The sequence below is a fragment of the Phyllostomus hastatus genome, unplaced genomic scaffold (assembly GCF_019186645.2).
Source record: "Phyllostomus hastatus isolate PE091 unplaced genomic scaffold, TTU_PhHast_1.1 phas_scaffold_555, whole genome shotgun sequence".
NCBI classification, from domain to species: Eukaryota; Metazoa; Chordata; class Mammalia; order Chiroptera; family Phyllostomidae; genus Phyllostomus; species Phyllostomus hastatus.
In genome coordinates, this window is record NW_025334036.1 from 2700111 (window position 1) to 2762335 (window position 62225).

At 44.3% G+C, this 62225-nt stretch overlaps 1 protein-coding gene across 3 annotated transcripts; it reads right to left on the reverse strand.

Annotated features, from left to right (window-relative positions):
- Window positions 1–738: 738 nt before the first annotated feature.
- Window positions 739–54362, reverse strand: BLM (BLM RecQ like helicase). 3 transcript variants are annotated; one of them, XM_045824784.1, is made up of 22 exons: window positions 54306–54362; window positions 50604–50705; window positions 49020–49714; window positions 47718–47877; window positions 45183–45307; window positions 41572–41704; window positions 40579–41279; window positions 38555–38746; window positions 36432–36550; window positions 35380–35493; window positions 32914–33012; window positions 32558–32706; window positions 24411–24517; window positions 22924–23084; window positions 19884–20079; window positions 17320–17510; window positions 14638–14782; window positions 9623–9822; window positions 8982–9174; window positions 6429–6551; window positions 4219–4414; window positions 739–1145 (listed from the first exon to the last, which is right to left on the reverse strand). In XM_045824784.1, the coding sequence occupies exons 2-22, from the start codon at window positions 50699–50701 to the stop codon at window positions 968–970; spliced, it is 4275 nt and encodes a 1424-aa protein (XP_045680740.1). In that variant the 5' UTR covers window positions 50702–50705; window positions 54306–54362; the 3' UTR covers window positions 739–967. The 3 variants fall into 3 exon arrangements, with proteins under 3 accessions (XP_045680740.1, XP_045680741.1, XP_045680742.1); XM_045824785.1 differs by lacking the exons at window positions 739–1145; window positions 4219–4414; window positions 6429–6551 and adding an exon at window positions 8271–8654; XM_045824786.1 differs by lacking the exons at window positions 739–1145; window positions 4219–4414; window positions 6429–6551 and having other exon boundaries at window positions 8994–9170.
- Window positions 54363–62225: the final 7863 nt, after the last annotated feature.

Here is a 62225-nt window from a genome sequence, read left to right on the forward strand (position 1 = left end):
CCCTTAGGGTGGGTACAGGGTCCGCCTCAGCACTGATCTCCAGGCAGAGGCCACGAGGCTCCCAGCCGACTTTGCTCTTAACAACTTTGCCTCAGTCTGGGCCACGCCAGCTCTATCCTCTTAACTGAGGTCAAGAAATGGGGCACCAAACAGGTCACCAAAGTTACTTAGAGCTACCGAACAAAATGTCTCCAAAAATGGGGTACTGGAGTTCTGAAAAGAGGTGCCAAAATTCCACATTAAGACTTCCTGGCCAATCAGCCTATTTATGAAGGGTCTTGAAAAGAAAGGCACTTCACAAGGAAGGACTACGCCAACATTTAATGTATTCTCACCAACAGAGTGGCCGTTCTCTTGTTGTTCCCGGATTTGGGGATATTAGTGTTGACAGTTCGACAGGCAAGAGAAAAGGCATTTTATTGTTTAAATTTACATTTTTTACTAGGCAGAGTATCTTCCCCATATTGTGGGTCATTTTTTACTTCTTCTGAAAAGAGCCTATTCGCATCCCTTTTTTCTACTGGTCTGCCTTTTGTTAACGATTTAGGGATACTCTTTGTGTATTGCAAATACGAATCCTTTGTCATGTATCTTTCCTGTTTGTCTTCTAATTTTGCTTACATCTTCTAGAGAAAGTTCTACCCTTTTACAGTGCTGCATGCGTGTCTTTTCCTTCGGCTTCTGTTTCATGTCGTGCTTAGAATCTCTCTCACTGAGATGATTCAGCTGCCACTTCAGATGTTCTCAGAAACAGCAGCCACAAGGCTTGCAGAGGCAGCAAATCTTGCTTATTCAAAAGAAAATGGTTATTTAAAAAACAGAACCATCACCCCAAGCATTTATTTAAATATTAATAGATACGGGTAAAAATCACAAATGGAATAATGAAACTAAACAACTTTATATTCACAGATGGTCAGATGACAACAGACAAGAAACGGGATCTCTGCACACTGAGGTTTGGTTGTTATGAAAATGCGTACGAAGGCCTGAGGAACGCTCTGTTTACAGGCTTTGGTGGGGCCATAATCCCCAATTTTCTACTGGCTCCTGGTGCCATCTGAGAACCATGCACAGCTGATCTTGGCCCAACTATGCCGGAGGATTTACTTTTAGAAGATATCTTTCTGCATGTGGTGGAGCCCCTAAAATGTGAAAAAAGAAAATTGGAATGTTAAATAAAACCTCAAGTGAGCAGTGTTTTTTCTCAACCTGAAAAGAACTATACAACCCGTGATTTCCTTTGGTGTTACGAGTCTCTCTGCCTATAACCCCTCGATAAGGTTAGTTCATTTTACAATTCAAGGAGGAAAGGACCGCTGTTCTTCAGACACATTTGTCTCCCTGAAATGTCAAGGATTGCTTCTGAATTCTGTGACTTGAGGCCAACCCATGTGCCTTTTCTCCACCCACACCTTTCACAGCTGATAACTGCACCCCTCCCTCCAAACAACAGCCCCGATCCACATTCCCAGATCTACCCTGACCAAATAAAGGGAGCTAGGCGACCTTGTTTTAAGGACCCAGATGCTCAGACGACAGACACTCTGGAATTACTGTGCTCACACAGTTCAGAGAGAGGTAGCTGGCTGCGTGGAGATGGGGCGGAGCAGAGCCCAGCCTCTTTCCATCCAGCCCGGAGACGGCCGCTGATGTGGTTCCCCGGGGGCCTGTGAGTGGCTGCTCGGGCCTGGCACGTCTCTGTCACGGCCACGTCACCGGCAGCTTGCTGGATTGCCTACACTCCCAGATCTGTGTGCTCGCACCTCCCACTCGCTGCCTTTAGAGCTAGGAAAGAAGCCCCCGCCACAGCTTCACAGCTTATTACAAAGTCTTTCCAGAACTTCACTTCCCTCACTGGCCTAAGATAATGGATATTCTTTTTCCTTCCTCCAAAGTAAAAAAAAAAAAAAAAAAAAATCACAGGGTTGCATGTTTACAAGAATAACAGCTGGCCACATTCTCTAAAGAAGTCTTTTCTTACTCAAGTATTTCTTGCTGCTTTGCTTTGTAACCAGGCTGAATTTATGCCCAACACTAATTCCATAGCATCAGGGCAAGCCAGTGGCCTCTCGTGTCTGAATTCAGGGGCTACCCGTGTGTGGTAACGGCCTTTTGGTGGGGCTAGGTGAAGACTGGTTTTCAACACTGTTAACTTTTGCTCCAGGGCACTGTTACCGCAGAACTGGCAGGGATGTGCTAAAAGAACAGAGAAACAGCCCTGCATTTCCCCACACTGATTTCCTGCCGGGAAATTAAGCCCCTAGCAAAAACCTGCTGTTTATGTTGATGTATGGAATGCAACTGCCAACAGGAGCTTCCATCTCACCTGGCCACCCATTTCACTCCCACTCAGAGAGCCCAGACACAGCTCCTTCGTGGTGCTCGTGGTGCATTATTCTGAAGGTGCAAAGCCCTGGGGGGTAGGGTGGAGCGTTAAGGTCCTTGGCAAGGAGCCACATTTATTCTGTCACTGTGCAGAGACCTTCAGCCAGGTGAGCAGCGTGGAAACTGTGGGAACTATCTGCCGGAGAGGCTGGGTAGAAATGAGGCGAGCAAAGGGCAGATACAGAGAGGCTGTTACAAAAGTAAAGGGAAGTTACACCACTAACTGGTCTCAGCCAGCAGGGATCAGAGGAGAATCCCCTGTTGGACGGACACACAGGCTAATTAAAAACCAGCATCACAGTTGGGACCAGTGTGAGCCCAGGCTTGGGGCCAGAAGGCAAAGTGCTTCACTCACAAACAAAAGTTCTGAAAACGGAGTACGGGATCAGCTGGCAACGAGCACTGAAATACGGTTTGCTTTGTCCTCACAAGTGAACACAGATCAGAACTGTTTTTAGGGACGACGTGTAGAAAGGAAAGTGCTCTGTGAAGGCGTGGGCAAGCCAGTGTCCAGTCCCCGCTGTGAAATCGACATCGGGCTGGGTACGGGCTGGCGCCAGCCTCGCGCGAGGCCAGGCCTCGGCTTCCTCCTCATAAACCCCAGAGGGCGGGACCAGATGCCTTTTAAGGACTCTTACTCTGTGTGGGCTCCTGAGGAAATCAGTATTTCCCAAAACGGAGGAGGAATAAATGAAGAAAATAAAATGTCCCTGCTGAAGAACATCTGCTGGTTGGTCACTTGCGCATGAAAAACCACAAAATTAAACTAGCATTTACTAATGCCTTTAATTTCTGTATCCTGGCAGAAGGATTAGCACATACAAGATGTTTGTTTATGGAATTAGCAAGAAAATGAAATTTGGTAACATGTGCCTTTCCCTCTCTTCCTTCACTCAATTTTTTATTACCCAGAAGGAAAAGAGGTATAAAAACTGCAAAAGAAAAACACAACAGCTTGCGGAAATTTACTGAGGACTCGTTCCCTTTCCTGCAAGCATCTCTGTGCCGATACGCAGGGATCTGGGGGCCACACTGCCCAGACTGATGGGATGGTCACAACCCTGCCAGGCCTTATCTACATGGCGAGGACAGAGGGCGTCCTCGCAGAAGACAGGAAAGGGGCTGCCAGAGCGAGCAGTTCTGACGGAAGGCTGACGCTGCCCAGACCTCGCCCCACCTGACAATGCTGCCTTTGTTCCCCTTTGATACGCCGAGGAGCCCTGCAGCACAGCAGTCCCGGCCCAGGACCAGGCACCAGGGACAGGATGCATTACCCCTAGGAGCCTACCCCTACAGGCCTGCATGGCCTGACCTTCTGCTTCTCCTGCTGTGGCCTCTCCTCTGCGGCCCTGTGGAGGCTGGGGCGTGGCCTTCCCGGGTGTTAATGAACCACAGGGAATGCGCAGGGCGTCCAGGTGGAGGCCCACGGATTCTGCTCGAATGAAAGCTGTGTAGGGAGAACTGACAGAATCACACAGCAATGAGGAAACAAAGCCCTGTATTTATTCAGCTAGCATACGATTTAGAGTATTTTAGGTGAAAAAGTCTCTTAAGAAGAGCAATTATAAAAAATTTCTTTTCTCCCTAAGTTAAGGTCAATATTGGAGGTTTTGTGAACCAGAAAATTTTAGTGATAATTGACTTAGGAGTAGATAGTTTAAACATCTGAAGTAAATGTGTTGGATACAACCTTCATCTTCACTCCAGTAGTTAGAGAGATAACATCTAATAATGGCTTATTTTTAAAAATGCCTCAAAGGAAACCAGAGCTGTTATACTTTCGGACTTTTCTCCCTTACCCCCTACATTGCAGAACACCGCGGGACTTACGCTTTTGTCTTGAAATCACCAGTTTTTCTCCTTTTGCTCCTTTGGCAGGCTGGTGCCCTTTTCCTCTTCCTTTCATTTTTGGTTTTATTTGCAAAGTAGTGAGAAGACACAGGCGCTTCCTCATCGAAGCCCTCAGAGTCGTTTCTCCCCGTGCCTCTGCTGCTGGATGGGCTCGGCCGCGGGGGAGCGTCCTCAGCTACAAACGGACAACGCACACGTTTACGGGGGACGCCCTGCCGGCCCTGCGTGTGAGTCAACCGCCAGGAGAAGCACAGCATGGGCAGCTCGGCTGGCACCTGCCTGCTCTCCTGGTGTCTCCCCTTGCTACACGGGTTTGACAATTCCTCAAGAACGGAACCTTTCTCTCTTTCTTTCTTTTTTATTTATTGCATAAAGCCCCAAAGTGCTCAGTGGCCATTTATTTTTTAAAGAAAGAGGATTAGAATTCATTAAAAAAAACCTGTGATGCTCTTTAACGTAACTAGAGACCTCAGGTTTTGCTCCTGCTGTGTTGTGTACGGCCTACCCACTACTGCTTGGGCAGTTAGTCCTGGTTAAGCCCTTTGAAGGTATAAAGTGCTATATAAGAGATAAGTTAATTTATTTACATATGCTGAAAAAGCAGCCCAATATAAGAGAAACATACTCTGCTCTGTACCTCACTTGTGAAAGCCAGTTACTTAGTAAATGACTGTCAGAAAATTCCACATCATAATTCCTTCTTCAAAGACAAACGTCTCCGTGCATAGCGGCTGTGAACATTTCAGGTGCCACGCAGGCCGTGGGCCTGTATGAAAGCACACGTTGGCAAAGCTAGCAATTTCCACAAGTGTCTGCATCCCCACACGCCCACAGAACACGGAGCCCCTCCTCACAGGCCCACAGTGGCCCCGCTCCGTTTCGTGAAGGGTGGTACTTTCCGGCCGGGTTGGTTCACCCTTGGGCCACCCTGCTGCCTGGTGGGAAGGGCCCTGCCCCCCAGCCCGGGCTCTCACAGGGAGGCACTGCAGCTGGGATGAAGGGTGCTGTCACCCCTGCGGTGGGACGCCAGGGAAACGAAAAGGCCTCGCCCACGTCCACCTGTAAAATGGGTGCTGCGAGAATCGAGTGACACAAAATAGGCAGAGCGTTGGCACAGTGCCTGTCCCTCACAGGGGCGGTGATCGTCACCACCCTGGCTGTCCCCACAGAGCGCCCTGTCTGATGTGGGGAAGCCCTCCCAGGAAGTCCCCGCAGTGACCGAACACGAAGTTCCCACCACGACTGTCGGTGCAGTCACAGCAAGGCGCTCAGCACGGTAGTGACCACACAGAGGCCGAGATGAAAACCCTGCTTTCTGGCATTTTGTCACTGGGTCAAAAACAAGGATGCACAGACAGAACTTGAAATGCATACTCGCTCATTCCTCAGCCCGCTTACCGTTCCCATCGGCCTGGAGAAGAGACCCCCCCCAAGACTCCTTACAGAAGCAGGGAAGACGCTGAGTGTGGCCTGTGGGTTGCATCCTGCCCCGCGGCTGTGTGTTGGAGGAGGCCCTGAAGACTTCCGCAGCCGTCCTGTCTCCCACGCCTGTCTTTGTTCTCAGTTTTCCCTTAGTCGGTGCTTTCTCCAGCTCACCGAGGAGGCTCGTAATTGGAAGTGCTTTGTGACCGGCCCAATGTAACCTTCGGGAACATCTGCTAGGATGCCCTCGGTTGGGCAGATTCTTTCCATGCTAATAACAGTAAGATTTGCTAGCATTCCAACTCCATGTTCGTTTTTTCAGAACGCTTAAACTCCACTCTTAAGTTTTATCTTTAGAAATGCTTTCCAGATAACTTGTTCCTTCCTCAGATAAGGAAGCTGAAGCACAAAGAGGTTATTTGTGGCCTGCCAAGGACCACAGAGCGCGAGGGTGGCAGACTGGCGAACTGCACCCAGCACTCCTGTTCCCTCGGGCATTTACCTGAAGAGGACCAGCCACTTCTGGGCTCAGAGGTTAACGGGTTCAGTAGCTGGCACTCCCCAGGTGGCCTAAGCACCACTGTCTGGTAAGAGGGGCTGGCACATCACTGGGGGCTGCCCTGAGCACCGGAGCATCAGTGTGACAAGGTGTAGGAAGCATGAACACAACCCAGAAGCCACAGAATTTTAATCTAGTGAGATGCATCGCTTAACATTAAAACAGTCTTTTAGAAAACACATATTACATATTTGGCTGTATACTGAACCTGGCAACGTCCACTCAGAGTATTTCTGTAATATTGGAATCACTTCTGCACCATATTTTTCCAGTTTGTCTTCAGTGACACCATCAATTTGAAGCAAAACCTCAGGATCAGAAGATAAAGATTCTGTGCATGAACATAAAATCAGGAATTTAAATTACCACCAATAGAAAACCCACTGCATTCATGGTCATTCACCCATTCAGCATGTTTGTTAAGTGCCAACCAACTGCAGAGCACTGGGCACATGAGCCAATTTTCTACAAGGCAGCTGGTGCCAAAAGAGGCAGCAGACAGGCCCAGAGGGTCGATCCCATCATCCAGTTCCAGCAGCCGAGGTGCGTTAAGTCAGAGCAGAGACGGCGGGAGAGGAAAGGACGGGGGGAGAGGAAAGGACGTGGGAGAAACTGGAGGGGAGACCTGTGCACTGTGCCTCAGAGTTTAACCAGACTTCGCCCTGTTCTCACAACAAAGACATATCCGAGGGCATTACATCAAATGGGTTTTTGGCGCTGGAAGAAGGAATAGGAGCTTGCTCCATCCATTCCACGCACTGACCTGGTATTGCAGTACTTCCAGGAAAGGGGCGCGCGCACACACACAGACAGTAGGTGAATTCTTACACCCCCCCCAACCCACACCTGTTCTTCCTCCAATCTTTCTGCCTACAGGGTGAAGCGGGTAATCTGACTTTAACAGTTAGGCTGTTGAGTCCTCTGCATGCAGATGGCACACCAGTCTTGTAGCTGGATAAGCCTGTCATTTTATAGATCATTCTGGCTGCTGCATGGAGAATGGATTATGAGGGGAAGAGTAGAGACTGGGAGCCCAGTGGAAGCCGCTGAGGACCCAGCGAGGGTGCAGTGAATTAGGACGTAGCAGTAGAGAGAAGAGAGGGGTTCGGATGCGTTCGGAGGCTGGTCTGGTTGCGCCATCAATGCACTGGCTATGGGGAGTGAGGGAGTAATAATCCCTCCGCATTTGACTTGAGCAAAGCATGGATTTCCAATCTGTGATTTTCACATCATCTCTGTGTGTGGAGGAAAAGCAACAGACCTTTGGGAGAGACTAGAAGGTTTATGGAGGGAGTTAGTGGAAGATAAAATGGGAAAATCGGTAGAAATGCAAATCCTTGATAGACTTTGTACTTTATCTGGAGAACTGTTGGAGCTTTGGCAGAAGTCTGGCAAGATTAAAATGTATACCACGTTCATATCTGGAGTTAAGGAGACCAGTGAGAAAACTTTCCTAATAGCCCAGGAAGAACAAGATACTGTATTTCATCAACTCTAAGACACACTCACTCATGGTTTGACCTCCCTGAGGTCAAAGGGTCTTACAAGTGCTGACGGTGGAACGGCAGCTGCACTGCGGTTGCCGCTGCCTGTCCACGTGAGAACTCGGTCACAGCGCTTAGCACTGTCGGCACGTCCGCAGCGTGATGGCGGTGCCGGGTCCTCACGTGTTGAGCTTAACAGCCACATAAAATGACCACAGAAAGACTGATTAGCATGTGAAGGCAGGAAACCACAGAAACATAGGGACAGGAAAAAAATTTGGCAACTTGCTTTAATTTTATGCATTTTTTCATGCATGCAAAGTATAAACAAGTCAAAATAATCTGCAACAAAAACACTGCTTAGTAGAATTTTTTTTTTAAAGAATTTATTTATTAATTTTCAGAGAGGGGAAGGGAGGAAGAGAGAGGGAGAGAAACATCGATCGGCTGCCTCTCGCACAACCCCAGCTGGGGACCTGGCCAGCAAGCCAGGCCATGTTCCGTGACCGGGAATCAAACTAGTGACCTCTCGGTTCACAGGCCAGCACTCAACCTGCTGAGCCATACCAGCCAGGGCAAATTTTTCCTTTCTTAATAGTTCATCAAGTAACAGTGTCATAAAATAGATGGCATCTTAGAACTGATGAAGTACCACAATGACCTGTGGTGGCGGGAGTGGGAATGGAGGAGAGAGAAGGTAACGACTGTCGGATTTCCGGAGGAAGAACGGGGAAGGTAACGGACACTGCTAGTCAGTCCCTGACGTCGTAACTTGTTTTCCAGGGACTTTCCTACTAGAACTCTGGTTGAGCTGCCTGAAGCTATGGCCGAAACTCAGGGCAGCAGGCATGTGTGGACTGGAGACATAGAAGAGTGCCAGAGCCAGATTCAAAGAAGCAGGAGACATCATCTCTTTCCATAAGGAACTTAGCTTCTCACTGCAAAGACATCTGCACACAGCACAGCTAAACATCACCCAGGCAGGCAAAAGTGGACAGAAAAATCATCAAGTACCATCTGGAGTTAGAGACTGCAATTACCCGTATCTGACATCCAGCACGGGAGGAAAGCATAAAATTAAAATTATGTCAAAGCACTACATATCTCTTAGAGAGTATATTTTATCTCAAGAATAAGTTTAACTAGTTTCTCTGAACTTTCAATGTAGTGATTAAATAAAAATACAAAAGACTGAGCTATATTTATGCACCTTAGCAAGACTAACTTTCGGCCTGTAAACGTACGCCACATAACAGAAGACTCACACACACACCTACCTGCAAGCTTCTTGAGAGTGGCGGTGTTGAAGATGTTGAAGTAATGGACTCCAAAAACTTTCCCCAGAGATTTGCAGACTTCTGTAAGTTCTCCAAGACATTTTTTCACCACCTCTTCCCTCTGAGATATCTCCGTCACTAAGGCTTTTTGTTTTTTTATAAGGCTGGAATTTTCCGTTTCCATAAAGTCTACCTTTGTGTGTGTGTGAGAGAGAGGGAGAGAGACAGAGAGAGATCATAGGAGTGGGTGTGGGCACATTTATTTAGTATATAATTGCACTTTGGGGGATATTTCTGTTATGCCCAGTAGATAGTAAGCCCCTTGGGAAGAGGAACTGTGCATTCTCCATCTTTGTATCCCCAGCACCTAGTACAGAACTGCTTCTTGGTGTTAATTTAGTAAACATATGATGATTTAGTGATCTGATAACCCATTAAATTCACTTTGACAGGTATTATATTACTTGGGTTCAGTTTTAAGATCTCCTAGCAGATTAATAGGAAAGAATACGTTCATATAAGACAGTAAAAATAAATTCAGTATCCCTAAGCTTTGGAAAAGACAGTTTAATTTTCAGTAATATGTTTTTGTGCTCTCACTGTTTAATAATAAAATGAAATAAACTTTTAGAACATCATACCTTTAAATGCCCATTCAGTAAAGTTTGGGCCTTACTGCCAGGCATCACATAGGCAATTGGCTGGTCAACGGCATTGATAAACAAGTCTTCATCCAGGATCTTGTCAAGTATCAGCTTTTTGAAAAGTCTCTCGGCATTGTGTCGTGAATACGTAGATCCCTTTCCAAAAATCCCCGACTGAATCTTTGCATTCTTGCTACCTGGTGAGAAGGTAAAAGAAGTTAAATGTAGGTGCGCCATACCCTCTAACAGAAGAGGCTGAGAAGGCTGTTCACGGGCAGGCCTGCGAGAGGGGGACCAATAATCTGCTCCACGGGAAAACCATGGTGTAGACGCTCGATCCCGTGAAATGCTAATATCACTGTGGAACTCTAAAAGTTTCCACGGTCCTCTGTGCTTTTCCTCATCTTTTTCTAACACACACTGTTAGAAAAGTTAATCATTTAGAATGTTGCATAGCCTATAAAATTGTATCAGAGCAAGGAAATCAAAGAGTTTTTGTAAACTTTAGTAGCTTTGTATCACTGTGTTCTGTTAGGATAACTGCATTATTTTTCTGGTTACAAGAAATTTTTGACAATCGGTTTTATAAATCCTATCTCGGGTACTCTATTGAAATCACTATCGTTTACAATCAAGCAGTATTTAAGTCCATACTTTCTGTCACCCTCACAAACGGAGCCTATATGAACTTCAGTCCAAAGGCACCCCACTGCACAAGGCCGCACACTTCCCCTCTGCCGCCGGCCAAGGGCACCACCCTGCGCCGGGCCCTCGGTTTCACATCCAGCGGCTGTCATGACTCATGTCCTCGATGTAAATACAACTTACCATCAAAAATCCACTTAGGAAGCCTTGTGACACTGACAATAATCAGAATGAACAGTTACTTTGTAAAGCTTTAGCACTATTTTAATAGTTCCAAATAATTACATTATTATAGATGCCGGATGACTTCTGGCCACATATTTTGAGTGATTTACATTTTACTTTGTTTGAGGGGTCTGTACCCCTGAAATGTCACACAGGATCAGGACCACTGCTCTGGTAATGGTGAGCTGGGTGATGCAGACCAACCCTTGTGCTGAGGGTAACTAGGAAAGCTGGATGAGATAGAAATAATTTTCTTGAAGACATAAAAGAACTTAATGAAAAACTGAAGAATGTGTCAGAAAATGTTTTAGTACTTCTTTAAGGAATTTAAATGAAAGGTAAAAGCAGAGATGTAGCTGAAGGTGTATGTAGAAGGCTATTTAACACACCATTATTTATAATAGAAAAATATATCCTAAAATAAGACCACTTAGATACATTTCATCAACATGGTAAAACATAAATTATTAAAAACTACTTTAGAATAAGTGTCGCAGGTTCGATTCCCAGTCAGGGTACATGCCTGGGTTGCAGGCTATGACCCCCAGCAACCTCACATTGATGTTTCTCTCTCTCTCTATCTCCCTCCCTTCCCTCTCTAAAAAATAAATAAACTCTTTAAAAAAAGTTTCTAAAAAAAACCCAAACTACTTTAGAATAAAAACATTAAGAACCTGCTTACACACTGTTACACAGAAACAACATACATCAGATGCACAATATGACGGACACGTGACTCGGAGCAGACACAGAACGTTAGCATCTCCTGGAGGTGTTCGCACCTTTCGGCTGTCTGCGCACTGCAGTGCAGAGCGGCCACATCTCACTCTTACACGAAGTTATTTTATCTGCAACCCTTTGTCCTCCCTGAAAAAGGTCCAAACTATGAGGCAAGAATCCAGACAGGGAAGAGCAGAACTAAAAGCTGCTTTTGTCTTGAGAAAGGAGCAGACTTGGAGGAAACAGTTGAGAAACCAAGCGAGCCATCTTCCTACTCCAATCTTACGCTACTTTTTTTAAAAAATGGAAAAAAAAATGAACCAGTTATTGCTTTCTATATTTAATGAATGCAGCACACGGGGAAAGGACAACAGTACAGGAGGGTGTATAATGGAGGCGACGCGCCTCTGTCCCACCCTTCCCCTCCTCGGTCTCGCTTCCCTTTTCTAGGCAACCGCTCTTCAAGCAGCCTTTGTTTTTGCTCTGCGGTTTCCTCCACAACCGCCCGAACCCGTGCCATCCTTCCCGCAGCCACCCCCTTCTCATCACCCTGCTCTGCATTTTGCTGTAATACTGGCTCATCTCTTCGACACCTCTGTAGCTTTAGATAGAACTTCTGACCACCGTCCCTCCCCTCTAAGTGTATTATTAGCACCCCAATCCTTCTGTGCATTCCCTTTTATTTTTATTGATGGCACGTTTTATTTTTATACCATCAAGATGAACACCCACAGCCTGTCCTGTCCTCTGGCCGTGTTTAAGTCTATACGTCAACTCCAACTGCTGTTGTGAATCAACAGCTCGGACAAGTTTCCTTCCGCACTTGGAGTGCCGTGACTCTCGCACAGCCCTAAGGAGGATGTTTACTGCAACCGGACAAATGATCATTTTTTGTAGGTTTTATCAATTACTCAAAATCGTGTAGCAGTTTCCTTTGTTTCACTTCTGACATTGGCTCTCTTTCCCCTGAGTTTCTAAGTGCCTGTCTCCTTTTTTTGGTGAGAAGTAACATTTGTGTTCTGGGCTGTCATCAATAAAATATTCCGTTTCCTGTTCTTCCTCTCCATCGCTTGGACCAACTTTCCCTGCCTTTGTTGCAGTCCGCACAGACGCTCACGGGACCGGCCGCAGAGCCGTGTCTCTGGGCCTTCTCCCCACGGCCGCCCTCAGCCAGTCCCCGTTTCCAGTATCCTATGCTGTGCACTCACGTTCTCGGCCTTCCAGTCTCCAGAATTGCTGACACTAACCTCAGACCAGATTGGTTTTGGTTTCAGGACTCTCTCTGAAGGGGTCCAGAATATGCCACTTGACATAAAAACCACTGAACAGAAGGCATTTGAATTCCTGAAATCTCAAGCACAGTTTCCCCCACCCACCCAAAGGACTCAACCAATCGCCCTAAACCCCCTCCTTGGGAGCAGGCAGGGATGGCTGACTCTTCATCGGAAAAGAAGGCTCTGTGTCAAGTCCAACCAGACACTGTCTCGCCGAGAATCCTCCCTCCCTCCCATCTGCTCTCCTCAAGGCCCCCTTATCTTTCCAAAAAGTCATGTTTTCCCAGAAGCGTCCTTTCCCCTCTCCCCTTCTCTTAAGATGGTATGTAGGTCCCCAAATCTAACTGACCCTTTGAGTTGCATTTTTCTATGAATTCCCTTACAGACATGATTAAATCTGTCTTTTGTCAGTTTAATTCGCAGGCTCCCTACTACTAAACCTAACAGGATAGAAGAGTCCTTCCTCCCCAATAGTCTTGGTATTCTTTTTTTTTTTAATTTTTGTTCCTTAGTTTCTTTTCTTTTTAAATTTCTTACTCTTGGTATGGTATTCTTAAATCTTATACAGCAAGTGATTTGGCATTCAGTGGGCATTTTAATATGAAAGCCTTTTTCTCTGCCCTTCTGGGAAATTTTCTTATATTATTGATTTGATAATTCCCTATTTTCCATTTCAAAAATGTTATTTGTCAGATTTCATATCTCCTAAGAATTGACCTTCTGTATTTTTCTCTCATATTTTCCATATATTTTTTGCTCACGTCTTAGAAGAGTTTCTAGATTTTATCTTCCGACCGTTTCAACTAAATTGACTTTGTCAATCATTAAAATTTATTCATTTATTTTTAAGAGGTTATTTATTTATGTTTAGAGAGAGGAGAGAAGGAGGAAAAGGGGGAGAGAAATATGGATGTGTGAGAGGAATACCAATTGGTTGTCTCTTTTATGCCCCCTACTGGGGACCTGGCCCACAACCCAGGCATGTGCATGTGCCCTGACTGGGATTCGAACGGGCGATCTTTCAGTTTGCAGGCCGGCACTCAAGCCACTGAGCCACACCAGCCAGGGCTCATTTAAAAATTTTAATAATAATACTTTCTCATTCATTTTTTCTTTCCCATAACATTGGTGAAGTTTCCTCTTCCCTTTCTCCAAAGCTCCTGACTCTTTTCTAAGTTATCTCTATCCCTAGGGTCATCCATTCTACTTATTTGGGCTTTTTCTTGATTGCCCACTTATAGTCAACCTTCAGAAACCAGGCTAAACGACTGTTCTATCAAATCCACGTCTACGTCCCCAGACTCCTCCCCTGAGCGGGGAAACCCGGCCATCAGGTTTGCTTTTGAGTAAGTAGGCAGGACCAGATTTCAGATGGGCTGGGTGCCACCCACATGCCACCTCGGGACTCTGGCCCCTCACTCAGCTGTCTTTCTAGTCCTTGGTCAGTTTACTTATTTTTGATCCAGAATCAATGCCAGGCTGGCATTCGATGCAGTTCTTCCGTGGGCAGACTATTTTAACCGCCCCCTCCTATTTTGGGCCTCCTTGCTTTCACTCCCACTCCCTGGGCTTCCAGGCTCCAAGCCTGAGGCCGAAGGATAGCGGGGCTTTGCCTGGTTGACAGGTGCTCCTCTGCTTTAACTCCCTCCTACATTTATTTTCTATGGTGGTTCACTGAATTTCATTCCATCTGTCAACTGCTTCTATCCATTTCCTCAGTCTGATGATGGTCTCTTTCTGGTTCTCTATGCCATTATGGATTTAATTCCTCACTTTATTTCCTTTACTGTTGTAACAGGACTTCAAGCCAAAAAAGAGAAGAGAGAGACAGATACTTAATGCTCAGGCTGCCATCTTGAACGGAAAGTCGGTTAAAAGGTAATTCTCTAAGCCAGTTATATTCCACTCACTCAGGTGAAACTGGATAAGCTTTCTTATTTTATTTTTTGTATGTGAAAACTTATCTTAGTGACATATATACATTCTATAAAAATAAGTGGCATAATTCATAAAAACTGATTTTCTTTTGTTACTCAAAAAAAGGGTTTTATTCTAAAACCCTTTTGTCTATAAGAAAATAGACAAAAGAATTCTTTAGATGTTCAACTTCAGCTGATACAAGGCAAACTAACAGAACAGATGACTTACCCAAGAAAATGTCGACCAGCATATTCATCGTAAATCTCCCACAAGGACCTACATGCTTATTTCTCATTCCTTGTGATGAACTATGTTCTTGAACAAATCTTACAATACTTTTTACATCGTCAGTCACATCTCGTGTCTTATAAGCCTGTGAATAAAAAGAGATTATCTTCTGTAATAATTAAGATAATGATACCTAGATTGCTAGGTTTACTAATCATTAGTGTCATAATAAACTGTTTCCAGACCAAAAACCAAGGAAGTTTCCAATGTTCATTCTTTTCTCAGTTCTTACTTTAACCTTGTGTCTGGAACAATGAGCACTCTGTCTATTTTATTGCCGTTTCGCAGACACAGATCATGTCTTTCAATGCCTTGATGGTCCTCTGTAGGCAAGAATACTCTTAGAAAAAAATATCCTCCATGCCTCCGACGACAGCAGTCTGTCAAGTACTGGCTGGTGACTTACGAGATGAAAAACATGCAACTTTACGAGGTTCCAACCCCTTTCGGGTCTTTGGTGCCACAGTCTAGCCTTCGTACCATCTCCTGTCACTTCCCTTTCCCACCCCCCTCGCCTGCCTCCAAACTCTGTCTGCTTTCTGAAGCCCCCGTTACTGAACGATCTCTGCCTCCATCTGCTCCAGTTCTGCAAACCAGCGGTCGCTGCCGCCTGTGCTTCTCCAGAGCTGCGCCATGCCTCCGTGCCCTGCACACGCAGCTCCCCATCTTCTAATCCTCGTTCTTCTGCCACATTTCAACAACCCAAAGACCAATGGGGTTCTCGTCTTTTACGAACAATGGGTAGTGATTCTGAGCTCCACCTGGAATCACCAGGAAGAAGTCCCGTCTCTCTCCTGCGTCATTCCTGCCGTGCTTGTTGGTGACTCAGTACACAGAGAAGGCCCTCCCACACCTTGGCTGTCAGCATGTCAATCTCTGCTCCGGCGATCCCGTCCTCCGCACACGCCAGTGACTCACTCCCATGGCCACACCCACTACTTCTGTGGAACTAATCATGACCCTTCAACCTCCGGCCACCACTTCCTACCTTTCTCACCTACACCATCCAGAGCTCTGACTCCAGCAGTGCAGTGGGACTCCCATCGACCCTCATCCTCAGACGCCCACTAACGCCGCTGCAATTCCACAGACGACCATTACAACACTGCCGTTCATGCACCCTCAACTCCCCTGCCTTTAGAAGTCACTTCATCACCTTGCCTCACAGACACATTCGGTGCACTTCCCCAGCACCCACGCCTGCACCTTTGTGGCTAAACTTGGCTGCAGAAACACACAGAACCATGCTGACTGGTTGAACTTTCAAAACATGGTTACAGACCTCAAGGAGACCCCTGACACTGCCCGCTGATCTCCATCCATCCTCAGTCCACCACTCCCCCATCCTCTTAGAACAGGCGGCAGCAAACTACAGCTCCGGCCCGGAATGCCCAAGTCCACAGAGCTGCTCAGTTAACTCCTTTCTTCAAGGTCTTGCTCCAACGTCATCCTAACAGTAACACCTTCCTGGGCCACCTTACCCAACCCTGTATCCCATCCACTAGTCCTGCCTCCTTACACTGTTGGTTTTCACCAGTTCTTATCCTGCAACATGGGCTTAACTGTGTATATCGTCTGTGCTCAGCCCCTGCCTGCTGGAATGTAAGATCCTCGAGGGGTCTACATATTTTGTTCAGTGAAGTAGTCCAAACTCCTAGACCAGAGCCGCAGGTCACAGAGCAGGCACTCAACAAATATTTGCTCAATGAGTGACCTGATTAGCAATGTCTATGTGCTGGGTGCGGTGGGTGGAGATGGCCATAAACCCACAGAATCCGCCCAAGAGACAGCAAGTGACCTCTGCTCTGGCGAGTGCCGTGTGTCTCTGTAGTTGCACTGACCACATACATGTCTGTCTGTCCTTCCTGCAGCCAGTCTATGAACTGGCCCACACCACGCTCATTTGTGAATCCCCAGCACCTTACGCAGACATTTCAAATAATACATCAAATGTGAAAATGCTCTGTAAACTGTAGACATTAAAACATAGAATTACCATAATAGGCACAATAAAGTGTCCAATTTAACAACCTCCCAAGGTTATTTTTAGGACAGATGACAGCAAAGTCATCCAGAAGTTATTGCCATTATTTCCCATAGTTTAAAAAGCAAACAAACAAACCCAATTTATAGAGTAATCTAACTGATGTGAATTCAAACACACAGCAGTCCAGTTATTACAACTCTTTTGAGAACAGGCTCTCTAAATATAGATCAGAGTTAAATTGAAAATATTTTACCTGCTTATGTTAGATTTTTTTTTATATTTACAGATTTATGATAGTTCTAAAATATCCTATAATTATCAGTGTATGTATGTAACGTCAGTATTTTGGATAGGTCCAGAATATTTTTTATGGGCTTTTAGTTCTAAAGATACTCTGCAGAATTAATATTAAAATGCTTCTATTCCAAATTACTGTGGGGAGGAAGCAATCTCCCTTGTTTAATTCCTTAGGGCCTGTTATTTTCATCTAACTTTTTTCTTTTTCTTTTTTAGCAAGGAAAGGTTTATTGATTGAGAAGGCCTAGCTATAGAAGACGAGAGAACAAATTCTCAAATCCACCTTTCATGTAATGTTTTTAAGATAAGAAGAGAAAAATTTTTTTTTCTTATTTTACCTTTGTTTTACAGCAGTTATCACAAGAAACATCTGGGTACTTCTTACAAAAATCAGGATTAAATCCAATTTCACCAAAGTAAGCCAAAAGCTGTATTCGCCTGCACTCTGCTATATTTTCACAGTAATGGACCATACTGTACAAATTATTGAAGTGAGTTTCTCTTGTATGATGGTTTCCATCTTTTTCCACTAAAAGAAATGAAGAACATAGCAAAACATACTTATTAGGGTTGAAGAATCGTGGAGAATATAACTATTTAAATTAGGATCACGTAACTTTAAATATTAAATGAAACTATTAACAGCATTATATATCAACATGACATCATTCTCCATGGTTAACTGAATATTTATGTTAACCCCATAAGACATTAGTTGTATAGGTGTAAGTGCAGATTGTTGGGAGTAGGTGAGTTTTTTGCAGATCTTCATTATTCCCAACGATGAGGACCTGCATGAGATTCACTGTATGGATCAGACAAGCGCGCACTGAACTGAACGGCCAAAGGAAGCAGAGCACGGGGCGTCAGCAGTGGGCTGCGCGCCCCACTGAGTGTCCGGGGTCCAAGTGGTTAAGCCAGGGGCCCTGAAAGCGCGTGCCAGGGAGCCTGGGGCACTGCGGTGAACTCATGGGACCCTGGCAAGGCATTTCAAATGTTAGGGAAACAGCAAAACCTGACGTCTGTTGAACACCATTCAAACTACCAGTTTGAGGAAGTTCACGGTAGGCTATGTTCCTTTCAACGACATTTTTTGTGACAGTGAGTTTCTGGCAGTTCTGTGGAAAAACAAGTACCTCCAGAAAATCAACGAGAAGCAGAAAATGAATGAGGGTGGCAGTGTCCAATCTGATTCCAAGGTCTGAGAACAGCATGTACATACTTTCCGTCTGTGAGAATTGTGGTTAGTTAAGAATGAAGTAAAAAGACATTTCTCCCCTAATTTATGAGTTTTGTTTTTTCAGATGGCTCTGAGTGCGTACGACTTCAATACTTACTAAATTGTTTGAACCTAACTTAACATAGGTTCCGTTTAAAAACACAGGCAGATACTCTAGGTTTAGGAGTTTCATTTTGCACTGAGAACCATCTTGGCACAGCGCTGGGGTCAAGGACCATGGAGTCTGACGACCTGGGCTTCCCGCCACTTACCAGCTCTGCACCTCATTTCCGTCCTCTGCAAAGGAGTACCAGGAGCTGGCATCCTTTCGGCGTGCCGTGAAGATTAAATGAAGTGACACACGCACAGCACTTACGGCAGAGCACAGGGTGAGTGCTGAGGAGACGCTGTGTCCCTCAACGGCACCACTATCACTCCGCCAACCACGGCTGCTGCTGCTGCCGCGCCCGCGCCCTGGGAGGCAAGTCAGAAAACCTCCCGAGGCTCACTTTCCCGGGGGACTAACTCCACCCCGAAAGCCAGTGGTTAGGAGCGAACAGGGAGATATATTACTCAGCACAGTGCGTGGTTAATGCCATTTCTCAGGCTCAGTATGTCTGTCAAAGTTCATTCAAAAGTGGTCTCAGAGTAAGCAAGTTTATTTAGGAAATGTATTTATTTAGCAATCCTGACCCAACAGTAAAATGGGCAAAACACCCTAAGAAGATTCTAAAATACGTATTCACTTTGACTCAGCAAGTCTAATTCTAGACATTTATCCTGTATAGATAACTGCTCTAATACCCGAAGATATCTCTACAAGGACATTCAATATTGTACTGTTGATAATACTGGAAAGTAACAATCCATCAAAATATCTATTAAAAGGGGACTGATTACATAAACATGAAACAGCCATACAATGGAATTCTATACAGTCAAGCTATGCATAGTAACTGGAGTCATAATTACATCTTAGTGTTAACAGAGAAATAAATCAGGTATCTATCTGATGTGTATGTGTGTATGTATACATACGCACATACAACACAATCCCATTAGCATGGTAAAATACACGCATTTGGGAAAGGTCAACCCCAAACAAAGATGCTGCTGTCCCTAAAGAGGGGCAGAGGGATGAAATGGGAGATGGACACCCATGCGCGTGCGCTCTCTCTCTCCGTTTTGGTTTCTAACCTGGACGGTGACACACGAGTCACTATTTCCCCCCGTCCTTTCCGCATGTTCAGCAGATGTGTAATATGCAAGCATGCTGCGGAAACCAGGCCCGGCAGGACAGAAAGGAAACCCATGTCTGGAGCTGTTTCTTGGGGCAGGAAATGGCCTGGTTTGGAAATCTTCCGTCAGATACAGTCTGTATCCTTTGAGGTTGATTCCCCGCCCCCCAATGTGTGGTTGGCTCTCACGTGGCCCCCACCAGGGACCTGGCCTGCAACCCGGGCATGTGTCCCAACAAGGAATCAAACCAGTGACCCTTTGGTTCACAGCCACTGGGCAGGGCTCCTTTGAGTCTCATGTAATAACATGTAATACTTTTATCATAAAAATGAATAATTTCTGTATTCACCTCTATTTTTCTATGACTAGGTAAGGAAAGCTGGACCAAAAGTACCACAATAGCAGGAGCAGGTTACCACTATCACGAGTTCGAAGAGGACTTACTCAGGATAAGTCTCTTCAGTCTGGTCACGTCGTAATAGGTGTAGAAAAGCAGGCAGTGAGACACTTCCCCGTCTCTTCCGGCCCTGCCGGACTCCTGGTAGTAGCCTTCCACGGACTTCGGGAGGGACGCGTGGATCACGAACCGCACGTCGGGTTTGTCGATCCCCATCCCAAACGCAATCGTGGCACAGATAACCTGATGGGAGAGCAGAAGCCTGTCAGACTTGTGATGCATTGAAAGAACCATTCTAATAAGATGCTCCTGAACACTCTTTGCCTTAAAATGTACTCTGTACAACCACCTCATATCTTAACTTGGTCCAATTTTTTGGCACGGCTGATATGAGACGTCCATATTGGCAATCTTCGGCTCTATTTAGACCCAGAAAGGTAAAGAGAAGCTGGGTGTGGCAGGCACGTTCCTGTGTGACTGGGTATCCCGTTCGGGAGCCAGAATCAACAGCGGCCGCCTCTCAGAATGCTGTCCTGTCTGCTCTCTTGTGGTTTTGAGACAGAGGTGGTGGAGCGTGCTGCTCCCACTGCCAGGGTGTCCAGGCCCGTGCCGAGCGGGACACTGTGCTCCCGGGCGCGGGCTTTCGGGGTCACTGCTGCCAGCTTCTCCCATGAGTCAGGCACGGTGGCATTCTCACCTGCTTCGGTGCTTTACCCCCCCCACCCCCTCGGGACAGCAGCTCGTCACTCACCAGCTCCTTTCGTTTGCCAGCGAATTTCAAAGTCAAAACGGGAAATTTTGTTTGGAAATCACGTGAGAAAAAGTCTGAGAGTTGCTTACACTAGAAAAATAGGCCAGAGACCCTTGATCTTGGGCTCCGCAAATTACTTAATGGGAGCACAGTGACAGCTAAACTTCAGGAACTTGATACATCAGTTTTTAATAAAAAGTCATTTTTAAGACTACACATTTAAGTTGCAAATTTAGGACCTATTTAACCCAGACAAAAGCATTATATCTGCAGGCAAAACTACATTATACAAATAAAGCTGCAAGTCTTTTTTTAGCACTTAAAAAAATACACCGCTACTGCAATAACGGTATTTCAAGAGCCACTGAACTATCCGGCAGCCGGACTGGGGCAACGGACACGACTTCAGGAACTGTGAGACCCAGAGAAAGGAACTGCAAGCTCCGGAGCACGTGGATGGCAGATGGGTGCCTCCATCAGCGCTGGGACTGGCAGCAGCCATCCCTCCACGTTTATGGGGAATCTCCTTGGAAAGAGGAAGCATGCTGTAGCCTCTAGTGGTGGGGGGGCTGTGGAGCGAGATGTCCCCGCCCACAGGCTGCAGGGAGCCGCCCACAGGGTTCCAAGAAGCCCGGGATGATATGGGCACTGGACTCAGGACTCCAGGCCACCAGTGACGCCAACTCTTCCTGAAAGCCCTGTTTCATTCTTTTCCTTTTTAGAAATATTTTATTTATTTTTAGAGAGGGGAGAAGGAGAAAAAGAGGGAGAGAAACACCAAGTGGCTGCCTCTCGGGCGCCCCCTACCAGGGGCCCGACCTTGCCTACCACCCAGTCATGTGTTCTGTCTGGGAATCGAACAGGCCACCCTTTGGTTCAGACCCGTGCTCAAACCATTGAACCACACCAGCCAGGGCTGAACGCCCCCTATTTCTTATAACTAGAAAACTGGCTTTGTCCAGTTGTTACTTCCGTCTTTATTTCTGTGTTGCTTTTAAAACTTCAGAGGACAATCATTTCTTTGTGAAGAAAAACAAGCAAGTTTTATTCTATCTCACAAATCTAACAAGATCAAGGCTGTCTAGTTGAGGATATTGTTGTACACTGACTATAAGGATTAGCTGGTCTGAGAACAAAAGCAATTATTGTCCATTAAAAAATTTTTTAACCAACTTTTAAAAACTGTATTTTTGATCAAAGTGCTCTTTATATATATGTATATATACATATATGCATATATACTGCAGAATATTCATACTATATTTAGATTTAGAAGTTGAAAAAATCAGCTTTTTTTCTTGTCTATGTTTCTATTCCATCCTCTTTTTTTATGGTTGAGATTATACACTTTGAACTCTATTCTTCACTACCTTTACCCGTTATTAACATCTGAACATGTTCATATCTTAAAAAAAAGTCTTCGTAAACCGTTTTCAATGGCAGGAAGGTAGCACCATGATGTCCCCAGCCGTTCTCTCAGGACACTTCGGCTGTTTAGCAGCACAGAGCTTGGAGGGTATTTACTCTTCAAGACAACACTGCTGTCACTTCCACGCCCACACTGCAGGGCCGAGGCTCCTGGCGGAGCCCGCCACACCGTCTTCCAGAAGGGCTCCTTGTGGGGATCTGCCTCTCACGGCGCCGTCCCCAACAGCTAGTAAGAGCTTGCTAATACGAGAAGTGAAAATTGTTTCTGTTTCATATTTTAATTCTTTCGATTATTAGCGAAGTTGCACTTTAAAATAAAATATTTGAATTTAGTCGTTTGTAGTTTCTTCTACCCAACAGTCTCTTGAGGGCCCATAGGGTAATTTATTAAGACCCCTGTTTTTCTTTTGAGGTTTTTACAAGCTCTTCATTGTGTGTATTTTAAAAAAGATTTTATTTATTTATTTTTAGAGAGAAGGGAAGGGAAGGAGAAAGAGAGAAACATCAATGTGTGGTTGCCTCTCATACGCCCCTACCCCAGCCGGGGACCTGGCCTGCAACCCAGGCACGTGCCCTGACCAGGGAATCAAACCCATGCCCTTTCTGTTCGTAGGTCAGCACTCAAGCCACTGAGCCACACTGGTCAGGGCACTGGCTTATAAACTGTGAAAGGGTGAATTTTATGGTCTGTGAATTATATCTCCATTAAAGATTTTTTTTTTATTTAAGAGAGAAAAGGCAATTTTAGAAGTCTTAAAAAAACATGTTTTTCCATTCCAGTCTTATTTTGATGTTCACTACTTCCGGTGAAAACAACTTTCACTCTGCACATGCAAGTTTGCTCATATTCTCTGGAATTTATTTGACGCGCGTGTGTGTGTGTGTGTGCGCGCCCTGAACTCGGTCACCTGGCAGCCGTCCTGATTGATCCACTTGTGCTGCACTTCGTCCCGGGCGCCGTCGCTGAGCCCGGCGTGATAGGCGAGCGCGGCGAGGCCGTGCTTCTGCAGGGTGTCAGCCATCGTGTCGCATTCCCGCCTGGAGAGGCAGTAAATTATCCCCGAGTCATCTGTCAAGAAGTGAGGACTTGTAACACAAATAGCAACACAATTCACATCATGTTCTTTGAAATCTATGAAACATGAGTAGACCTGTGTACTTTTCTGACAGTCGAGGAAGATCACACGGGCAGAAAGATCCACGCAAGGAACTGACGAGCACTGAAAACAGCGAGGTGTGACCTTGGACTCTGTCCCTGCACCTCCCTCAGACAACCCCGACAAGCCCTGGGCTTCATGTCACGTTGGCTGTAGAAGGGGAGGGCACGCTCACACTACCTCTGTAGAAAGCATATGGCAATGCCTCTGCCTTTTGACTCAGTTTCCTTCTAGAAGACTAATCTAGAAAATAAAGTAGTACAAGGACTTACGCAAAAAGTTTTATTTGAATTTTTAGAATTAGAAAAATTTTAATGACCAACATTAGGGGACTAAATAAGACAGGAAATTATTAAATAAAATATAGTATAATTATCAAGTATTTTCTACATGTTTAAAAAGACACGGGGAAATGCTCAAGAGATAAAACAGGTTAAGTGAGGGTAGAAACACAGTATATATACATAGTATGCTAATGAAGAGGAAAATGCACACACAAATTACTGGAAGAAAATAAACCAAAATGGTAGCAATGACTTGCCTTGAGGTGAGCTCTGTCTTTGGCTGCTTTCTAAATGTTCTTCAGCGCGCATGTGTTGTATTTATTGTTTTATGTTGTTTTTAAAGTCAGAAAATAAAAGGTGTTAAGAAAAAGGCACCTCTCTGTGGCACAGCCCGAGGTAGAGACGTGCACACCTACTGAGCTATTTATATGAGCTGCCTGGAGAGGGGAATTACTGGCTTCTTCACGGTCTGTCTTCGCACTGTTTGATTCGTGCAAACCAATTTGTACACCAAGTTCTAAAAAAATGAAATAAATATGCCTAACAGAAAAACTCCCCGTTGAAAAGTGGGTTATGTGGAAAACCACCACGAATTTCAGAATGTCGTTTTGGCTAACACAGCTCAAAGGCAGACACGCACCTGAGAGAGCGCACCGAAACAGGGCCCTGTCTAAGGCACGCAGCGTGGCCGCCAGAGGAGAGGCACTGAAGCCACGGGCTGCATTACAGGGCTGTGGCAGGAAGTACTTAATATTTTCGTGTTACGATTTATTGTTATCAAATCAAATGAGATTTTACAGTACCCAGAACTGAGAGCTGCGATATTCTGCTCTATAAATAGCAAGTCGGTGCTATCATAATGAGAAACGTTTAATGTGCAATTTTATATATTCTATTGTGGTACTAGAAAGACATTTATCTTCTAGACATGATTCATCACATGGCAGTACTCACGTGGGTGATGCTTTCGGATCCACTCTAAGCAATCGTATGCCACCTTTTTAGGCTTTTTTGGTAACACATAGTATTTCAGATTATGTCTGTTAAAGCTCATGGTAAACCTAAAAGAAGTCCCAAAGATAAGATTTTGTTATGAGAAAATACAGTTTTAGCCACCCTCAAAAATTAAATGCTGATGTTCCACAGTGCACACCTAATTATCAGGCTGTGTGAAACTGAATACTGTCGCCTGAGCTCACGAGACGGAACACCGACCCCTCCGTTCTCTCCCTCCGGGGACAGTTTCTCAGGAGGCACTTCTGCTCCCAGCCAACTAACCACATACCCCAGTTGTGCTCGGCGCCGCCGTTGTACCGTTCCCCATTACCATTCTACCAAAACTGTTTTCTCAAAGCTTTTAAAGCTAAAGAAAGGCGACAGAACTGTGACTGGATCCTTGGCCCTGGAGGGACCCTGCACTGCTCCAGGCCCCACCACCTATCTCTTGCAGGAAGAACAAGTAGAACTCAGAGCCCCGAGACCTCCCAGTGTTACAAGGTGTAGAGATCAGAGGGAGGAAGCATGGGGACTACAAACCACTGGCTTTTTGTCTTTGTATCTAAATCCAGATTAGCCCAGCTTTTGTAGCGATTGGTAGGATAAATGTGTTTGGTTTTAGGACTAACCAATGCCTTGCACGTGGAGGCCGCAGTAACCTTCCCCCACCCCCGCCCCCGGGGTTGGTCTTTGCTCCTGTCTTTTCTCAGACCTCACCCTCTCTGACTTCCCCGTCAGGCCATGGTTGGCTATCCTTACTGAAAACCTATTAGCTCTCAGTTTCATATTTCCTTTATCTCTGATTTCTTGAACTCCTCTTCCTCTGTCTTTAAATAGTACCGACAAACCATTCCCAGGAGTCCCAAAGTTTGCCCCCAGCTTAGTCCTTAAACCACAGCCCAACTCCCTTTTACAGAAGCTCACAATCGGGTGTGGATGCCCCTAGGGGGTCACAAGGGCTTTCTGAAAGCACAGGAGCAAAGGCAGTCTTGAAGGGATCGATTTCCAGACCCTCCAGTTTACACATACTTTCCGCTACAAGCCTGACCTACAAATGCTCTTCTAGTCAAGACATCCTGTTGGTTACTCCTGTCCCATTTTTCCCTTTTACAACTGTCCCCCCACTTTCCAACAACAAACCCTACTTTTGACCCGTTCTGAACTTTACTACTGTGCACTGTGCCGGGTGTAAAAACCTCCAGGACACCAAACCAAAAAAATTGCAGTGTGGGTGTGGGTGTGGGTGTGGGTGTAGGTGAAACTTTCTTTAATCGAAGAACCAGAAACACCCTTGATGGGCCTTCATGTTTTTCAGTGTTTCACGTATTTCCGTTGAGGGTAGGGTACAACAGCAGGAAGGAAGGATTTCGGGCTTTACTGGGAGGTTCTGGTTTCAGATGTACTGAGCAGGGTGCTGGGAGAGAAGGTGATTTTCACTGGAGGACGTGCCTTCCTTCACCCCAGCTCCTGGCACAGAAGGCCCAGCTCTGAGCCTTTTGAGATGACAGTCTAACAACACTTTAAAACCATCCCTCCTCTGATATCACTTATACAGAACACTCGGAAGCTTCTTTTAGTCCTTGGAATGGCCGAAGAAGGTGCAGCAGATTGTGGCCCAAAAGGCAGCAGATAAAAGACTGATAAATCCAGGGACTGTTTTGATCGTTCTCAGGTCACTGCTTACATGGAAGAAAAGGGGCCACATGCCAACCTGACAACTCAGGGGAGGCCTGCGTGGCGGCCGTTCAAACTCAAGAGACCTGAAGTGACCACAAAGACGGTCTGAAATGAAACCTTACTGACTAAAAGCAGTTCATGGCAGGTCGTCATGTCCTGGGCTGGTATCTTTCCCTAACAAAGGTCAATCTTTACCTTAACTGAGCCTGTCTGTTGTTTGTTTGCATCCAAGATAACATGCCTTCGGGAAGTCAAGATAATTTCCTTTTTCCAGACCCCTCTGAGCACAATCTCCCTCCAGAGCAGAGACCACCGCAGCAGTCATGGTCTTCGTTCCCCCACATACCACCTCCATGTGCTGTAAACCTTCATTGTTACCTACGGTGTCCCCACCAATGTAAAAGAAGTATGTGTCTCTCCATTTTACTTTTTATCCAACCCCAGAGATTTCCCCACTTTGCTTTTCTCCTGCCTCCCTCACCTGTTTCCAACGGATTTCTTGTAATCCCCTGTGCCTCCTCCTTTGACTGTAATGTATAAAATAAGGTCTTAAAGTACCCCTGTCCCAAGCATTTCTCAATCTGTTGAGATTTTGCTTCCCAGCAATTGTCGTCAGTTTGACTCAAATACACTCACAACAATTCTCTATACGTTTGAATGTTTCTTACGTTGAAACTTACAACCACTGCCACGGCAAGGGGGATGGACTGCAGTCCTGATACAATTATGGCATAAAAAGAATTGCTCAGGAATACAAATGATGTTTGTCATCTCAAAACTTATTTGAGTTCATTTGGACTTAAGCTGGGATTGGTGTGAGTCTCTCTACCAATAGGAAAGCTGAAATGGCTCTACACAAGAATGGCCTTATTGCCCCTTCCTATAGTGTATACCACACTTTAATTACAGAACAATGCTTCACACGTTAAAAAATAAAAGTAAAAGCAGTCTCAGCAAAAAAGACAAGACCACAGCAATGCTGGTGGGAACACAAAACGGCGCGGCTACTTTGGAAAACAGTCGGCAGTTCGGCAGAAGGTCAAACACAGAGTCACCACACGCCCCACCAACCCCACTCCCGGGTCTGGATGCACGAGAAATGACAGCACAAGCCCAAACAAAGACTGGTACGTGAAAGTTCACAGCAGCGTTACCCATAATAGCCAAAAAAGGTCAACAACCCCAATATTCACCAACGGACAAATAAAACGTGCCATACCCATGCAATAGCATTGTTGAATACTATTCAACACTAAACGTTGAAAACATTATGCTAAATGCAAGAAGCCAGTCACAAAAGACAACCTGTCTAATGATTCTATTTATAAAAGGTGTCGCACAACAGGCGAATCTAAAGACAGAAGGCAGATCAGTGGTTGCCTGTGTCTCACAGCGAGTGTGAGCGAGGGAAGAGGGGGACTGACTACCAATGGATATGGGTAGGTTTTTTAAAAAAAGATTTTACTTATTTATTTTTAGAGAGGGGAGGGAGAGAGAAAGAGAGGGACAGAAATATCAATGTGTGGTTGTCTCTCACATGGCCCCCCACTGGGGACCTGGCCCCGCAACCCAGGCACATGCCCTGACTGGGAACTGAACCAGTGACCCTTTGGTTCGCAGCCCGTGCTCAATCCACTGAGCTACAGCGGCCACGGCTCGGCTGTGGGTGTTTCAGCAGGACAAGGAAAACGCTCTAAAATGAACTATGGCGACGGCTGCCCAGCTGACTGCACTACAAACCACTGCATGGTACATTTCAAGTAGGTGAATTGTATGGTATGTGAATTGTATCTCAAAAAAACTGGTACGTTAAAACATTTGACATAAAAATCTGAACGTTTTTTGATTTGTGACATAATTGAGGAAAACTTTGAAATGTTTACTACTTTAGTCAGGCAAATTACTTTTGACTAAAAATAATAAAATGACATGATATTAGGACATCAAGTTGTGGATCTCAGATCCAATTAAAACCAAAACAAGCATCTCTACAGCAAATGGCCTGCTAAAACTGCGGCAGATGGGCCACTGACTAAAAGCAGCACTCCCACAATTTGTTAAAATGAAAACGAGAAGCCTCTCGGAGTTTATTACATAGAACAAATCTCACTCGGCCTGCTGGAAAGTGGTATGTTTAGAATTACCACAGTCTAGTTAGACAGCTGCCATCAACTGATAAATGGATACCTAAAATGCAAATGTCCCTACATTGGGGGATGGTCACACAACTCTGTGAAAATAAAAAAGTAAAAATAAAAGTTAAAAAACCCACCCACTAAACTGTAACCTTTACATGGGTGAATTTTATGGTGTGTCAATTACATCTTAAGATTTTGTTTTTGAAGAGAAGCATTGGACTCCACTGTATTTCATTAAGGGAATATGGATGCCGCCATCAGAAATCAAGAGTATCACCAGGTCCAGGGTGTCAAACTCACGTCATTTCAAGTGACGTGTAAGGAAATGCAATCAATCTGTGCCCAGCTCTTGCTGCTTTCGGAACTGAAACAGTTGCCATGAGGATATGTGCTAGTTTATGTGAATTGAAAAACGGTCAGGATTTTCTTTTTTGTATGTAAGAAAATAAGTCTGACTTGGCTGATTGGGCTGGCAACAAAAACTGGACCCCCAATCAGGTAATACAGCGGTCATGTCCCATTACCTGAAAGTGCTAACCAACAGCCACAAAGCTTTGACCAAACTGTAATTTAAAGGCGTATCATGATAAAAAACATTTCAAACATCTATCAGGAGAGGTGTACTGAAACTTAAAGTGTTCTGATTCCCCGACTCTTCTGAATATATTGGATACAAGGTTCCTTTCTGTGGAGAGTGACAAGAATACTTAATGGTCACTGGTTAAGTCTCGGTGATGCACTTTTAAAGGGGATATTTCCCAGAAAAAGTGAGTAACTAATGACCTGACTTATTTTACCAGTCAGATGGTGTATAATTCTTTGCTTTCAACAAAATTTGGAGAACCTCATTGAGTTTTCAGCTGAAATATCATTAAAATTTCCAGGACAGCTCATTATGTAATTTTGGCATATACGTCAGAAGGAAATCAAGTAATTGAGTGTTATTACTACAATAAAATGCTTTCCATTCCCATCTCCATGTTTATGTGAGCGATGTTTCTCAATGCTTACATCTATAAAAGAAATCTGAGCTGACTGAATTCATTTATAGATATATAAAACTAACTGAAGAAAAAAAAGTCCTATCTCCATTAAGTTACACATTTCCAGTCAAAACTTATGCTTAAGAATTTTTTCAAAAATACACTTGAATTGTTTTTGCGGCCACTGCCATGCCGCCATCACCCTCTGACCAGTGCAGCCTCTAGGTTGTTGAGCTCCCGCGGAAGGAGACGGGCTGTGGGGTGGGAAGGTGGTGAGGAGACAGGTCTCTATACCAGGCTCCTGCAGAGCAGAGGGTCCGCAAACCAACCGGTGGCACAGCACCGTCGAAGCCACATTCGAGAGGGCGCCCTCTGTTGGAAGGGCGAGGAAACCTTATCGTTACAGGCCTGACATTGTGGCCCTCCGTGCAAGTCCACTGAACTTGTGATTTGCAAACTTCCCTTCCAGTGTCTGGTGCAAGACATTGCTCAAGACTTGAAACACGCACCTGTGATTCCAGAGCGCCGCTACTGGCACTTTGCAGGAGGCCAGTGAGGCCTTAGCAGGTTGGCGTTTTTGAAGACACCGCCTATCCATGCCGAATGTCTAACAATTATGCCAAAAGACATCCAGCTAGCACACCGTGTGCGTGGAGAACGTGCTTAAGAGTCCACTATGGTAAGAAAGATTTTATTAAAAAAAAAAAAAGAATGTCTCTTCTTTCCGTTACTGGTAGTTATGAACATTAGATTTTTTTTCCATGGGGTCAAAAGGTACCTAAGCATATGATTGCAAGTGGAAAATGGGGTACAGAAGTCAGGTATTAACAGTTTTTCCATTTTCATTTGTGATTTTTTTAGTGTAAATGTAGGAACATAGAGCATTAATGCAAATCAAAACGTTACAGTGAACAAGTTTCAGCAGCTCAACTTCGTAACAACTATAAATAAACCTGCTAAATTTCTGTGGACAATGCAAGTATTTGGATTTTTAAAAAGCGAGTTAATTTCTAATTGATGGCAGCTAAATGTTTATAGCATTTTCATCATACAGTAGATTCCATCCACTCACTTTACTTTTCTGAGTTGTCCTACATGCAAGTACATGTTTTTAATGTTGTCTTTTATTTTCTTAAGATTTTATTTGTTTTTAGATAGAGGGGGAGGGAGGGAGGACAGAAACATTGATGTGTGAGAGACAGACTGACTGGTTGCCTCTTGCACGCTCCCAACTGGGGACCTGGCCTGCAACCCAGGCATGTGCCCTGACCCGGAACTGAACTGGCGACCTTTCTGCTTGCAGGCCAGCATGCAATCTACTGAGCCACACCAGCCAGGGCTTATTATTGTTACGTGAACTGGCCATATGTCTGTCTCATTTTCCCAGTTCGTATTTTAAAATGTTAAGGAAAAGGAATAAAGTCTATTTTATTATCTACCTTGTATTTCCCAAAAGGAAGAATAATATCACAGACCAGCATCCGGAGAGGAGCAGGGGGCCGCGGCTCCCACCCTGCAGACACCTGGCTCCTCCAGGCCCACGGCACACCCGCACCGGGCAAACTCAGTCCAAACCTGGGGCTTGTCGGCAGGAGAGAGGATTAAGAAAAAACTGTACCAGAAAAGTGTTCGCTAAAACTTTCACTTCCACTAAGGGATTTAAACCTTCCCAAATATAGAAGTGCCAAATATATTAAACACTTGCCCAAATTTCCACATTTTACCCACATTTACCAAAATTCCTCCATATGTTTCATTTATTCATTCTTACCTAGTGCCAATTATGCACAGGGCACCACATGCTGCACTCAGGAAATGGATAATCTATTGCTTTAGCAAGCAGATCCCTTCCCCACACCACTAGGGAAAGATATGAAAGGTGTCTGCCTCCAAACATACATGTGCAACATTTACTCAACCAAAAATGACAAATTCTGTACTTACAAAGAGTAATCCAAAAGGTGAATTGAACTTATATAATTTTCTTTTAACTACGGGCATTTGGCAAATTAAGCTTACTAATCTAAAAGAACAGAAGATTGCTTCTGGCATAAGTTGATGGAAAAAACACTAAAAACATTGTCTATTAAAAAAAGAAAAGCTTTCATAGACCAAGGTAGTATTTGTAGAAGCAAATTTCTAGCATGCAGGTCATTCACTAACACCTGAAATATGACACCTTAAATATATGTGATGTTTATCAATTATGGAACCAAAGCATACCCCACCCATTTTATACAAACACCCCTCTGCAAGGGGGATGAAAACATTCCATGCTAAGTTTTGTGATCACACACACACACACACACACACACACACACACACACACACACACTGTTTAGAAGTCACAAACCAAGAACGCCACTTTCATCTGCAGAGGCCTCTCTGTAGCCCCCTTTCTCTGGGACCCCCGCGTCCTCCGTGCAGCACAGCACTTCCAGTTCCGACGGCCCGCTGAGAGAGGCTGCTACCGTTTCTACTGATTACAGTGTTCACAGAGCCAGCGCAGTCTCTTGATTTCCAGATGAACAGAAAGGTGTGCTTGTAAAAACCACCCCAATATTTTAATCATTATTCCTTCAGGCATTCCTCAAACTCAAAGTACCATTAACAGATTGGAAGGAAAAAATATTTTAACCTTTGTACACAACAGCTATTATGTGCTGAGTGAACGAACCTATCAGAGAGTGCGTCCGTGTCCACGAGCGCGTGCAGAGGTACAAAATGACCCAGCGCAGCCTATATACGTGGGCTATGTTTCTGCTGTAGTTTTTATTATTGAACAATTATGGATTTGGTGCCAACAAGAAGCCCTTTGCTGTTGAGATGGAAACGGAGTAAAAAAGCTGTTATACATAGTTTCTGGGCTGTTTTCAACATTCTGGAAGTCACTGGGACCTCAGGGAGAGAGGACAGAGCAAGGCCACGGGTTCACGTCACAGTATACACTCTAAGATGGGCAGGGGTCAAAGTCAGACAAATAAAAGCGAACGTATTACTGGGGTGACCCCAGGTCTAACAGGGACAGCGTGCACTTCACCCCTACTTACAAAATAGGTACCAGGAGAAAGTTCTCATTTGAGTAGGGAAGAAAAGCCCCGGGCCCTGGTTTCCAAATTTTGCTGCATATTGGAATCACTAGGAGATTTTTAAAAACATATTGACTCCCAGCCCCCAAATTCTGACTTAACTGGCCCCAGGCACAACCGGGCATTGGGATGTGGAAAGCTCCGTAGGAGGTTATAACGTACAGCCTTCTGAGACCCACTGCCCCGGGGCTTCAAATTCATGCCTTTCCACAACTTACACTTGAGGTCTGAGGATCTTCAGCTGAGTGAGGATGTCCTTCTGCACCCTGGGGTTGGCTGTGGCAGTAAGAGCCATCACCGGAACAGAGGGGAACTTCTGGCGCAGCATATTCATCCTTTTGTAATCTTGACGGAAATCATGTCCCCACTGGATGGGAAAAACACACTGCTTTTCAGGCTGTTAGAATCTTCCCTCTATGCAAAGCACACTGCTCACTGCGCCCCGAACCACCTGTTCTTCAGTGAAATAGCACAGTAATTCATCCAATGTTTTCCCCCCTCCTATTCTGAAAATATACAGAGAGTTGGCGGTATATATTTATCGATATTTCAAGACATAAAAAACAGCATTTACCTGACTGACACAGTGTGCTTCATCAATAACAAACCGTGCCAAGAGCTTCCTGTCGTACAGATTCTCCAGAGTAGAAATTAGTCTGTTGCTCGCACAGACCTAGATCAGAAATGGATTAAACATTTAAACACCACATCACCTCAAGGATTCTGTCGTCTTTAAGTTCCACTACCACTTAAGCTGCGTTAAAACCTTCAGAGAAAATTAGTTCTTATTTTAACCTATGATGAGAATTAGCAGAAGTAACAGAAAATAGCAGAGACATTTTCAAATGGTTAGCAAATAGTTACGTATCAGGTCAGTGGTTCTAAAGCTTTTTTCTGGACCATGATACACCTGAGGGCCATGTTTACACTGGGGACAGTGTTACAGACATTTTACTTGCATGCACATACTTTGGGGGGGGTACACACACACACACACACACATTTATATGTGTATATTACATACACACATATATGTGTATCTACATATATTCGTATGTATGTATATATTTTGCAGCTCTGTCCATGGCAAGGCCTAGAAACAGTGACATCCTAGGATCAATGACCACATCCAGCACCCACATCTTGAGAGACGTGTCAAAAGGACACAGAGGCCAGTTTGATGGAGTCTTCCGCTGGCCAAATCTCGGACAATTAGAACATTAAGTTACATAACAAAAATCGAGCAGAGCCCACTATGTAAATTAAAAATCCACAATTTCATACTAATACAAAAAAATATATAGGTAAAAGGAAAAGCTCTTCGTTACAGTAAAATACAAACTAAATTAGAAAGGTCTTCTGGCACCCACCGTAATAGCAACTGATGGATGATAAAACTGTTAGGTCAAGTCTGATGAGTAACAGGGTATTTAGTCTCAGACAACAAAACACCTACTATTACAAAGGGAAAAAATCACCAAAAAAATACAGTATTAAAAAAAGAGAAAAAAGTGACTTTACAGTGAGGAGATCGGCAGACACCCCTCACAGAACGAGTGGACATCAGTGCCTCCTGACGGGGCTGCACCGAGAACGCACCGCCACTCCGACACTCCTGCTGAGCTGAGTAACTTGAATCGCGAGGACACGTAAGATAAACTCAAACTGAGGGATGGTCCTCAAAATAACTGGCTTTCTCCCTTCAAAACTACCAAAATCATGAAAGACATAGAGATAAATTGTTTGAAGACACATGACGACTAAATGCAATGCATAATCCCTAGATTATGCATTTTCTTTCATTATAAAGGACACCATTAGGACAACCAGTGAAACTGAAATAAGGTATATAGACTAAGTGACAGTGTGGTATCAATGACCATTTTCTGATTTTGATAATTCTCCTGAGGTAAGAAAATTCCTTATTTTTAGGAAATGCATGGCTAAGTACTTAGGATTAAAAAGATCTCATACCTGCAACTTTCAAATGTTTAAGGGAAAAATATAGAGAAAGAATGGTAAAGCAATTATAGTAAAATGTTACTATTTGGAGTTTCTGGATAAAAGTCATACGGGAATTTTTTGCATTATACTGTATTTCACAAATGTGTCAAAATTTAAAAATCTATGTATTCTAGTCAGCTTTTAGGAGATAATAGAAAAAATATAATGGTTTCCACTCCTAGTTCCTGGCACCGAGCTCCTGGAGCCCCGGAATGTCCTAAGGGCCAAAGGCACCTGGAGCACCTGCGACTGTGCGGAGGAGACCCCGGGGGGCTCCTGCACGGGCTGGTCACCAGGACGACCGAGCCATGGTGGGAAGCTGGGAACCTTCACCCCACCCCCATCCTCCAACAGGGGGGAGGGGCTAGAAACGGAGTTGATAACTCATCAACTTCCTACATGACGAAGCCTCCAGAAAATCCCGGAAGCATGGGGCTCAGTTTACAGGTCGGCAACCACGCCCACCCCAGGAGGGGGGCACCCCGCAACTGCACGGGGATGGAAGCTCCTGGGTTCAGGACTGCCTCAGACCTCACCCGATGTATCTCTTCACCTGGCTGTTCACCTGTATCCCTCTGTCGTGTTCTTTAATAAACCGGTACACTTAAGTGTTGCTCTGAATTCTATGGCACATTAATCAAACCTGAGGAGGGAGTCATAGAAACTTCTGATTTGTAGTCAAATCTGGCAGAAGTTGTGGGTAACCTGGGGACCCACCTGTGACTGGCATCGAAAGTGGGGTGGGAACCATGTTGTGGGTCGGAGCCCTTAACCTGGGGGATCTGACACTGTCTCTGCACAGGCAGGGTCAGAATCGAGGCAAACTCGGGACGCCCGGCTGGTGCCACAAGAATTGCTTGGTGTGAGGAAAAAACCTCCACACATCTGGTGATCAGAATGAAGAATTCTAAGTGAGTAGTAAAGGAGAGAAACACAGGAGAGTAATGCTGGGTTTTTCCCTACTCAGGCGGGAGAACTGAACTGTATTCCAACACAGAGTTCACATCGCATTTGAAAACAATGATAATACACAAACCTTCTCTGGAGTAACATAGAGGAGTTTTATAATCGGGTCTTTTTTTGATAGTTGGAGGTAAATACTTGTAGCTTCTGAGTCCGTCTTATCGCCTGTCAGATATGTAGCTGGAATCTAAGCATAAAAGGAATAAATAATTAAAATTTTATACATTAATCAGACTGAAGCTTATATTTTACCCTTAGCTTTTATAAATATTTTACAAGTTGTATGTCAAATCTGTGAAAGGAAAGACAATCTCAATGTAATAAAAATAAGAAACAATCAGTATACATTAAAAAAAACCCTCAGTAACTATAATTCAAAATATTCTTCTCATTGTTTACCTTTTCTTTTTTTCCTCTGTGCTTTATTTCCTTTGCTGCTCATATTTGTAAGATAAATGTGAATTTAGCATCAAAGAGATCCACCCCTACTGTATAGCTACACTGTTTTTAAGGTAAATGCATGTTTGGGGTTTCACTGCATAAGACCGATGATGACAGGGCGGTAACGTCACGCACGGTTGGGCAATCCCTTCCCCCCCCCCCACCCCGCCCCGCCGCACTAAGACATTCTTTGCAACAAAAATCAAACAGGGGTCTTCTTGAACGCTGGTGTCTCATCACCCCGAGAACAGTTCTGTGTGATCACGACATGCAGGACTTAGTGGGAGGCCTTCATACACGTTCTTAACCTCAGCCAGGAGGGAAAGGACATGTGGGTGGACGCACGCATGTGTGTGCGCATTAAGGTATGAAGCAAGTAAGCCAAGAACTTACACTGACCTGGCAGTAGTAACAAAAAGAAATCCTTTTGTATTAGTGAAAAAAAGTTTATATCAGCAAAATACATTCTTCTAGAGTAAAGTCAGATTGAACTACAGATGGTTATCTGTATCAGAATTTTCAGGCTTGTGCTTAAGGTACAACTTAACGTCACTCCTGAACTTTATTCTTATAATTCATAAACAAATAGAAAAGTTAGCCCAGAGTGTTAAAATGTAATTATTTTTAAGTCATGTCTTCATTAGTATTTTTATTATAATTGGTAGTGTTTTGCTTTCAACTTACATCCAATGAAGTCAGCTTTTGGACTTGATCAACTATAAGTGACCTCAAGGGAGAAATGACAATAGTGACACCAGGAGACACACAGGCAGGGAGCTGGTAACACAAACTCTTACCACCTCCTGAAAGAGAAATGACAAAAAAATACCCATCAGGTTCCAGCATGAGAGCATGAAGGCAAAAGTTACACAGCAAACCACATATAATATTTAAGGTAATCAATTAATAGGACATCAAGTGATATTCCCCACGATGCCCACAATTTGCCATATTTGAATGAGCCAAGATACTTAGGCAATTGAAAAGTGTGTAAAGATTACCTTTTAGGGCATCTCATGTAGGTATATATGATAGCAAAAGAATGAATCAGGGCAGGAAAATTAAATGCAACAGAACTGTTCAAAAGTTTACTTGGGAAATGCAAATGCAGTACAAGGGGTACTCTAGATATCACACTAGAATTAAAATAATTATTTTATATAATATTTCATTTTTAAAGAGTTAAACTGTGATAAAATATAGACCACTAAAACCCAAAGTTCCCATGGTTTAACATTTCTTTGATGACCTAAAGGGCACATCTAGAATCTCAGCGCCATTAAACCTCTGGCATGAATGTTAGAGCTCTTGTTCCCCGAACCCCTGTTCCTTTGAATGAAAAGAAGGTAGATCTGCATCTGTGTGCACTGACAGAAGATGAATGGAAAGAAGTTTAGAGACAAATGGGTGGGTGGACTCTCTCCATGTAACTCTGATTCAAAATGGCAAGACCACCAGTACACGCTGAGAGGTAACTCAAGTGATTAATCCCCAGTCTTCAACTCCACCAGTCTACTAGGGGTAGAAACTCATGCCAGGCAGTTTCCGATTTTTTAAAAAACACCATGTGCCATTTTTTCTGCACATGCAGTAAGTGAATTTCACTTGGGGTGTGTGTGCACGCGCGCGCATGTGTGTGTGTGTGTAAATGCCAAGGCAAGAGCAGGAAGCTGAATCCTAGTCTCTGCTCTACCACGTACTACGTTATGTGACTTAGACATGCCATTTAACCTCACCGTGACAAAATGTACTAGATCAGGGGTTTATAGATTTTTTTGTCTAAAAGAAACTATTTGGAATAAGTATTTGTCAAGAGGTTGAAATTGTGTGGAAGGACACTTAAAAACACCCCCTGGGAACCCTAAAGGACCACTGCACTAGCCAGGGTCATTCCCTGCCTTCGTTCTGAAGTCCCGTCTTGGAGTCGACGCAGAGCAAACAAGTTAATGTGATAGGAAATGACTACTGAGCTGACATCACCTAAATTTTAAAATCAGTTTGAAAAAATTCAGATGCCCAGGCAACACCATTTAACAATGACAGCAACAGCGAATTGCTTAAGGTGACGACAAGGAGAATGAGGGACAGAGGCAGACCACAGGCGCAAGCACTGGAGCTCCAAACTCCCGCGCTGCTTACCCTAACTGCTTACTCACTATTCTGCCTCGGATGACTGTAAACCATCCAACGGCTGTCATACACATTCATAGCACAATGAAGAGTTCTGGATGTCTTCAAAACAGGCCAAGAAAGAGCTACACTACGTGTTTTGCATTTAACGCCCACGACGCTCCATGTAGCAGCAACTTTGTGAGCACCCCCCTGCACGCACGGGGCTCAGGGAGCGGAGTGCCTTGCTCAAGGTGGCTCCGCTAGGAAATGCAAGGCTGCGCTTTAGGCCCCAGCCACCCCCCCCAGAGCTGACGATTTCAACCGCCGTGCGACAGCAGGCTGCACCAAATCCACGGCTGGGAATGGTCATGTCTCTATTCCGGTCCTACCTTTTTACTCATGTTTCAGACTAACGTAGACTAGGGAAAAGAAGAAAAAAGAAAAATTCCCAGAGAAATTCTAGATCAGTTCAACACAATGAGCTCTGAGGCGAACATCTTACAGGGCTATAGATGTTATCACGTCAACAACTAGAATAGAGGCAATGAGGTAACACACCGTCTTCCTGTGGCACAGGGGCTCGGAGGCCCAGAAACGATAGAAACACTGTGTCGGCGTTCTTTTCATTTCTATTAAAGGGCTCTCATTTCACATCTGCCATGGATGCCTGCCAATTCATATCTAAAAATACATACCAGTGGGCATTAAGATAAAACAGTCTTCACCAAGCAGCGCAGCATTGATCGCCTCTAGCTGATTAGTTCTAAAATTATGCAGGCCAAATTTTTTATGAAAAATCTTCATCATTTCTTTCGTATGAGGAAAATCAAGACTTTGGAAATGCTTGTGTTTCACATTTCTGGATGCTAAGTGTTGCACCGACTGGTCTAAGAAAATAATCAACGGTAAGAAAAAAAATCAGTGCATTAATGTCACAAGTCAGGGTCGGCGTGTACCCTTTGCCCTGCATGGTCTTGGCATAACTCCCCCCCCAGCAAATTCTGTCTTTAACCATTCCCAGAATACCCTCCTATACGAGTACCCTCGCACACACTCAGCCTTCCTAAAGGCCACATTCAAGTCTTTCCTTGATTTTTCTACAGCACTACCACTAGTCTTTGTTTAAGAAATATTTTATTTATTTATTTTTAGAGAAAAGGGAAGGGTTGGAGAAGAGGAAGAGAAAAATCGATGTGAGAAACATCGATTGGTTGCTTCTCGTACGTGCCGCGACCGGAACCAAACCCACAGTCCAGGCACATGCCCCGACTGGGAACTGAACCAGCAACCTGTCTCTCTGCAGGTCAATGCTCAACCCACTGAGCCACTGCTCTTCGTCTCCTCCTTCCTCTCCACTTTTGACTGACCTTTCAGACAACTGTGTGTTTAAATTCGCTTTCTTGGTTCCACTTCCTCCACCTGTCCCTTAAATTTGGTAGTCTTTCGGACATTTGGGGCTGGGTTCCTTAGACGTCCTTTTTGGAGTTCTCCTAGTCCTGTGATCTTAAGCATCACCTGTGTGCACAGAAGGCCTGGATCTCTCTCTTCAGATCCAACGGTCTGCTCCTACACTGCATTCCTATATGCATGTCCAACTGTCCGCAAGCATTTCTACCTGAATGACTGCTCAACACTGGAAGCTCAACAAGTCTTGAAATAGGCCTCCTCCTCTTTTCTCCAAATCTGCCTATCTCCTGACTCCCCTATTTCTGTTAATAGGGAACAAGAGGAGATCAGACACCAGTGTTGGCAGTTACTCCATTCCCAACACTCAACTGTCTCAAAGATAATTGCGACCGTCAGGCATGACACATTCTAACACGATACAAAAATAAATCCATTAATGGCTGTTTTAAAGGTCAACAGCGTAACTAAAAGAACTACCTCTGTGGTATTAAGTCATTAACAGCAAAAATAGAGAGGGCTGTAGTTTATAGAACTTCGCCCATCTGAACTTGTTTCAGCTAAAAAAAAAAAAACCACTTTGTGATAGTTTTATAGGGTTGATGTAAGGTTTTTAAATTAATTTTGGCTTTTCTCCTCACCCTTTATAGAGGCTAATTTCACTCCTCCAAAAACTTCCCTCACTACACTGTGAGCTCCAAGAGGGCAGGAACTATTATTTATCTAGTATCAGAATCTAGAGCAAAACATGCTCACAGGAACTATTTGTTGAATGAATTTAAAGGATTTCAGGCCAAAAGTAATCATTTGATTGATTTAAGAAATTTGACTTCATATCTTTCTTAGACTGCCCTATATTTTAATATTTTAAGACATAAAACATTTCTCTACTTGATAAATTGATCAGTTCTCATCAACCCAGAATTCTAAAAATATACACTTACATTTTTAACATATAAATTCAGCTTTGCTTTCGTGCATCCCCCAAAATATTAAAAACCTGGTCCTCGTGAGCTTTATTGCTTTAGGCACTAAAGAAAATGTTAATTTAAAGGCAAAGCACATTGTATTGACTTTAGAGCCTCACTACAATAGGTTATAATTATACATTTTATAAAACTACAGCTGCTACAGACAAAAGAGCGACTTGCTTTTGAAAATGTGATTTGTAATTCATATTATCAGCAGAAATTTGCATAGGAACAATGTAGTTTTCAGGCAATGATGACTTGCTATGGTTTTTCTTACACAATTCCAATTTTGAACAGTCTTGTTTTCATGTAAAATGTAAGCATTCAATTTACTTTAAACTTACCAGGGTAATTCTGTATTGACTCTGAGAAGTTTTTATTTTGAGCAGTAAATGTTGCTGGAAGAAAGGTTGTCCTGGCTGGAGAAATTCTTTCTGATACTGATTTAACTGGCCGACCTTCTTTAATAGGTTGACAGTAGGCAGCTGTGGATGATTTGCTGGCTGCTAAGTTAAGCATTATATTTTCCCACTCATCATCATCATCTAAGTCCTCGATGTCAAAATTATCAATCTCATCGGAAGCCTGCATTTCTCTTTCTAAGTCATCTATTGAAGCAGTATGTTTGTTCTGATCTTTCACAGCAGTGCTTGTGAGTACATTTCCTGGGAAACGAGAGCTCTCATTACTTTTTTCTGTCCTTGGGGTTTCAGCCCAGTTGCTACTTACAAAGGACTTCTGTAAATGGGAATTGAATAATGGTCTTTCAAAGAGATTCTTCTTGGTGGCTGAGAATCCTGTCTTTCCTGGGGTAGTAGTCACTATACGCTCACCAGAAGAAATTGAATTTGAAGAAATGGGGAGAAAATTTAACTCATCAGAACTCCCTGTAGGGCAGAAATCGCCCTTCGGAAAGGCATACGGCGAGGAACCAGAAGCCGTGTACACCATGGGGTCAACACCTTCACCAGGCCGGCACCTCCACACTGAGCCAAGAACACTGGCGTCGTCCGGGTTAAAACCTGCTTCAGCCAGGAGTTTCCTTCTGAAGGGAAAACACACAACGCCGTATGAAGGGTGAGTCGTCTACCATGGGAGGCCACACAAGTATAGCTTGAGTTCTCATCCCAAAGTGCGGCAAAATACACCCTCTTTTTTCCAATTAAAAAAATCTGGATACAAATACTAAAGGAACAATTTGAAAAACTAAATAAATAAATTTAAAACATAGTGACAATTTATCCTGTTCAGAATGCCTGAAACTTTTGCCTTGTACATTTCTGTAGAGTGATGGAAATGCAGTCGGGTCCACTCCAGAAGAAGAAAAATCAACACACCTTATGTCCCGCTGCTGGAGCAGGTCATTCCCACAATCCAATGCTTTCAGTTCATCGTCAGGAATAGCATCAACTAAGTTACAGATGCGGACCATCACTCGATTAAGCTGCTGCTGGAAACTCATCTGTCTAGCTATAAAATAATTGTGGTGTTAATATTTTTCCTTGAAAACAAAAAAGACTTAAGATTTTCAAAGTCAGGCATGTAAAATCTGAAGTAGTTTAAAAACAAGATTATAAACAACCTCATACTGTCCTTATTAACTGCCTATGAAATAATTTGAAATCAGATTGTCTCTATTCTAAACCACAAGAGCTTGTAACTGGGCTATTCATTCAATTTCATGTCAATTCTTAATATTTCTCCAAGGGTAACTGAGGTCATTGGAAAATAAAGCCTTACCAATTTACTATGATTTTTACTCACTTTTAGGTGTGACTCTTACCAAGTATACCATGAAGGGCTACACAGAAACCCCCCTCCCACCACCATGGCTCTGGTCTGCCAGGCGCCCAGGCTTCCTTTCGGTGGCACCAGCGCAGCTCCCTGACTTTCCTCCTGCAGCCCGCCCCCGCCCCCGCCCCTGCCCCGCCCCGCCCCCGCGGTGGGCTCCTGGTAGGAGGGAGCTCAGTGAGAAGGAGGTCGAGCTTTCTGGCTGGCTGGAGAGAAGGGCCTCTCTTTCCAGTGAGCCAGACAGGCTGCTGATAGAGATACCCTCTCTGCCACCACAGAGGAAAACACACAGCTTCCCTCTGGGGGAAATAAGACGAAGCAGAAAACAGAGATAAACAGAAATGGAGGCTTGAGATGGAGAGATGAGACCAAACAGGACAGAGAAGGCAGGTGTGAGAGAGAAAATTCCCGATAACAGTGTTTGGGTATCTGAATCCAGCCAGCCCACTCCTCATTTATTTGTTTAACCCATGTAGCTGAAAAATAAATGCCAAAGGAGGAGAGGCTGTAGATGAAGGAAAGGAAACCAGTGGGTCAGGGAAGCCAGAGACATGCCTACGCCACCCCTAGGGCCCAAGGCAGACAGGAGAAACAAGCAGTGAAGGTGGGCTGCGGAGGAAACAGTATCCTCAGGACACGGCCCAAGAAATAAGGGAAGAAAATGTTCAGAGAAGAGAGTGAGGCTACTGGGAAATGGACGAGCAAGTGCAGTCAGTTGAGGGGTCTCACGGGCGGAAAGAAGAGGAAGAGAGAACAGAGTAGGCGGTGTGCAGAGCCATGCGGGAACACGCATCTGTGGGGAACTGCGGGCTCTTCCTGGTGACTGATGTAAACAGCAACAGGAGGTGTGAGAAGGAAAAGTGGAACCGCCGAACTCCTCCTTTACTTCTGTTTTCTCCGCAAGGAGAACGGCAACGAGATGGGAAAGAGGAGAACAAACAATGGTCTGAAGGAAATGAAAGCCAACACAGGCTCGGAGAGAGATACGGCCATTGCAAAGGAGCTCGAGTCTCCTTGTCTAGACAGATTATACTCGGGAACACAAAGGAAACCTGCAAACAGATTTCAATGATACTCGAGGCCTCTTGTGAATAGTGAAGTTGATGGAAGAGTGAAGACAGGCAAACATTGTTCTAATTTTCAAAAAAATTGTACTGAGCGCCAAAAGCTACAAGCTGGTGATCTTGATGTTCATTCAAGGCAAAATTCTAGAACATGTTATCAAATGGCTTCTTTGTGAACTCTAAGAAGCTGAGGAAACAATTATAGAGTTAGCAAGAGTTCATGAAAATAAACCAGCCATCTTAATGCACTACGTTCTTTGAAAGGATTACTAGACTGGCACAACAGCCACCCTTTATCGAAGGCCTGCAGTGCACTAAGTACTTTACCTTGAATCTTGACAACCACTCAGCAAGTTAAATATCATTCTCCCCATTTTGTAGCAGAAACTGAAATCCAGAGAGGCTGAACTCATTTGCCATAGCCACACAGCCAGGGGCAGGAGGAGACAGGTTTTTATCTCAGGTCAGCATCACTCTACAGCCAGTGTCCCATCGGATCCCTCTTGCTGTCTCAGGCCTTGAACTTCTGGGGTCCTATGACCAAGACTACTGTATCCCGTGCACACGGGAGAGAACTATGGCATGAAAGTAGATTTGTAACTAGTTGAACAAGAACTGGCGATGAATGGACTGATGTCAGCTGAGAGGGAGGCCTCCAACGACATCCTGTAGGACTCTGTCCTTGCCCCTGTCCTAGCTAATCATTCTGGAACTTAACGATGCAGAAACATTACAGTGCAGAGGCTATCAGTGTAAACTCAAGCACCTCAAGACTGCCGGGTTCGAATCCCAGCTCCGCTGCTGTCTAATTCTATGACCGTGTGTCATTACTTAACTCTCCTGCATCTGTTTCCTTATTGGAAAATGGGGATTACAGGGCCATTGTGAGGATTAAATTGGATAATATTGCGAGGCACTTAAGAATCGAAAAGAATTTGGAACAAACAGAAACAACACACAGAGACCACCATGCATGTGTGCGCCCCCTGCCCCCCCAATATACACAGCATCCACCAAACAGGAGTAGAATGTATTACAGAAATATTCAGAGAAAAAAGAGCTCTGGGAAACTGATGGATAAAAATGAAAAACTCCATGGAAGAGTTAAAGATAAAATGGAGGCAATTCCCCAGAAAGCAGAGAATCAAGAGATGGGAAATAGGAAGATAATTAACGGAACCCTAATAACCAAAGAATACAAGTTTCAGGAAGAATAAAAGAGAAAAGAATAAAAGGAAATACCAGAAAAACTTCTAGAACAGGACACAAATTTGTAGACTGAAAGAGCCTCTGGGAAGAAGAAATTAAGAGCGAGAAAGGAGACTGCTGTTTTTCAGTCCTATCACATTATTGGATTATTTATACTAGATATTTAATATAAAAAAATTTAAGGAATCAAGAAACAAATCCAGCAAACTAAAAAGCATTAAACTTTAGGATCCCAACCCAGACTCTGTACAAGGAGAACTAGGAGGGTGTCTATAAACCAACATCTGTAAGGAGTAACAGGACCTAATAATATGTAGACTTAACAAAAAATCCCCAACAACTTCTGGAAGCTTTAACTTACCTTACAAGAATTAAGTTATAGAAAGGCAAATTTTGGTTCAGTACAAGAAATAATTTTCTAACAAGTAGTGTTTTCAAAATAGAGAATGAATTACTTTGCAAGAACATGAAATTTTTATTTATTTATTTTTTATCCTCACCCAAGGACGTGCTTATTGATTTTAGAGAGGGGGAAGGTAGGGAGAGAGAGGGAGAGAAACATCGATGGTCTGCCTCTCCTGCGAACCCCAGCCGGGGACCAAACCTGCAACCTAAGTATGTGCCCTAACTGGGAATTGAACCCTCAACTTTTCAGTTTATGGGATGAAGCTCCAACCAACTGAGCCACACTGGCCAGGGCTGAACATCAGTTTGCAAGTTGTTCGAACAAATGCTGTAACCAATGAACGAGGGTGACTCTAGGGCAAAAGGAACGATAAATTTGCCATCCTATATTATACAGTCACAGGTAAAAATACAATGTATTACTTGGTTTTCAAAATAAGCAGTTAAAATACGCGATAGGTCTGAAATACTGGTCGTACCGTCACAGTCTGTGCTGGATTTTCGGGGCAATGGCTGAGCGGGCACTTTCTCCGGTTGGGACGCGTCCTCGGGCGTGCTCAGATCGCCCGTCTCCCTGTCGCAGGTGTCAGGCTCCTTTAACACACTGCCAATTTCAACAAACACAACCAATCGACGTGTAAAGCACGTCAAACGCATCACCTTTCCTCTAACGTTTCTCCACGACATATAACATAAGAGAGAGACATGGTTCTGTTATCTTCTCTATTCTAAAACCTCTGAGCTGGCCCTCACAGTCTTTCATCTTTTAGCTCGAGACCTTTCCAACTTCACCTCCAACGACGTCCTTTCAGTAATCCCAGCCTCCAACCACCCCTGTCCTCCTCGGCCCCGCCCGAGTGTTACTTTTGTGATTTCTCCAGCAGGTGGTCATTAACGTCTCTCTCTTCTGAGATTCCAAAGCATTTTATCCAGACGACTCTTATACCAGCATGTCTAATGTGTACACCTGTGCACATAATTAACTTATGCACATCATACAAAAACACATTAACAGCTGTAAACACAATCAGTCTGACTGGATATATAAAATACCTTAACAGTAATAAAATCAGTACTAACTGTTAAAGAGAGGGCGCTGTGGTAACCCAAAGAAAGACAGCCCTTTCCAGAACTCCAGAAGGCTCTGCAAAGGGGGTGGGGTGGGCAGAGACCCTGAAGGATGGACGTGAGAAGTGACGGACCATGAAGAAGAGACAGACAGACATTCTGTTCACTTGATATCTAAGAACCAACTGTACTTTTCTCAAACAGGATTTCAGGATGCAATCTTCTAACTAAATCAAACAGTGATGAGTAAACCTGTGCTTTATAAGATGACGTGGTGTTATAATAAAGAAAGGGCCTTACAATTTCAGCAGAGTTTCCCAATTTGTCCCATCGGGCTCATCGGAGCTTCGGGTTATTGAAAGGGGACAACTAGCGATAAAGCTAAAAGGCAGTTTGGGGCCTGATGCTGGAAGATTTGGAAGGCCAGCTATAAAAGCACATTTGTTCCTCTTTTCTGTTATATATTACCCGACCTTCACAACTCTGAAATTGATTCAGAAGTCACACCAGCATTTTAAAGTGAAAACAAAAAATAAAATTCAAGTGTACTCTGAACGTAAAGCACCATTTGCGAAAATTCTATCTGTGTTATAACATGCACAACTATGTACACAAGGTTGCAATGGGAAATATACAGAGAGGCTCCACCTCAGAAATGACCATTTTCCACGTGCTGGAGAGCTAGGTACAGCTAGATATGGTACAGCCACTCAATAGTATAAAGCCATTAATAGAATAAAAATAAAAACTAGATAGCAATATGGAAAATGTTTTAAAAATAATACTCAGAGAAAAGTAGCAGGAAAAAAATTATAGTTACATGCTGATCACAGCAATGCAAAAATTATACACATGTAAAGAAAAATCCAAATGTTTGGTTTGTTGGAATGTTGAGACTACGAGTTAGGAATCCTGTTAAGTGGCTGCAGTGCTATTTGTGCAGGCACGCTTTTCAAACAAACAAACAGAAAAGCCAGGAAACAGCACTGAGCAGCATCTTCCTCATCTGTCATGGATTTTACCATCTTGGGCCATCCCCTGCCGCACCTGCTAAGGGATGATGCTGACTTAGAATCCGCACTCTACGTGAACTCCTGCTGAGTTTTCTACTTTGTGCATTTCTGTCTGAATTTCTACCGGAAGGGAGAAGCAGCGTGGGCAGCTGTTAACAGTTTTTTAGTTTTGTCATCAAATAGTAATCATGCTTCAACCTTTCCTGCCTCTTCAAACATCCCCACACACCTGTTAAAGCACAAACTGGGAGAAACTAGGTTATGCACACAAACACCTCCTTCCTGACTTCCTTCCCGCCTTCCTTCCCCTATTAAGGCAATATACTTTAGGGATCTATTTCTCATCAAAATATTGGTTAATAGCATAGTATATGCTCCACCACTCAACTGGACTGTAATTTAGGTTGGGGTGAACATGGAGTTAACAATGCCTATTAGTATTTTAAACTATTGATGAGCTGTGTGGGCAATGTATTCTTTCCCATAACACTACCAGTTAACCACAACCATGTCCCTAACTTGCTAAAATTTAGTGAATGGCAAATATAATAGCCAATTCTATCCTGTAAGATTAAAGACATATCACTTACCAAGTCACTTTCCACACAAGGAATTAGCTTTGTGTCATTTCAGGTCCAAGAGTTTGGAAATATAATATTTTTAGGAATAGACTCCTCACATTAAAACCAACTACGTAAAATTGTTTGGAGGTCTCATGTAATTACAATTTTGATAGTACTCTACAGCTGGAACTTTATAGCTTTAGAATACTACCAATTAAATAAAATGTATCAACAGGGACTTTCTAAGCTTTCATTTGGATATAAACTGTGCAGAATATGAAATTATACAGAAATGATATTACATAACTAAATTAAGTTATTTTAGATATTCTAGAAACAAACAATAATGCTTCTTAATTAATTATTTTACCTAAAGCATTTTAAAGAGGAAGAAGAGGTGGAAGTCATTTCTTCTGGAGAAGGTGGAACAAAATCTATGTTGTAATCATCTTCGTCAAGTTCAGCACACGGAGATTTCTCAACTGAATGTAATTCAGTTTCTTCCAAGTTTTCTTCCTTTTCAGTATTCTCTAAAGTACACAGTTGATAAACATAGGTTATTTAAATAACTAGTGAGACAGAAAGAACAGGGCGTAAGCACTGAACAGTGAGTGCCTCAGGCAAGTCCTCAACAGTAACATCACCCTGTGAGTCCTCTCCTCTCCCACCTGGGCGGTGGCTTAACTCTTCGTCAATGATCGAGTCAGCTGGAGTAAGTCCAATGAACGCCGGACTGAGGCCACAGTTCTGCTTAAGGATGCTGGTGACTGTCTCCAGTAGGATGATGAAACCCATATTTAGCATTAGCATTTTTGTTTTTCTATTTTTGGCTCATATTTAAATAAAGGTGAAGTAAGACAAATGAATCTGATAATTGTACAAACACTGTGGTTCATACAAACTACTTTTACTTTATCACAAAGGCTTCCTAGTGACTTAAGTCCACCAAATTGTGCTTCTCTCCTGAATATAAGGAAAAGCACAATGTCAAATTCTTGCTCTTTACCAAAAATTTACCAAATTTTTTTCTTTATCAACAGCAACACATTTGATTAGACAATATAGTTCTGCTCATTATGAATCACTTTTTGGTTCTCTCTCATCTTACAGTAACCTTGATGGGATTCAGGTACTTAAAAATTTTAGCCTCATATTCATAACTATTTCATAAGGTAGGTACTTCCACATAAGGCTAATCTTAGCTATTAAGTTCTGGACATCTAGTAACTATGAGACCTACATAGAAAATAGTTTGAATGTAATTTATAATGTTTACTAGCATAATGAGATCATATTATACAGCAATATTAGGTGGCAGCAAGCCATAAAGGAATTATAATAGAAAGGCTTAGCTTCACTTCCCAATTCTACCACTTCCCAAGCCCGTAGACCACTAATAGGCCATTTTAACCTCTTACAGACCTTATTTTCTTCACATATAAAAATCACAGCGCTAGCCTTGGTGTTAATCTGAAAGTTTTATTAGCAGAATAAAATCTCTCATTTCATCAGTATGCCCTGCCTCGAGCATGTGATCACCATACTGTTCAACAAGTGCCTCCAATGATCCTAAGAACAAAGCTACATCGTATTCGCTCCTGTTCCAGCGCCTAGCTTTGCATGAACAAATATAATCAATATATTGAAATAAAAATAAAATAGCAATTTTTACCTTTCTCCTCTCCCAAATGAAGTTTGACAGAGGGACTATCCTGAGTATCTTTACTTGTAAACTCTTCACAGTCGGGGCCGTCATCAATACAAATCACGTCGCTACTCAACCATTCGGAGTCGGCCTTCTGTCCCTCAGTCGGACGTCCTTGCTTGCACTCAGAGGAGGAAAGGGCCAGATCAGCCTTTCCTGTACTTGCTTTATGAAGCTGTGCTTTAAAAAAGTTTTTCTTAGACTTCTTTGATTTCTGAGCAGTGCTTACTCTCAGGAAGTGATTTTTGACTGGTGTAAAAAATGCTTTTGAATTTCCAGAGGTATCAAAGTCATCCATATCGTCCCAATCATTGACGGTAATAAGAGAGTCTGATGAAGAACTAAATTCTAATTTCTTGAAAGTGGCATCACGGGGTTCCTTTGTAACCGGTGTGCTCTGGGTAGTACGTAAAACTGCCCGTGGAACCTGCGCAGGATCTGGCAACAATGGTTTTGAACCAATTCTCTTGGTTTGCTGTCCTGTGGCAGCATTTTTAAAGTCACAGATCCTTGTCTGCCGATTATAGGGGGAAGTTTCAATGAAGGAAGAGTCATCAGTAACATTCACGTCTTTATCACTTAACGCAGGTGTCTTTGCCACTGACACACTGGTCACAGATACATCGTTGGCTGAAGGTATTTTCTTCTTGAAAGTGAAAGCACTGGACAAATCGAAAACCCGAGTTAGGAAAATTTTAAGAAACCCACCAACTGCACAAAACTCTATAACTCTTACTAATTTATATAACTTACCTTCATTGTATCACCAGTGAGCAAAGTCTGTATTCCCCTCTCCGGCTAAAAATTTACTTAAATTATACTCTGTGTGCTTTGGTCCTTCCTATTCAGGAGCTAATTATCCAGGCCATTCCCACAACTTTATTTCTCAGGCTGGGAGTCCTTAATTAACAGCACCTCCAGAGGGAGGGATAGCGTAAGTGAAAAACAGAAGAGACTCAAATGTGGCTGCTTATTGCTACTCTGATCAAAGTTTTACGGGGGAAAAAGTTAAAAACTGCTCACTATACTGAGATCTGGAGGAAAGCAAGAGTCCCGGACATCTCTGGATCTAGTGACATAAAGGTCAATGGCCACTTTGAAGTCAAGTGCCCAGTCTAGAACCTGGTTAAGACTACAATAAGGAATATACATTATTGTTAGATATCATTAAGAGTTTGGGGTATAGCTCGGGGGAAAGAAAAGAACCCGAGAGCTACAGTTTCCTTATAAATTGTTTTGGAAAGGCTATAAAACTATATTAAAATATTAAAAATACCATTTGCCCAAATTTACAAAAAGACTCATTATTTATTCATTTAACGAATATTTACTGAGCAAACGTTATGTGTCAGAAGCTGCAGTCGGGCTCAACAATTTATTACCTGGTGCTGCAAACACAAGCTCTGCCATCCATTTGCAAAGTGGGAAAATCACTGACTCACAGCTTTGCTTACTCATCTGTACAATGGAAGGGTTGAAAGGGCAGATATCGCATTTGTGTGACACCATGTGTTAGTGCCTGTGTAACAACAAAACAACCAAAACACTTACGAAGGTTTTGCTCTTGAAATACTTAATTTATTGTCCAATTTTCTGGCTGAATGACGTTCCAGTTGCTCCTGTAGATTATTTTGAGGAACAGCAGCCATGATCCTAAAAAGAGAGGGAAAAAAGATCAGGAGACTTATTACTTTGCATTAATCACCATATTTTGAGGGGACTCGGGGAACAAAGCAGGTAGAGAACTCTTCCAACTTACGTGCAAAGTAATGAGGCTTTTTTTAGTCAATAAATTGTTTTGACATATACAACTGGCAACATTTGAAATATACAATCTTTAAATAAGTGAAGGCTCACTTGAATACCAAACTGACCTGGTTTTCCCCCCAGTGCTAAAATAAGCACAAAATACATTAGGGAAGGGATTAACAGGAAAGGGCCTGCAGAAAAATGGTACCTGGCCTGGGCTCGAAGAATAAATAGAAACAGGCAGGGAGGGAGGTGGGGGAAAATACTCAAAGCCTATTGAACCCAAAGAAAAAATGAATAACTCAAGTCTCTGCCCAAGGGGGAAAAGAAGAAAGAGCACCACCCATGGAAGCAACGGTTTACCTGCAAAACACCATACTTCGTAATTACTTAGTTTAACCTGAAAGAATACTTTTACCAACCGTATTTTCCCGTTGTAGAACCAACTGAGATTGCTGAGCTACTGTCTAACATAATGTACAACTTAAGCCACCTTAACTACATCTTAATAAAGTTATCACCAAAATAAACGTGAAAATGTAGACAGAAGGGTATAATGAACTCCTACACAATTACCACCTAGGCACACATCCCAAGGTCCTCATTTCACCATTCTGGAAGCTGACCCCCCAAAATGGTGGTATTTTCATTGTCATTCCCTTATTCGTCATTAGCTGAAATACAGGATGGGCCAAAAGTAGATTTACAGTTGTGAGTATGCAAAACAGAGTTTATCTTTGTGTTACTATTTCTTTTCTATACAAACAACTGTAAACCTACTTTTATCCCACTGTGTATTTCTATTAAGAGAAAGCTACTGTGACCGACTATGTTGTTACCCAGTAGTATGCTCACACAAGAGACAGGATAAATGTTCAATTCCTTTCCTTCATTTGTTAATTTTCAAAATAATGAGTTCATACTCTGATGACCTCCAATGGTGATCAATGTTTTCTTAGTATCATTATAAACTCATGGATTTAACATATTTTTGTACATTTCCATCCAATACAGTTATCATTTTTACTGATTCTCAAGCTGTTTCATGTTAGGCCAGTAGGAACCTTTACAGGTTGGTTCTTCATTCCATTTGACACGACCTTGGTAGTCTCTGAGAGTTCCCTTACTATCTTGAATGAAGAGATATCCCAGACTTATTCTCTTTTTGTCCCCAGACTTAGAATTAGCCATTTCCCCAGAGAGCCTTGATTTTTTAAAATTAAATGGAGAATATTTCAAGACCACAATCCTTGCAAGTCTAAAGGCACCTCCCCATTTTGGAGGACTATATCATTTGGAAAAAGATAAACCAAAATTAAACCCCACTTCCATCCCCAGGTGCCTGTGTATAAGTAAAGTTAGTACTTGCTGAGGGACTGACTGGGACAGACCTTGAAACCACAAGTCCAAGATTCTTTTCAACTGAATTTTTATGCAAGCATAATTAAATACACACACACACCCCCCTCAAGTCATGAATTCAGGTTAAAGTGATTCTAACTCCAAGGCACCTGGCAGAAGCAAGTGCAAGCACATCTCAGGAGAAATACACCTTTACCTTAGGTCTTAAATAATGCCTGCAAACAATGTTTCGAGACAGTGTGTACCAAACACAGGCAAAAACAGCCACACACACAGGGAAACAAGAATGAAAACTAATTGTAGCAGAAGCAAACTGCATCAGGCATAAGAGTATAAAGCAACTACACTTACTACATTTAGAAATATGAAAGACAAGCTTGAGACAAGTAGAACTTTTCAATCAGGGTGGAGGTTGTGAAAAAGGGGAGTTTGCACACTATCTGTGCAACAGACTTGTACAGTGATTCCTGCCAGGCAATGGAGACCCACTGGGGCTTTCAGCATTTAGTTCCCAAGAGTATTTTGCAATTACTTTGGACCTCTTTGTTCTATCCTTTCTTTCCTTAAAAGAAATATATTTTTTCTTTTTATTTGAGGGAGTCATCATCGATAAAAGAAATATATTTAAAAAATAAAGAATACATATGTATTAAAATAAAAAATACATAGGTACCAAAATATACACTTAATATTATATTTAATATAGTTATATTGAGCTATTTCTTTGAATTTTAAATATTTAAACACACAGAAAAATAGGCGAAATAAAATAATAACCATGTACCCACCAACTGAACTTAAGAAATTAACTTCTATCCTATTTCTCTCTTTTACAGCATAAAACATTTCAAGTATGTTTTAAAGTCCCACTCGCTCCCCTTCTGCCTCCTCCCCTTCCCTTCTCACAGGTCGTGCTGACTGTCCTCGAGTGGGTGCGTGTCATCCCCCCGCGGATCTGTTTCTGTGTGAACATCCAACAGCGCGGCCTTTGCCCGGTGTTTAAACTCGGGGTTTCCTCCTCAGCACAACGAAGGCACCAGCTGTCCCCAGGGGGTCCCCTCCCAGGAGGCTCTAAGCCACCATCTGACAGCTGACAACATGTTGGTGCAGTTTCCTTCTCCTTACTCTTCCCCACACAGAAGACCTGCGTCCCTCCCCCTTTCCAATTTCTGACCCCTGCTCGGTCCCTCCCATGAGAGCTCCTTAGCCTTGACAGGCGCATGGGCGCCACCCACGCTGGTGGCACCCGGAGCTCGGCAGGCACCTTCTCCATCGCAGGGCACTGGGGACCACGGTCCTGGGACACCTACGGGCAATGGGCGGCAGCCTGATGTGGACGGAGGAAGACGCTTTGGAGCCAGCCCTCAGTGCCAAGCCTGTCTCTAGCACCAAATGCCCGTTCAGCGCGGACAGCGTCTCTGTGCCTCAGCGGCTCCAGGAGGGCAGTTCGACCCACTTCGCCTTTGAGTAACGCCAACGGGACCCTTACTGTGCAGCCAAGTACTGTTGGAAGCATTTACTAAATCGTGTAATCCAGACCCCTCGCCACCTTCCCCGCCCCCCCTCCCCAAAACAACCCAGGATCTTTTCGCCTACACATCCACGTCGGAAGGAAATCGAGGCACTTAGTTGAAGTAACGGTGGAGTCCGAGGGGCGGGGAGGGGGAGGAGCGGGGATTCGAACCCGGACATCGGACCCACGGCCCTTTGCTGCGGGCTCGCGACGCTGCACTTGTCAGTCCACGCCGCACACAGCGACGCTCAACACACAGCAGCCGGCCGCGGGAGGCCACTGAACGGAGAGGCGTTTTGGTTTTCCCTCCGGAGGGAGATGGGGACGGGGCAGCGCCCCGGGCTGGGCCCGGCCGGTGACCACTCTGGGGCGGACACCGCGGTCAATGGCTGTGGGCCGGCTCGGCCCCAACGCCCCGGGCGGCTCCGGGACAGCGCGCCCCCGCCCCGGGCCCGTTTCCTTCAGGGAACCTTCTCTGCTCTCTCCCAGGCAGCCCGCGAAACGGCGGGGCTCAGCGCGCCGAGCCGGGGCGAGCAACGGAGGAGCCGGCGAAGCTTTCCTCTCCGGCCCGGCCGGGAAGACGAGCTGCGCCGGGGCGGGCCGGCCCTAAGTCCGCGCGCCGCACTCACCTCTCCCTCAGGCTCGGAGCGGGCGGAACCGGGGTCCAAACTCCCCGCGCCGCCTCCGCAGCCCGCGCGCCGCGCGCCAGCTCACTTCGCGCCAGATGTCAGCGGATTCCGATTGGCTGCGCCCTGAGGAAACCGACCAATACCGTCGCGCCGTGGCACCTGTCCTCGCCCCCTTGGGCTTCCGGGGCGGGGCCACCACGCGCCTCTAAGGAAGCACATGTTCTCAAGCCCAATCATAATCCGCGATGTCGTGTCAGGTGACTACGGCTCAACCCCGGGTTTCCGGTGCGAGTTGGGGCTCTGTGTTTGTTGTGTTTCCTGGTGTTGGTAAAGGCTTTTCAGACAAAGCAGGCAACGGGATCGCGGACTGCGGTGGGGTTGGAAACCCCGGGGTTTGTGGGGGGCCTGAGACTTGGCGGTTCCCACAGGCAGAGAGGCTCTGGGCCCGAAGCCGTTTGGCTCTGACCGTCTGAGGTTCCGGTGGCCTCTCCTCCCCCTCAGTAACGCGGGCCTCGGCCTCGCCCGTACTGCTGCGCTCGAGCGACTGTAAGTTGTCATTAACCGGGAGAGGGGTCGCAAACCCGGATTCCTCCGGGGGCCTGTGCGGTCCTTGAGTGAGAAGCCAAGCCGCGGCTCCCGCTGACGGCGGCTACGCGAGACTCTGGCCCAGTGGTGCCAAAGCTTCCTTTCCTTTTTTAAATTCCTTCCTTTACTTATTTCTCTTTTTATGGAAAAGGCAAAAATTTGTTCCTTTTTTATGTGTGAAGTCTGCCAATTTTTAAATTTTACAAAAAACAAATGCTGGCGAACAAAACCCGTTGTTAAATTACTCTATAGGGAAAAAAAGCAAAACCAGAGTAAGTTAAGCAGACATTTAATAGCAAAAATGGCCGAGTAGGAAGCAGGATAGAGACAGGGTTCAAGCTCTGAATAACCTAAAGAAAGCCGCTAACACTTAGACTTCAAAGGATACCGCCTACAGCACCAAGGAGGACCCTCTCAGAACTCAAGGAGGGATGACATTCAGCTGAAATGCCTGTTCTACACACGACCGGAACCCTCCTCTCGCCTGTGTCTTCACGTCCTTCAACTTTGCACCCTTATCTGGTGCCAGGTGTTGTGCTCGGCTCTGGAGACGTCCTAATGGAGCTCACCGTGTGTTAGACACCTGTTCGAGGCAGACACTTGTACCCTCCCTAATAATGACGACATAGCCGTGAGAAAGAGGCCGGATATCATGGGAGCACCCAGGGGGGCCACAGAGGCAGACCTGGAGGGTTAGGTATGGCTTTCAGAAGGTGTCCTCACACCTGAGAGATGAGTCAGCGCTTTTAACGTTGGATACTGGGTTTGGAGGCCCTAATGGATGGGGCCGAAGCATTAATGTAGTAATCCACCATGGGGCTCCCGTTATGGACTGAACGTTTGTGTCCTCCCAAAATGTACGTGTCAGAGTGCCAACTCCCAATGGGACTGTATTGGAGACCAGACCTTTATGAAGGGTAACTCAAGTTAAATGAGGTTGTAAGGATGGGCCCCTAATTCGATAGGACTGGTGGTGTTGTAAGAAGAGGAAGAGAGACAGAGAGATTGCTTTATGTTACCAGCGGGAAGGCCATGTGAGGACCCAGTAAGAAGGCCACTGTCAACAGTCCAGGAAGAGAGGCCTAATTAGAAGCTGAACAAGTCAGCACCTTGATCCTGGACTTCGCAGCCTCCAGAGCTGCAAGAAAAATCAATGTCTGCTGTCCAAGTGACCCAGCCCGTGGTATTTTGTTATGACAACCCTAGGACTTTCCAGTGGAAGAGCAGTAGGCCAACCACCCCTTCCTTAATTAGGTTTTGTACTATAAGTTTTAATCCTCGAAGGCCCTGTTTTATATTGGACCGTTTTAACTATTTTAACTGGGGAGCCATATGCTCATTGTGTTGGTCCAATGTGGGATATTTTTCCAGCTATGGGTATTGTCAGTATGGGAAATTCAGGCAAGGCTATAAAGGGAAGCATTCCTATTTTTTCGTCTCTCATAGTTACTTTCTTAAGATTAGAGGGGCACAATGTTTACATTTAATGGGATCCTCAGGTACAGCTATAATTTGAGCTCCCCTAATTAAGTCCATAAAGTTTTGCCAATTGGTGCAGTTAATTTAGAACCTAGGTTGCAGATGCACCAAAGCCAATCAGCACCCTTTTTATCTTCTTATATAAATTAGTAGATAAATTTTGGATTTCCAATTGGGCCAAATTAAGGATCTTTGCTTTAAGGTAGTTACAGATCACATATACATAGATCATGTATCTGTTATATGGCTTTTAGCTGCTGAAGCTGTGGTTTTCTTTAGTTTCTGTCTCAGGCTGATAAAAGGAAAGGAAGCAAGGAGGGCACAGAACTTCTAGAGAGCAGCTGCTCCCCTCTGTAGCCTAATCTGTCCATCTGTCCCCTTCTTTTTTTTAAGATTTTATTTATTTATTTTAGAGAGATCGGGAAGGGAGGGAAGAAAGAGAGGGAGTGAAACACCAATGTGTTGCCTCTAGCACACCCCCTACTGGGAACCTGGCCTGCAACCCAGGTATGTGCCCTGACTGGGAATCAAACCGGCAATTCTTTGGTTCACAGGCCTGCGCTCAATCCACTGAGCTACACCAGCCAGGCCTTGTCCGCTTCTTTCCATAGCCCCCTTGTTTTCTTCTTAAAAAATCTTTTAGAACAGCTAAGCACCTGTATCTGTAGGCAGGTAAAGTTTTTTTCCTGTCTCTGACCATTCCTCCCTTTTTTTTTCTTTTGAGTGTTTACCTGATAAACTCCTAGGCTGAATAATTCCAGCAAGATTTAGGGCATAGGGTCTCCCCAGATGTCTGGTTTCTGGCCCTAGGTTGATTTAGGGCAGGGGAAATATTGGAGTGGTGTGTGGAGGTGATAGATGAAGTGGCTGTGGGTATGGACTTGGGATTAGTTGGACGGTTTGCAGTTAAGACTTTCCATGCTTGCAGAAGCAGCATCACAGGAAATATTAGTTTGGCCCTATGGTTAATAGATACCAAGTGGACAAATACAGGATCAAAAAACAAACAAACAAAAAACTTAGGGCAGCTGCTCTCCACACTGGGGCATTTTCCAAGAGGCCAGTGCCGGGAAGCAGGAGTGGCCTCAGCTACACGAGCAGGTTCCAGGCATGTGAGAGTCAAAAACCCAAAGACAAAACAGCACCTTTTGCGGTGGACATGCTTTCACCAGTGGAGAAGCTTCTGTTCATAGCACCTTGCTATTCCTTTGAGGCGCCACCTCTCCTCAACTCCCAGGCCTTGTGCCTCATGCCAGTGTGGGACTGGATGCTCAAGTCCCGGGCTTCAGAGGTGGTTTTGTGACTTAGACCTAGCCGGTCAGCACAGCCCAGCAGCTTGGCCTCTGATTGGTTCAGTGATGAGCCTAGCTCATCCAGTGAGCCTATGATGACTCTAGCTCGTCCAGTGAGAGCTCTCCCCAAGACTTTCGTTAGATTTCCCTGGGAGTATGCGCTTTCTGCTGGGGTTTTCAAGCTGTTAGGATGTCCTCACACAGCTGGGATGGGAGTGGCAGGAGCTAGCCTGAGAACGAAGCCACTGCAGAGGAGAGTGCAGGCGATAGAGGAAAAGGGAAAGAAATGGTTCTAATATGAACGACTGAGGCCCAGGATCCTGCCATGTTGTTAGCCATGCCATGGACTTCTCAGTTATGTGAGCCAATACCCTTCCATACTTAAAAAAAATGCAAGGTGCAAAATAGTAAACATGGTATACTACTATTTGTGCAGAAAGCAGTGATTATTTGTGTCTACGTGCATTTATACTTTCCTGTTAATTAAAAATCTAGTTACCATGGATACATGTTGGGGAGTGGGGACTGGGTAGATGGGGAGCGAAACAGACTTCCTTGTATGTCCTTTAATTGATCTTCTGACGTTTGCACATTTAAGAATCTTACCTATTCATATTAGAAGTACAGAATTTTAAAAATACAAAACAGGACTTCCGGCCAAGATGGAGGCATAGGTGGATGCACCGTACCTCCACGCACAACCAAGATTGGAACAACAACAATTTAGAGGTAGAATAACACCCAGAACTGACAGAAAATTTATCTAAATGGAAGTCGGACAGCCAAGAAGTTGAAATAGACCCGTTCATCCAGACCAGTAGGATGGGTGGAGACAAGCAGCCAGGCGTCGGTCGAGGCGTGGAGAGCAGAGAGAGTTGGGTGCATAAGGCATCTGAGGCGCCCAAGATGGCAGTGGGTGGACCCTGAGTACACAAGCGGCAGCTGGCAGACCCAGTGAGACAGTGATTGTGGATCAGGGTAGAGCACGCAACCCAGGATCCCAGAGAAGGGACTGAGGTCCCATGGAGAATGGAGCTACTGCCATTGTTCCCTCTCAACCCCGCCCCCACATACAACGTCACAATCTAGCAACTGGGGTGCCCAGTCCTGGTGAACACCTAAGGCTCCGCCCCTCACTGTAACAGGAGTGAGCAGACCCAAGAGAGAGAGAGAGAGAGATGGCTCAAACAGGAAAACAAGTCAATGTCCCAGAACTCATCCTTTTAAGCGACTGAGAGATAGCTAACCTACCAGATGCACAGTTCAAAACACTGGTGATCAGGAAGCTCACAGAATTGGTTGATTTTGGTCGCAAATTAGATGAACAAATGCAGGTTACCATAAAAGAAATGAAGGAAAACGCACAGGGAACCAATAGTGATGGGAAGGAAACTGGGACTTAAAACAATAGAGTGGACCAGAAGGAAGAAAGAAACAACCAAACAGAAAAGAATGGAGAGATACAAATTCAAAAAAACGAGGAGAAGCTTAGGAACCTCCAGGACATCTTTAAACGTTCCAACATCCAAATTATAGGAGTACCAGAAGGGGAAGAGGAAGAGCAACATATTGAAAATGTTTTTGAACAAATAATAAAGGAGAACTTCCCCATTCTGGCAAAGGAAATAGACTTCCAGGAAGTCCAGGAAGCTCAGAGAGTCCCAAAGAAGTTGGACCCAAGGAGGAACACACCAAGGCACATCATAATTACATTAGCCAAGGTAAAAATGAAGGAGAGAATCCTAGAAGCAGCAAGAGATAAGGGGACAGTAACCTACAAAGGAGTTCCCATCAGACTGTCAGCTGATTTCTCAAAAGAGACCTTACAGGTAAGAAGGGGCTGGAAGGAAGTATTCCAAGTTATGAAAGGCAAGGACCTATATCCCAGATTACTCTATCCAGCAAAGCTTTCATTTAGAATGGAAGGGCAGATAAAGTGCTTCTTAGATAAGGTCAAGTGAAAGGAGTTCATCATCACCAAGCCCTTATTTTATGAAATGTTAAAGGGACTTATCTAAGAAAAGAAAGTAAAAAAATGTATAGTAAAAGGACAGCAAACTCACAATTATTAACAACCACACCTAAAGCAAAACCAAAAGAAACTAACCAAACAACTAGAACAGGAACAGAAACACAGAAATGGAGATCACATGGAGGGTTAGCAACAGGGGAGTGGGAGGAGGAGAGAGGGGGAAAAGGCACAGAGAATAAATAGCATAGATGGTAGCTTGAAAATAGATAGGGGGAGGGTAAGAATAGTATGAGAAATGTAGAAGCTAAAGAACTTGTGACACATGGACATGAACTAAAGGGGGGAGAGGTGAGTGGGAGAGGGTGTACAGAGTGGAGGGGAGTGAAAGGGGGAAATGGGACAACTGTAATAGCATAATCAATAAAATATATTAAAATTTTTTCAAAAAAATACAAAACAGTAGAGGTTGTAATGGTCTATTGAATAATCCAAAATTCCTACACATGCAAGGAAACAGGAAAACGTGCCGATAGTAAAAACAACAGCGAGTCAATAGAAACTGACCACAGAATGGTCCGGATGTTGGATTTAGCAAAGATTTTAAGGAAATTATTGTAAATATGTTCAAAAATTGAAAAGGAGATATGTTAAAAAATTAAAAGAAAATATTGCTGTAATGAATGAAGTAATGGGGAACCAAAGCCCAAAGGCATGCAGAGGCAAAGGGAATGCAGGGGTCTACCTGCTCCTCATCACTTTAGAGCCTCCTCTCCTCCCAATTCTGGAGACGCCTGGCTCTGCCAGTGGTTATGCTTTTTAGGGCTCCGTGGTATAAACCAGCTTGGTTTTCACTTTTGCCCACTACTAGCCCAGGAATTGTCCCTTCCTGCATCTGCTACAATAGTTAGCATTTCTCTTCTGCTGTCTAGTTTCCACATTTTGTTACTGTTGTCTCCTCTGTTCTCCTCATCCTTGTGGATTTACTGTAGTTTAAAAAAAAAGTAGGCCCTGGCTGGTGTGGCTCAGTGAATTGAGTGCTGGCCTGTGAACCAAAGGGTCACCGGTTCGATTCCCAGTCAGGGCATATGTCTGGCTTGAGGGCCAGGTCCCCAGTAGGGGGCGCATGAGAGGCAACCACACATCGATGTTTCTCTCCCTCTCTTTCTGCCTCCCTTCCCCTCTTAAAATAAATAGATCAAATCTTTTTAAAAAATAAATATTTTACTGTGGGATTTGTAGGGAGTTTAAAGAGAATGCATCTAGATGTGCATTTTTAATCTGCAGTTTCAGCCTAAGACTCCTGTACTGATTCTTAAAGGAAAGTAAATAACATAGTATTTCCTGGAAACTGTTCTCATCCAATACAATAGTTTTCTGTTGGCCTCCTGCTCACTAAAAGGCCTCAAATGAGATTTCTTAATCTCCCTTTCTTCTTGTGCCCTGAAGGGCCACAAAGCCTCTCAATAAATTACTTAAGCCTGCCCAAAGCCCTTTACTTGGGCATGACAGTAATAGAGACACTCATTTTCGTCTAGACAAGTAGCCATCCTCAAGCGAAACGGGCTCACCCCAGTTTCACAAATACATACCCTTTTGGACATGTCTGGCTTTTAGCGACAGTAAATATTAAATTATTCTTCCAATAAAAAGCCTCTACTGCAGCTAATGCAGGCTAACAACATTAAATGATTACTTAGGTCTTAACATCTAAAAGGCTTTTTCTCCCCGAAACGAGTCCTGTCGGCCCCGGTGACAGGTACGCACGGTTCTAGTAAGCACTTCCTTCTTCTCCTCCACTAAAAAGATTACCTCTGTTGTATGAAGGGCAGCAGAGACAACTCCTCTAATTGTCTATTAGAACTCTCCTTGCAGGTGGAAGCGCCAGGTGTGCCTCCAGCCTGTGTTCTGCAGCTAGAATACCTATCTTGCTGGAAACTTCTATTTTTGTCTCGTCTACCTCCCTGGGGGAAGGGAGGGTCCTCCAGCTCAGATAAAGCACCCCTCCTAAGATCTGGCCAGTGACCTGCATCAGCTGTCGATCAAAGGGTATGTGTAGAGAGCTGCGCTGTGGGTCGAGAGTAGCCGTGTTCCTTTAGGAGGCCCAGAGTCCGAGGTCCCAATCACCATTCCTCCCCTTTGCCCTCTCATATGTGGGGCAGCTTCCCTCTGTCGTCAGTGCGACCCCTGGGTGGTTCTCTAAACCCGGCTCCATGATTGTGTAAATAGGCCCTTCATGCGCCTCTCTTAAATGCCCCCTTTGTGGTGTGCCACCTCTCTTCCGTCAGGACCCCCGCTGGGTGCACTCGATTTTCAGCTGATGTGCAGAGTGATGGGCCACCTGACAGAACCTGGACCGGACTCAAGGGCATCTTCCCGTCACCTTTTACGTAGACGGATCTGTTCGTGGGTGTCAGAGCATGGGGTAGGGTAACGTTCCCCTTTGATGTCCGCCATCTGCACAGGTGGTGGACTAACTGCTTCCCTCAAAACACGTACCCTGCTCATAAATCCGCCACTGCTTTCATTGATTCCAGCTGACTTTCGAGTTCTTCGTATTTATGGCCAACTGGGGAAACAACAAAGAGAAATAAA

Coding starts and splice junctions, on each gene's coding strand:
- BLM (XM_045824784.1), bottom strand. CDS start 50,701: ATGGCTGCTGTTCCTCAAAATAATCTACAGGAGCAACTGGAACGTCAT. Junction 38,747..40,578: donor GTCAATACAGAATTACCCTG/GTAAGTTTAAAG, acceptor TTATTTTCTTAG/ACCAGTCGGTGCAACACTTA. Junction 33,013..35,379: donor TCTATGTTACTCCAGAGAAG/GTTTGTGTATTA, acceptor TTTCTGATCTAG/GTCTGTGCGAGCAACAGACT.